Source organism: Solea senegalensis, unplaced genomic scaffold (genome assembly GCF_019176455.1).
Source record: "Solea senegalensis isolate Sse05_10M unplaced genomic scaffold, IFAPA_SoseM_1 scf7180000014328, whole genome shotgun sequence".
In the NCBI taxonomy this organism is placed as follows: domain Eukaryota; kingdom Metazoa; phylum Chordata; class Actinopteri; order Pleuronectiformes; family Soleidae; genus Solea; species Solea senegalensis.
Window position 1 is genome coordinate 1 of NW_025321023.1, and position 66963 is coordinate 66963.

Below are 66963 nucleotides of genomic sequence, written 5' to 3' on the forward strand. Positions count from 1 at the left end.
TTTGAAAAGTGTGGAGGATCTTTGAAGTGCTATGACCATGAGACAATCAGTCCAGACAGAATATTTGTTTCCGTAAGTGGGCGGTGTCAGCCGAGTGGCTCAAAACTGAGACAACGTGTGCATTGGTGGTTCAGTGGTAGAATTCTCGCCTGCCACGCGGGAGACCCGGGTCCGATTCCCGGCCAATGCAGTTTTCCTTTTCCTACGCTTCTCCCCACATGTCATTGTGGTGTTTTAGTCAGGATGTGCTTCCGACCCTCTATCATTATTTTAATTCTGGAGCGAGCTCAGTTGGAAATTCATTTGGAGGTTCTTCATGAATCTTGTTGTCAGCTTGTTTTAAATGTTCAAATATTTTGTTTTGTACCCAGTGCAAAGCTGGGTCCATTATCTCGTATGGATGTGCGTATTTAGCACAAGAATAGGCCTCGTTAGCGCAGTTGGCAGCGCGTCAGTCTCATAATCTGAAGGTCGTGAGTTCAATCCTCACACGGGGCACTCCTATATTGTTATATTTGCATAAAATCATGGGAGGAAAGTGGCAGACTGCGCCACAGTGTCTGTCAAGTTTCTTCGGTTGTTCGCTACAGCTGCACTTGCTTGGGGTTAGTTGAGGATACTTCAACTTCTCATCCAAGAGGCTTCTTCACTTCGACTCGACAGGTGGGATATTACAGGTCTTTAGCCCATGTTGGCAAAATACTTGTTGAGAGAGTCACTATGTCAAACAATGCAGGTCGTTCACACCTTAGCCAGTTTAAGCTTGTTGGTTTTACCTGAGTCAAGGTGTGAAAGGCCATGGTTAGGGTCAACGATGATGATAAGCCGGCTGCTATTGTGTGAGTGTTGGAGTTCATCTTTGTTGGACTGTCCATCCTTCTTGGAAGAGAGCTCAGGATAGCATTGTAGGTGGCTGATAGTTGGTGTGTTCGACCACCTCATCTGTTGAGTGATGGTTTCTCCAGGTCCATGGCGTCTTTCAACAGAACAATCCTGACAGTACAGCTGAAAAGTGGTGACAAACCTGCCTCTCAAGCTAAGATTTGAAAAGTGTGGAGGATCTTTGAAGTGCTATGACCATGAGACAATCAGCCCAGACAGAATATTTGTTTCCGTAAGTGGGCGGTGTCAGCCGAGTGGCTCAAAACTGAGGCAACGTGGGCATTGGTGGTTCAGTGGTAGAATTCTCGCCTGCCACGCGGGAGACCCGGGTCCGATTCCCGGCCAATGCAGCTAAATGTTCAAATATTTTGTTTTGAATCCAGTGCGAAGCTGGCCGGGGCAAGCTGGGCTTTTAGCCCTGTCATGGGTGCGTGCGCATTCTATAGCTCAGGGCAGCATTGTAGGTGGCTGATAGTTGGTGGCTTCGACCACCTCTTCTGTTGAGTGATGGTTTCTCCAGGTCCATGGCGTCTTTCAACAGAACAATCCTGACAGTACAGCTGAAAAGTGGTGACAAACCTGCCTCTCAAGCTAAGGTTTGAAAAGTGTGGAGGATCTTTGAAGTGCTATAACCATGAGACAATCAGCCAAGACAGAATATTTGTTTCCGTAAGTGGGCGGTGTCAGCCGAGTGGCTGAAAACTGAGACAACGTGGGAATTGGTGGTTCAGTGGTAGAATTCTCGCCTGCCACGCGGGAGCCCCGGGTCCGATTCCCGGCCAATGCAGTTTTCCTTTTCCTACGCTTCTCCCCACATGTCATTGTGGTGTTTTAGTCAGGATGTGCTTCCGACCCTCTATCATTATTTTAATTCTGGAGCGAGCTCAGTTGGAAATTCATTTGGAGGTTCTTCGTGAATCTTGTTGTCAGCTTGTTTTAAATGTTCAAATATTTTGTTTTGAACCCAGTGCAAAGCTGGGTCCATTATCTCGTATGGATGTGCGTATTTAGCACAAGAATAGGCCTCGTTAGCGCAGTTGGCAGCGCGTCAGTCTCATAATCTGAAGGTCGTGAGTTCAATCCTCACACGGGGCACTCCTATATTGTTATATTTGCATAAAATCATGGGAGGAAAGTGGCAGACTGAGCCACAGTGTCTGTCAAGTTTCTTCGGTTGTTCGCTACAGCTGCACTTGCTTGGGGTTAGTTGAGGATACTTCAACTTCTCATCCAAGAGGCTTCTTCACTTCGACCCGACAGGTGGGATATTCCAGGTCTTTAGCCCATGTTGGCAAAATACTTGTTGAGAGAGTCACTATGTCAAACAATGCAGGTCGTTCACACCTTAGCCAGTTTAAGCTTGTTGGTTTTACCTGAGTCAAGGTGTGAAAGGCCATGGTTAGGGTCAACGATGATGATAAGCCGGCTGCTATTGTGTGAGTGTTGGAGTTCATCTTTGTTGGACTGTCCATCCTTCTTGGAAGAGAGCTCAGGATAGCATTGTAGGTGGCTGATAGTTGGTGTGTTCGACCACCTCTTCTGTTGAGTGATGGTTTCTCCAGGTCCATGGCGTCTTTCAACAGAACAATCCTGACAGTACAGCTGAAAAGTGGTGACAAACCTGCCTCTCAAGCTAAGGTTTGAAAAGTGTGGAGGATCTTTGAAGTGCTATAACCATGAGACAATCAGCCAAGACAGAATATTTGTTTCCGTAAGTGGGCGGTGTCAGCCGAGTGGCTCAAAACTGAGGCAACGTGGGCATTGGTGGTTCAGTGGTAGAATTCTCGCCTGCCACGCGGGAGACCCGGGTCCGATTCCCGGCCAATGCAGCTAAATGTTCAAATATTTTGTTTTGAATCCAGTGCAAAGCTGGCCGGGGCAAGCTGGGCTTTTAGCCCTGTCATGGGTGCGTGCGCATTCTATAGCTCAGGGCAGCATTGTAGGTGGCTGATAGTTGGTGGCTTCGACCACCTCCTCTGTTGAGTGATGGTTTCTCCAGGTCCATGGCGTCTTTCAACAGAACAATCCTGACAGTACAGCTGAAAAGTGGTGACAAACCTGCCTCTCAAGCTAAGGTTTGAAAAGTGTGGAGGATCTTTGAAGTGCTATAACCATGAGACAATCAGCCAAGACAGAATATTTGTTTCCGTAAGTGGGCGGTGTCAGCCGAGTGGCTGAAAACTGAGACAACGTGGGCATTGGTGGTTCAGTGGTAGAATTCTCACCTGCCACACGGGAGACCCGGGTCCGATTCCCGGCCAATGCAGTTTTCCTTTTCCTACGCTTCTCCCCACATGTCATTGTGGTGTTTTAGTCAGGATGTGCTTCCGACCCTCTATCATTATTTTAATTCTGGAGCGAGCTCAGTTGGAAATTCATTTGGAGGTTCTTCATGAATCTTGTTGTCAGCTTGTTTTAAATGTTCAAATATTTTGTTTTGAACCCAGTGCAAAGCTGGGTCCATTATCTCGTATGGATGTGCGTATTTAGCACAAGAATAGGCCTCGTTAGCGCAGTTGGCAGCGCGTCAGTCTCATAATCTGAAGGTCGTGAGTTCAATCCTCACACGGGGCACTCCTATATTGTTATATTTGCATAAAATCATGGGAGGAAAGTGGCAGACTGAGCCACAGTGTCTGTCAAGTTTCTTCGGTTGTTCGCTACAGCTGCACTTGCTTGGGGTTAGTTGAGGATACTTCAACTTCTCATCCAAGAGGCTTCTTCACTTCGACCCGACAGGTGGGATATTCCAGGTCTTTAGCCCATGTTGGCAAAATACTTGTTGAGAGAGTCACTATGTCAAACAATGCAGGTCGTTCACACCTTAGCCAGTTTAAGCTTGTTGGTTTTACCTGAGTCAAGGTGTGAAAGGCCATGGTTAGGGTCAACGATGATGATAAGCCGGCTGCTATTGTGTGAGTGTTGGAGTTCATCTTTGTTGGACTGTCCATCCTTCTTGGAAGAGAGCTCAGGATAGCATTGTAGGTGGCTGATAGTTGGTGTGTTCGACCACCTCTTCTGTTGAGTGATGGTTTCTCCAGGTCCATGGCGTCTTTCAACAGAACAATCCTGACAGTACAGCTGAAAAGTGGTGACAAACCTGCCTCTCAAGCTAAGATTTGAAAAGTGTGGAGGATCTTTGAAGTGCTATGACCATGAGACAATCAGCCCAGACAGAATATTTGTTTCCGTAAGTGGGCGGTGTCAGCCGAGTGGCTCAAAACTGAGACAACGTGTGCATTGGTGGTTCAGTGGTAGAATTCTCGCCTGCCACGCGGGAGACCCTGGTCCGATTCCCGGCCAATGCAGCTAAATGGTCAAATATTTTGTTTTGAATCCAGTGCAAAGCTGGCCGGGGCAAGCTGGGCTTTTAGCCCTGTCATGGGTGCGTGCGCATTCTATAGCTCAGGGCAGCATTGTAGGTGGCTGATAGTTGGTGGCTTCGACCACCTCCTCTGTTGAGTGATGGTTTCTCCAGGTCCATGGCGTCTTTCAACAGAACAATCCTGACAGTACAGCTGAAAAGTGGTGACAAACCTGCCTCTCAAGCTAAGGTTTGAAAAGTGTGGAGGATCTTTGAAGTGCTATGACCATGAGACAATCAGCCCAGACAGAATATTTGTTTCCGTAAGTGGGCGGTGTCAGCCGAGTGGCTCAAAACTGAGACAACGTGGGCATTGGTGGTTCAGTGGTAGAATTCTCGCCTGCCACGCGGGAGACCCGGGTCCGATTCCCGGCCAATGCAGCTTGCCTTTTCCTACGCTTCTCCCTACATGTCATTGTGGTGTTTTAGTCAGGATGTGCTTCCGACCCTCTATCATTATTTTAATTCTGGAGCGAGCTCAGTTGGAAATTCATTTGGAGGTTCTTCATGAATCTTGTTGTCAGCTTGTTTTAAATGTTCAAATATTTTGTTTTGAACCCAGTGCAAAGCTGGGTCCATTATCTCGTATGGATGTGCGTATTTAGCACAAGAATAGGCCTCGTTAGCGCAGTTGGCAGCGCGTCAGTCTCATAATCTGAAGGTCGTGAGTTCAATCCTCACACGGGGCACTCCTATATTGTTATATTTGCATAAAATCATGGGAGGAAAGTGGCAGACTGAGCCACAGTGTCTGTCAAGTTTCTTCGGTTGTTCGCTACAGCTGCACTTGCTTGGGGTTAGTTGAGGATACTTCAACTTCTCATCCAAGAGGCTTCTTCACTTCGACTCGACAGGTGGGATATTCCAGGTCTTTAGCCCATGTTGGCAAAATACTTGTTGAGAGAGTCACTATGTCAAACAATGCAGGTCGTTCACACCTTAGCCAGTTTAAGCTTGTTGGTTTTACCTGAGTCAAGGTGTGAAAGGCCATGGTTAGGGTCAACGATGATGATAAGCCGGCTGCTATTGTGTGAGTGTTGGAGTTCATCTTTGTTGGACTGTCCATCCTTCTTGGAAGAGAGCTCAGGATAGCATTGTAGGTGGCTGATAGTTGGTGTGTTCGACCACCTCTTCTGTTGAGTGATGGTTTCTCCAGGTCCATGGCGTCTTTCAACAGAACAATCCTGACAGTACAGCTGAAAAGTGGTGACAAACCTGCCTCTCAAGCTAAGATTTGAAAAGTGTGGAGGATCTTTGAAGTGCTATGACCATGAGACAATCAGCCCAGACAGAATATTTGTTTCCGTAAGTGGGCGGTGTCAGCCGAGTGGCTCAAAACTGAGACAATGTGTGCATTGGTGGTTCAGTGGTAGAATTCTCGCCTGCCACGCGGGAGACCCGGGTCCGATTCCCGGCCAATGCAGCTAAATGTTCAAATATTTTGTTTTGAATCCAGTGCGAAGCTGGCCGGGGCAAGCTGGGCTTTTAGCCCTGTCATGGGTGTGTGCGCATTCTATAGCTCAGGGCAGCATTGTAGGTGGCTGATAGTTGGTGGCTTCGACCACCTCCTCTGTTGAGTGATGGTTTCTCCAGGTCCATGGCGTCTTTCAACAGAACAATCCTGACAGTACAGCTGAAAAGTGGTGACAAACCTGCCTCTCAAGCTAAGGTTTGAAAAGTGTGGAGGATCTTTGAAGTGCTATGACCATGAGACAATCAGCCAAGACAGAATATTTGTTTCCGTAAGTGGGCGGTGTCAGCCGAGTGGCTGAAAACTGAGACAACGTGGGCATTGGTGGTTCAGTGGTAGAATTCTCGCCTGCCACGCGGGAGACCCGGGTCCGATTCCCGGCCAATGCAGCTTGCCTTTTCCTACGCTTCTCCCTACATGTCATTGTGGTGTTTTAGTCAGGATGTGCTTCCGACCCTCTATCATTATTTTAATTCTGGAGCGAGCTCAGTTGGAAATTCATTTGGAGGTTCTTCATGAATCTTGTTGTCAGCTTGTTCTAAATGTTCAAATATTTTGTTTTGAATCCAGTGCGAAGCTGGCCGGGGCAAGCTGGGCTTTTAGCCCTGTCATGGGTGCGTGCGCATTCTATAGCTCAGGGCAGCATTGTAGGTGGCTGATAGTTGGTGGCTTCGACCACCTCCTCTGTTGAGTGATGGTTTCTCCAGGTCCATGGCGTCTTTCAACAGAACAATCCTGACAGTACAGCTGAAAAGTGGTGACAAACCTGCCTCTCAAGCTAAGGTTTGAAAAGTGTGGAGGATCTTTGAAGTGCTATGACCATGAGACAATCAGCCCAGACAGAATATTTGTTTCCGTAAGTGGGCGGTGTCAGCCGAGTGGCTCAAAACTGAGACAACGTGGGCATTGGTGGTTCAGTGGTAGAATTCTCGCCTGCCACGCGGGAGACCCGGGTCCGATTCCCGGCCAATGCAGCTTGCCTTTTCCTACGCTTCTCCCTACATGTCACTGTGGTGTTTTAGTCAGGATGTGCTTCCGACCCTCTATCATTATTTTAATTCTGGAGCGAGCTCAGTTGGAAATTCATTTGGAGGTTCTTCATGAATCATGTTGTCAGCTTGTTTTAAATGTTCAAATATTTTGTTTTGAACCCAGTGCAAAGCTGGGTCCATTATCTCGTATGGATGTGCGTATTTAGCACAAGAATAGGCCTCGTTAGCGCAGTTGGCAGCGCGTCAGTCTCATAATCTGAAGGTCGTGAGTTCAATCCTCACACGGGGCACTCCTATATTGTTATATTTGCATAAAATCATGGGAGGAAAGTGGCAGACTGAGCCACAGTGTCTGTCAAGTTTCTTCGGTTGTTCGCTACAGCTGCACTTGCTTGGGGTTAGTTGAGGATACTTCAACTTCTCATCCAAGAGGCTTCTTCACTTCGACTCGACAGGTGGGATATTCCAGGTCTTTAGCCCATGTTGGCAAAATACTTGTTGAGAGAGTCACTATGTCAAACAATGCAGGTCGTTCACACCTTAGCCAGTTTAAGCTTGTTGGTTTTACCTGAGTCAAGGTGTGAAAGGCCATGGTTAGGGTCAACGATGATGATAAGCCGGCTGCTATTGTGTGAGTGTTGGAGTTCGTCTTTGTTGGACTGTCCATCCTTCTTGGAAGAGAGCTCAGGATAGCATTGTAGGTGGCTGATAGTTGGTGTGTTCGACCACCTCTTCTGTTGAGTGATGGTTTCTCCAGGTCCATGGCGTCTTTCAACAGAACAATCCTGACAGTACAGCTGAAAAGTGGTGACAAACCTGCCTCTCAAGCTAAGATTTGAAAAGTGTGGAGGATCTTTGAAGTGCTATGACCATGAGACAATCAGCCCAGACAGAATATTTGTTTCCGTAAGTGGGCGGTGTCAGCCGAGTGGCTCAAAACTGAGACAACGTGGGCATTGGTGGTTCAGTGGTAGAATTCTCGCCTGCCACGCGGGAGACCCGGGTCCGATTCCCGGCCAATGCAGCTTGCCTTTTCCTACGCTTCTCCCTACATGTCACTGTGGTGTTTTAGTCAGGATGTGCTTCCGACCCTCTATCATTATTTTAATTCTGGAGCGAGCTCAGTTGGAAATTCATTTGGAGGTTCTTCATGAATCTTGTTGTCAGCTTGTTCTAAATGTTCAAATATTTTGTTTTGAATCCAGTGCGAAGCTGGGTCCATTATCTCCTATGAATGTGCATATTTCTCAGAAGAATGGGCCTCGTTAGCGCAGTTGGCAGTGGGTCAGTCTCACAATCTGAAGGTCGTGAGTTCTAGCCTCACATGGGGCACACCTATTATATTTACATCTTTGCATAAAATCATGGGAGGACAGTGGCCGACGTGCAATTGATTACTCCATGGGGTGAAGTAAAAAGAGAAGTTTGGCAGAAATGTAGCAGGAGGATGAGAGGGGGACAAAAGATGAGCTTTTCACTCAAGACAATTTATCAAATTTCAGGTGTTGGATCACTCCCACAGCAGCACACGTGGGTGTGTGAGGGCGGGTTTGGCAGAGAATGAGATGGATAATTTCTGTCTAGAATCCCGTGTGTGTTTTTGCGTGCACATGCAAGCATGTGTGTTGTGAGCGGAGGCAGGTGGCAGGTGGACAGCTAAGTGTAGTCTTGAGATCCTGGAAGGCGTGTCTCCCGAGACGAACTGCAGGATTATCATTTCACTTCACTGTCAGCAGCATCGCTGACATGCACACCATTACCATCCTCTGCTCATTCTCCAGTCAGAACAAACTAAAATTTAATACGTGTGTGGACTTAGTTATTAGTGTGCATGTTTCCGTGTTCCAATCATAGACTCAATATATATTACAATATAATATATATTGTGACATATTTTATAATACAAAAAAAAACCTGTTTCTAAGTGTCCAAAATGGTGAAAACTGTGTTTTGAAGAACAATTTATGATACAGATTTGTGAATTGACAGAGAAATTACGGTCTTCATATTTGTTTTGAAACTCCAAAGCTGAGTTTTCACAGGGAGTCATTGGGAGGTTTGACCATAAGTCTGCACTTTGAGGTGATTCTAAGTCTAAGTCTAATGAAAACAACACACAGGGTTAGACAACAACCATAGCAACACTTTAAATGTTGATTCCACAAAAATACTACGTCAAAATACTTCAAGTTTTTAAGGTTCAGTCTACCTTAATTGGCAGCAAGGAGCAGGCAAGATCAAAGATTTGCTGCAGAATTTTGTATTTCTGTAGTTTCACCATTAGACATCCCTCATTCTTAAAAACTGGACCTTTAAATCATTACATTACATTTTAGCAGACACTTTTATCCAAAGCATCTTATAAGGGAATTAGGCACAAGCTGCCAGGGGTGGCATTGAACTTGTGACCATGATGTCCCTGCGCACAGGGTACCACTTGTAAACCACTGAGCTTCACCACAGTTTTAGCTCAGCCTTAAGACTAGAAACTTGAGTCACCTTTGGCCAACAGTCCCCTCCTCCCTGCTTCCATCGTCCTTGCCATGCTATGCTAATCATGGCTTCATTAGCCACAAGAGCACTATCAATCTTCCAATTCAAATTTTGTTGAATAAATAACCGCAATAAGTTGAGCTATATTTAGATTCTTGCCTTTTGATGCGGGTACCATCTACCCACACATACATCCTGATGATCTATTGCTTATTGTACAAGAGACCCATTAAATACATCATTATGGAGACAATTGTATACATTAAATCATCCACGATAAAGGCTGGTAAAGAAATGTGTCAAACAGCAGCTGCCCCCTTGATACAACTGTAAATTCATAAAAGTGAAGTGACTGAAGCTAAGCCAATTACTTTAATCAAAAGCTTATGGAAATGCATTGTGCCTGCTGACAGTTACCACTGAGACTAATGCAACACACTCGGCTGTGCAGAACCTGCCTGAGAGGAGGTGATCTCCTGCCTCTTATTCTGCTCTTTCTTTTGTTCATTTGCATACACTGTGCCTGGGAGCATGAGAGACATGAACAGGCCTGTGTCTATAAAGCCACTTGAAGATATTAGGTGCTTAACAAAATGGCCTCATGAAGATTTATTAGCTAAACACAAAACAAAAGGTTTAGGAGAATGAGCAAAAGGTTTTCTGTCGTAGCGGCTTTTAATCCACACAGAACCAGCATTTAGGGAGCCCTAAATCACTATTTTCAGAAAAATTGGTGCAAGAATGAAAAAGAAATCATCAAATCGTCACCCTTGTGCTTGCATGTATACAACCAATATGCCCCATATCATCTTCTCCATTTTTTATGTATTTTGTGGCAGCATTACAGCGCCACATACAGGCCTGGCATATACTGTATACTACAGTGTACAGGTTCTGTTTCTGTTTCTGTGTGGATAAGCCCTTAAGCAGCATGGTAAGTTGTGTGTGAGACAAGAGTGTGTATCTGCACTATATGGATTAAAGTATTTGGATACGCCTGCTAAGTATTGAGGGGGGTGGAGTGGCTCAGTGGTTAACACCGGTACCCCTGTGTGCAGAGACATCATGGTCACTGGTTCAACTCCACCCCTGGCAGGTTCAGTTCCCTTGTAAGGTGCTTTGGATGAAAGTGTCTGCTAAATGACATGTAACGTATTGAATTCAGGCTTTGGGCTAGGCCCTTATCTCCAATGAAGGACCACACTTCAGTATACCAAGACATTTTGGACAATGCTATGCTTCCAACTTTGTAAGAGGGACAAATGGCTGCAGCAAATCAGAGCGGTAGGGTGAAAATCTATCCTGTACCATACTGGGAGCCAATGGAGGGAGGCCAGAATGGGGGAGATGTGCTCACGTATGTGTGTCCTGTGCATTCTGGACAAGCGTAAGGCATGAAAGGGAGGCCAGGCTAACCCCAACATAAAGGGCATTACAATAGTCCAGACAGGTCATGATAAAAGCATGAAAAAGCCTTTCAAAGTCCACACTAGACAGAACCTCAACTGATAAAAACTGTTTTTTAAAGCTTTTGTCCATATAGTGTATGTTAAAGTAAAGAATCAAGATCAAAAAGGTCAAATCAGATGCATTAAATGGGAGAAATAAATGGCGGAAAAGTGGGGCATGAATTAAAGGTTTTCTACAAAAATAAACCTTCTCAGATCCTACACTGGAGTTAAAGTAACAACTGTGCAGTCGTGTTCCATGTGTCAAAAGTGAATACCTGATAAAAAAAAAGAAAACCTGTCTGCTTTCTTGTAGAAAACTGCATTACCTTACAGCAGCCTTTTCTAACAGAAAACTGAGTTGTACTGAATACGACTTTTTTTCAACAGATCAAGGAATTATTGACTAAATTTAATGTGATCCTGGAGGGAAGGAGAGACTGTTGAGCCACCAAATCAGAAACCAGTCGGGTATTTATGTCCATATGTGCAATATTTGTACATATTCCTTTTGTGATGTCTTTATTTACCCCCTGTTTGTTTTGTGTTTGTATTTGTAGTTTGTTCTGCCCTCCTCCTCATTTTTCTAGTCCAGTGTATCGCACACTTGAGTGAGAGGGCCGGATGGTATGGTGCTTCTTTATCTTGTCACTATCAAATAATAAAAAAAAAGATTCAACACAGAGACCAACAGAAACCCCACTTTTAACACACCACCTACTGAACTTCTGCCATCCAACAGATGTATGATGTTGAATCTGCACACACATCAATCACAGAGTCAGCAGCATCACTTGCATTTGATCTGCTCCACTCACTGTAGACTCAAAGAAACTTCAGGACCTGCAGGGCACCTGAACACACACAGGTGTTGTCTTGATCTGCTACTGTGGCTGTGTTTTTTGTATTATATGTCTTTACACATTAAACATATACCCTGAACAAACAAATAAGCACCCTTCATTTTCTCCATATTCATTTACAGGTTCCAACAAATGAACAAAATAAAACCTAAACAAATGTTAAAGCTGTAGTGCGTAACTTTTGGGGATTTTTTTTGTCATCGCTCCCCATGGCTGTCCTGGCAACACATAAATGGGCATGATAGATGTTTAATAGAAAAAGCATACAGATGCACTTAAGTTTAAGTTCAAGTATGCATGAATTTTGACACTATAGATATTGCCCTGATATTAATAAGTCTACAATCACATCATGCCATTTTGTTAGACAATAGTTAAGACAATAGTTTGGTTTTCTTAATGTCATGTGAACACGTTTTTAGTCCAACTAAAATCAAGCTAGTCTTAGTCAGACAAACATACCTGGATAATACGATTCATAGTCCAATTACTCCTGCATGTATACACTTTGTTAGACTGTAGTCAGGCTTGGTGTTGTGCACATGTACCAAAATGTCCTCCCCGTTCTTTGACCCAGAAGCAAAAGGAGACAACGTATAAACTGCAGTACTGTTGCCGGACATATGGCGGTGACTTTCTCCACACAACACAGCAACCACAAGAGCCATGCTCCATCTAATTTGTATCACAATTAACATGTACAGCAGGTAAGAAACATACAGAACCACAGCACCATCCATCTCCCTGTTCACTGTTTGCTTTTCTAGGAGGTAAAGGTCAACAGGAAACTGAATGAAACAAGAAGTTTGAGACACTGCTTTCAAATAATTACAAATACAAGTCATAAACTGTGGAGTATTTTCTGCTGAAAAGCCTTCAGGCACACAAATATCCAGGCTCTCCACAGCATATCTTTTTGCAGGCAGCACACACTAACAAGAGCCTTTTAGGGTCCAACTGTGCCTCATATGAAGTGCTTGGCGGATCATCTAACATTGTCTGAAACCTCAGTTTCTGGCAGGGCAATAAGGATTTTGCCAAGTTTCATAACTTCCTAAAACAGACAACATGACCGACATGACACATCCACTTCACGTAGCGTCTGGCCTGACATGTAGATGTCTGAGAGGAGGCAGGGTTCTCACTTTTTTCACTCTTCTCGGTCTTCAAGCGTACTGTATATCTCACTTTCCACATGTACAACTGAGAGCAACCAAACCCCATTAATGCTCCAGAAAAGAGACTGTGGAAATGTGTGCCGCTATCATCATGCACAGGATACTGTACGGTTCATTGCAAATGATACAAAATTCCCAGAGCGCGTTAGTGTGGGAAGTGGGAAACAGTCTGGAGCAGAGGGGACTGTAAGACAGCAAGGGAGGCTCTGCTCTCTCTAAAATGAAATAAATGATTGTGATCAACTATGACTAGTTTGTTCAGAACCAGCTGGTTATCACAGATGCATTCCCGCAGCAGCACGGTGCATTAAAACCAGTTGCACGTTGCATAACGTTGCAGCATCTCCTATTAAAAACACAGGATTGTCACAGCAACAAATCTTGTGGGCTGCTGCTTTGCGAATGTCTCTTACCAATAGAGCTCCAGATGCCACGGAATTGACCGGATGGGTGCTGGATTCAGGCCACACACTGGCACACATGGCTAGTACTGTTGCCTCATAGCAAGAAGGTTGCTGGTTTGTGGGCCGGTTTTTCTGTTTATGTTCTCCAGTTTCCTCCCACATGTGCAAAATGAAGAAATTTGCACATATGAACAGAACTACGGTCTTATTTTAGCAGAGAGGTCATGGCTGGTGTTGTGTTTCCAAATGTCAGATCTATCATTTACATTATGCATTAAAAACTGTTCATTTAATCATGCAGTATGTTGATAATGCTACTAGATTAATTACTGCATGTTCATTGACTGTTTTTCATTTGGAGTTGTGTGAACTAACATTTCCTGAGACTGTTATTCACAGGTGTCTGCTGGAAATGGCATTGTGTCATCATTTGTATTGATGATCAGCCTTGACCACTGCAGGAGAGAGCCGGTCACAGTCGCCAGTTCACCCTGACAACCAAACTACCTCAAAGAGATGAGGGATTTCACTAATGAGCGAGGATCCTGACATGCTGAATCAATACAGTTGAAATGTGACAGTCTGCAACCAGGAGGAAGTGGTGCTGTCACCCTTGACATCCAGATTCAGACACATTGCTGAACCCACAAAAAGTAGGATCTCAGGCAGAAGCTTCAGATGAATCCAGTCAAGGACCCAGCTTGTGGACAAGGGAGAATGCAAGAAACTGTAGATCAATACAAGGTTTCCATTATGTCAAATTTCAACCCAGTTTTCAAAGACTCAGTCAAAGGAAAGTAATAGAGTATTATAGAGAAATATAGAGCTCTGGTAGCTGACGTCATGTTGCCAGGCAACATGACGTCACAACAGCATCTTCTGTTTCTGTCATCTTGATTTCAAGTCATCAGGTAAAAAAGCAACATATCTTCATGCCCTGTTCACACCTGCTATTAATATCCGTCCTGAGTGATCCGATCTCATGAAGACCGCTCTAGATACAGGTCTGAATACTCCCGGTGCATCCTGAGACTTTAGCTCCACGTTGGTGATGGTTTGAGGACACATTCCTGAGGTGCATGAAAGCGATCCATCCTCAGGACACAGCTCGTCAGCTGATGTCCTCTGATTCGATGCATGTTTAGAGTTATTTTTGCACTAATCAGAACCTAAGAACTCCACTGTTCTGTTGAACAATTCACAATGAATGTTATTTGATCACACTGTGTGTGTGGCTGCAGGTGTGCGTGTTTGATTGAATGGTTTGTATGTATGACTGTGTGTGTGTGTGTGTGTGTGTTTCAGTGAATCCTGGGGGATGACTGGCAGGTTTCAGTACAAGAGGCCAGCCAGATTCTGCCTGGCAGAGGTAGGTGGACCTCCCTTGAGCCGCTCACAGCCCGGCTGCCAGAGGACATTCTTGATTGTTTTTATTAAACCTTTAAAAAGGTAGGGAAAAGGAAAATGGTTGTTTTTTCATGTTGTCTTTGGTTTTGCTGAAATGTGTGGTCTTTTCACTGCTCAAATTTGCCCTCCAGGGTCTTTTGTTCCGTGCAGCTTCTTCCTTTTCGGGAGGATTGCCATTGCAGATCACCTGTCTTTTAATGCTGTATGTGCTTGCTGATGCACCCCTTCCATTTATAACCAATTCATTTAGACCATTAGTCCATTTTCTGGGGGCTCTTCCCTTGAGAGTACCACAGAACAATGGTACATCCACAGTCTATTCTCATTCAAAGCTTGACGCCTTCTTGAGACAAACAGCCACATATAAATCCGCTACGACATCGCGCTTACACTGCTTTTCTGTGAGATTCTGACTCTGCTACCCAGCTCCTCAGCTACAGTTACAGTTTTTTACTGAAGTGAGTCTGCTAGAATACTGCTGACGTCCAAAATGTAAGGACAGACAGACTAGAATATATCTGATCTCAAAAACATGTTGTAGTCAGCATTTCCGTTCTTTTCTTTGTATGATGCCGAAGTTATTGGGGTATTTTTTACTATTCAGTGCTGTTTACCAAATTTAAAATATTCAAACTGTTCGCTCAGTTCGCTCAACATTGCATTTTATAGTGAATATATAGTGAATCAAGTGACTCCATGAGAGAGTTTGCCGTAAAGCATTTTCTTCCTAACTTATTTGTAATGACTTAATCCGTCTTCATTGCTGCTCACTGGATGTTTTCTCTAGACCAGTGCTAATCAAACTTTTTTCCAGTCATACCCCCTAACCAGCGCAAAGCACTTTTGGCTTTTTTTAAAAACACAGTGCAGTGCCATCAGTGACTGACTGCTGTGACTTTATCTCTCTTGAACAATTTAGAAATAAAGATAACCAAAAACTTCTGTTAAATATACATGAAGATATGTGCATATAAAAATAATTATCAGTTTAAAGTGCCCTTTTCAGATTTAAATAAATATAAAGAGAATAAAGAAATCATGAACTATTTCACCAAAAATCCTCAACTTAATTTTAAATAAAGATTTGCTGACAAAAAAAGACAGAAAAAACAGTGCGAGTTGCAGTTTGTCGATCCGTAAATCTCATTAAAATATGGGATACTAATTACTAATTAAAATATTATAATATAAATGATCCATGCTTCTCAACGAAGGCCCTAAATTGCGACATTGCATGTGCCCGCGAGTCATCCCAAACATCATGTAACACGTATTTCAGTATGGCATATTAAAAAAGAAAACGATAACTCGTTAAAAACTCGTTCAAATGTTTGGATGTTGTTATAATATGAAATAAAAACTTACCTTGAATTCTTTCAACAAATCCGGATGCCGGTCTCGGAGATGCTTCGCTAAATTGGAAGTATTGCCTCCCTCGGTCTGAAGACCACGGCAGCAACGGTCACATATCGGCTTCAGTGGATTGATAATTGATAATCTTTCACATCGGTTTGTTATGACATGGGAGTTCTACTTCTTCGTGACCTCTTCTGAATGCAAGTATTAACTGGAACACTCTGAAGCATATACTGTCCCCGTTAGTTCCAGAAGAGTCACAGCACCAAAACTTCCTCGGTGCCTCAAAATAATAGGCATCGTCTGTGTTTTTTTAATGTTAGAATGGAAAGGTCTCGCAAGTATTGTTTTTTGTGACATCCCTAGACACCACCTACTCCCACATCAAATGGAGAGATAAAGAGTCTATTGAAAGACACACAAACACTCAAATCCACAAAACAAACAACATTCAACTGCAACCTTATAGATTCAGTTCCACCATTGTTGTCAGTTTGACCTTTAACTTGTTTTACATCAAATGACGACAAAAAGACACAACGGCGGCGTAAAGCGTAAAAACAGACATTAAGCAACCACAAAAAGTTTGACTGAAGTACCTTCATTATACTGTGGTGAGTGTAGAAATAAAGGCTATAAGCTGTCTGTGTGAAATGTATTCTTCTTGCAAGAGGAACAGTCAGAGCATCAAGGCTGTCAGTGTTTGGGTTTTTATCGCCTGGAACAGCCCCCAACATTTCTATGGACAGCAGTGTGCGTGTGAACCTGCTGATACCAGGCACAGACACAAAGACAATAGAACCCCGGGAAGGAAAGTTAAGACACACGCTGCTGCAGGTGTGTTTAAACGTTGTCAGTTTATACTAGAAATATTTTCTATTACACTGGTTGCCTCCCTCAGTCCAAAAACATGGCTCCAGTTCCCTCACCCCCCGACCTCGGAGGATAAAGTGGTAGAAAATGAACGCGTGAGTAAGCTTTAAAGGTCCAGTATTAACATTTAGGAGGGTTTATTAGCAGAAGTGGAACATACTTCTGTTTACTTCTGCTGTACATTATGGAAAGCAGTGTGGATCAGTGTGCTCTCTGGAGTGGATCCTTCACTTGTAGACCTCCACAGCTTCACCCTTGACTGGTCAGGCCCCTGTGGCTGCAACTCATGTGTGCGTGCTCTGCCCTTTGCCTGATTGGTTTTGCACCCCTGGTTGCCCTCCAATCACTGATCACTGTCAGCCACACACCTGCTCCTAATACTCATTTGTTCGGGCCACTCTTCACTGTGCTGGTTGTTCTGTTATGTTGTGAAAATTCATTCTTTCTACTGATTGAACTTGGTTTTTTGGTTCGTTTTTTAGAGATCTGGTAGTTTTCTCTTACCTTGTTAACCAGTTTCGGCGTGTGTCTTCCGCCCTCCTCAGAGCTGTCCCCTGATGTTAGGTGTCTTATCAGCTGTCAGATTCTCTCCACTATGAAAAAATAAAATCAACACCCCAGTCAGACCATACAAAAAACAACCCAAGGGTCCTTTAATTAACGTTAGTTAGTACATTTATTAAGCATGAATTAACTTATCATGCATTATTTAGCATTAGTTAACATAGTAGGTAATGCAATAATAAGCAGTTAATTAATATTTACTACTCAATTTAATATCAAAGTTAATAAATTATTGTCTGTATTGTATGTAGTAATTATTTACTAATGGTGTTTGAAGAATTGTGTGAAGAATATTAAGTAACAGCGAACTAATGCATCTACTAATCATTCGCTGTATGGTGTACATGTTACCTGGATGAGCATTAATAAACTATTCATTTATGTCTTAATTCATCATTCACTAATGCTGTGCTGTGTATGTTATCAGGTCTTAGCCCTTACCTAACGTTACGTACGGTATTGACATGAGTAACCTGACCTCACCCTTAATAAGTGCCTCATAAGCATTAATTAACCGTTTTTTTCACATATAGAAAACTATTTGTTGATATACAACAATGTGTTGTGCTTTAAATCAGACATGTTCACATATGTTCAGTCTGTGCTGATAAAACCAAAAAGATATGATGAAATCAAGTATGAACATTTTGTGGGGGTTTTGCAGTATCCATTGTGCTGTTGATTACAAATATAAATGCAAAAGAGCTCAATGATAACCTGGGATCAGTTTTTAGGTTGAATAGTTTTTTGGAGCTGAAACAATTCACTTATTACAGACAGTTGTGTCTGTAATGCAATGTTCTCTCTCTAGAAGTGTTCCGATTAAATGAAACTGAATTCAATTTGGATATCAGCCTCCTCCACCTGCACCGCCTTCCCACAAAGCTCAACTCTATTATACACAAGTCAAGTCAAGGAAGAAGTACTCAGCGACTGAGGGAGAGAGTGGAGCCAAGGCTCCATTATTCATTTCACAACGTGTCGCCCATGAAAACATTTCTTTCATTGTTTGAGAGGCTTTGCCAGTCAGCCAGGTAATAATATCAAACAAACAGACGAATGATAACCTCCTCATGTAAATATTTTTACGTTGGCCTTTATTCAAACATTTGGCCACACTCCTGAAAGTGTGTGCCGAGAATAATGCCGCAGTAAAATATCCAGTTTATGCCTCATAACTGTTATTTCCATCCAAGGTGGAGAGTAAAGCTTTTGTGTCCACATCAGGCTCATTACATGTGTCAATATAGTGAATTTATATAAATGTACTCCATGTTATTTGCTCAAAAATTCCAATATCTAATCAGCCATTTAATGCATTTAATGCATTCAGCATAACCTGCTGAAGTTCAGACAGACCAAGAAAGCGGATTTATGTGACTTTGAACCAGAAAGGCTGGTTTGAGTATTTCACAAATTGCTGATGTAATGGGGTTTTCAGGCACAAACATCTCAGGGATTTCCAGAATGAATCGAAAAAAAAAGAAGAAGAAAATAATCAGTGAGCAGCAGTTCTCTGGGAGAAAATGTGTTGCTGATGCCAGAGGGCAGAGGAGATTTAAATGTGCCAGAAGGAATGCATGGTCTGAGCATTTCAGAAAGTGTTGATGTGCTGGGATTTTTTTTAATACACAACCATCTCCAGGATTTACAGAGAATGGTCTGACAAAAAAAGTGAAATATCCAATGAACAGCAGTCCATGTTGATGCCAGAGGTCAGAGGAGAATGACCATGCTGGTTCAAATTGATAGAAAGGCAACAACAGCTAAAAAAAATGCTACTTACAACCAAGACACAAAGAAAACCATCTGTGGATGATTTAAAACGTTGAAGCAGACACACTGTGTGCTATTCCTGAACATTTATTATGTGGCCTGTGTTTTAAAAGTTACCAAAGTTTTAGGTTATAAGTCAAGCAATCTAATATTTGGGGGCTTTTGGTGGAAATAACGCTGGCAAAAACCTGAGTTTTCCATTTGCTGTGCAATGATTACACAAGACATGAGAGTAGAATAGTAGATGAGCGACCACATCTACAGCAGTTTGTTTCTTTTGGATAAACTCTATTATAGAGATCTGATACCCTGGGCCAGCCCAAGCCTTCATGGGGTGCTAAGCAAAATTTGATTTTGGGGCCCTTTATCGACGCCACTAATAAAGCAGTAAATTACAAGATGAATTCTATGATTCACCTTTATCTCTTTATCCAAGACATTTTGCATGCTCCTCCCTCTTATCAGACACAAGCACTGATGTGCAGCTCAGTGTGCACGTGCACATGAAAGTCGACAAATAACATTATCTGGCCTATTGAGTTTTTCTATTTTTCAACAATGCCATTGCTTTTCATGTAAAAATATATATATATATATAATGAAATGCTCTAGGGGGCCTCCTGGTGGTCACAGAGCCCTTTGCTTATGCCTTGAGCCGGCTCTGCCGATATTTAATGTACTTCAATCTGGGTTTTCCAGATCTTTGATCTCTGAGGTCTTCAGTGGTGCAGAACATCAGTGTTGTCTCTATTCCTTTGTGGACCAGCAAGTACCACACGTAACATGTGCTACTTTGCACACACACAGCATCAGCTGCAGCCAATGAGGAACCAGCACGTTCATTCTGCACCTGCCTGAAAAGAAAGCTGTTCGCAACTAGTGAGTGTTTGGCTAATCTCAGTTATCTGCACGTGAAGGCAGATCCAAAGCAAGCCAATAACAAATGCATTTCAGTCTGTTGTGTGTTCCACATCTGGAGCTTTCTGTGCGGACTGTCTTATCATCGTGCAGCCAAAGCCTGCACAATGCAAAGTTCTGCATATTCATTCATTCATTCATCTTCTCCTGCCTTATTCTCCTCCTCATTCTATCACAAGGCCACATAGCGACAGACAATCCACTCTCAAACTCACACCTACAGTTACTTATTGAGTGTCTAATTTGCCTAATCCCCATATCTGCATGTTTTTGGACAGTGGGAGGAAACCAGAGAAATCCCACACACACACACACACACACACACACAGGAGAACGTGCAAACTCCCACACATGAACGCAGTGTCTTCTTGCTGCAAAGTGTTAACCACTACACCAACCGTGTGGCTCCAATTTCTGCATATTAATTTGCACAAATCTATTTATAAAGACGACCTTTTGAGGAGGATGCCTGACTTGACACAGGACTTTTTGTTCAAAGGAAGATTATCTGAATTATTTGAGTTGACATCTTGTAGTTCAGTACCATCAGGTTTTACTGGGGACAGATGGTAAATCATGACTTTCCCTTCATGTTTTATCTATTTTCTTTCTGTTCTGTCTGTGTTTGAGTGGGTTTTCTCTGGGTACTCTGGTTTCCTCAGACCATCAACATATGTGTTAGAGTAATAATGCTGCCAGAGCCCCCGACCAAGGCACTGACATTCTATCCTGAGCCGGTCCCTGGGTGCTGCCCACTGCCCCTAGTTCTAGGAAGGTCCCCGATACAAGATGGGTAAAATGCAGAGGACAAATTTCCTCTTAGGGCAAATTAACCTTAACCTATGAACAGTTTTCAAATACTTAGTTTTTGCATCAGCTGTGTCCTCCTATTACTTACAGCTAATCCAGTTCACAGGGTGACTGCATTTGTTTTGGACGCTTGATATTATTAGACTGGATTTTGAGAATTCCAAGTACATTATGTGCTAAGCACAAACAAAGCGTGACAGACAGTAACACAACACTGATAAAGGTGGGCCTTGCTAAGAGTCAATTGGGACTTTAGGTTTAAGTTATCAAAAGGCTCAAGTCTAGGAATATGTTTGACAATTTAAGCTATAAATGAAACTCTCCTGCACCAAAGTCCACAGAGAAAAGCACAGTATTTGCCGGAATTCTGCTGCCTCGTTTGGTATGTTTGTGTCTCTTAGGTAAATCCAAACAAAGAATTTAACACCAAAGTCAAAAAACAACACATTGAACTGACAGAAGCAGAAGTGGATTAACTCCTGTGTGCACTGATGTAAAATCTCTGAGTGGTTTACAAATGTCAGTTTCCAGACAGACAAAGGCCGTCTGACAATGACGAAGCAGCAGCAAACACATTCTCAAGATATCATATATTTAAGGAGGCTTTAGTGGATTTTAGTGGTTAAGCCTTTTGTTAAACTTGCTCAAATACATACATACATATATGTTTTCATTTGTCGCTTCAAGCAGCCATGTTGTTAATCAACTAAGTCATTTGTTGACCATAACGTCAATACCTTATACAACTATCACTGTCGTGAAAATGGAGGTCTTATATTTGATAACGTTTGCTGGCTGTTGACTAAACTCACTCACAAAGTGCTCTGTTAAAAGTTTTGCTCAACTAAAGAAATCAAAGACGTATTAACGCTGCCAAGCTTTGAGAGACAATCTTTTTCTTAGAAAACAAAAATGACAGTTTAGCACAGACTCTCTGCTGTGACATGAGGGAGGCAGCAGGCAGACACAAAGCCAAATAGAATCCCTTTAAAAAAATAAAGGGAATAAAATGGAGCGAGACAGAGTGAGTGAATTCTGACTGAACACATCACACATCCTCCTGTCATCCATTTGTTTTCCTCACATCCTCCCAACACCTTACATGCACAGATTAGAACACAGTTGGCCTCTGTCTGCAGACTGTAGTCCAAAAGGACAGATGCAATTTTTTTTCCTTTCTTCTTCAGCCTATTGTCAGGGGAGGCTGTTTCAGACTCCTTCTTTTTAGCATTCAAAGAGCGTCTGCTGAAAACACTGGTCTCCTTTGCTGCACAGTAAGTCAAAGCTTATATGGAGGCTTTGTCCAAGAAAAGGAAGCTTTTTATTATTTCTCGTAAACATAATTTCCTTGGTACCAGTTGGCTCTGATTTACTCACCAACAGATGAGCAGTTGACTGTAAACGTCTACAACTTCCAACAAGAAACAGGTCAGACAGATTTAGCCTTCAGTTAATCAGAAAGAGCACATGAGCAGAGGGTGAAGTTGTAGTGTTCATGCAAAATACAATGAAAAGGCCACTTTTGTAATATATTAATAGATTAAAATATTACATATATATTATTCTTATTATTAGTAGTATTATTTATTATTGTTATTAATATATTTGATGCTACATACACTATTGCCGCAGAGCAAGAAGGACTTTCGGGTTCTTCCTCCCGCAGACACAAAACACGCAGATTAGGTAAACTGGACACTCACAGACTGATCGTCCGTTGGCCCTGCTATGGACTCGTGACCTCTCTAGGATGAACCCGGATCGGTTCCAGCTCCCCCTGTGACCCATGAGGTACTGGCACACAGGAGCATTACAGTAAGTCTCATATTTTGACTATTATCACCACTATACAGCAACCTTAATGCAGAAAAATCTGCATTGGTGCAGAACATCAGTGTCATCCGAGTTCCTTTGTGGAGTTCCATTCAGCCCAGCAATTTCTACACCACACAAACAAGGCAGACGCTGCAAATACAAAGCAATGTGTGAGGAGATTATTTCTATTTTCCATCACATTTAATTACAAATGCACAGCAGCAGCTGGCTCTCAGCGCGGTTAGCGTCTGCCCAACCTCCCAATTCAGTAAATTGCTTCATTTTCATGTCAAAAAAACGAAGAAAAACATGTTTCTCTTAGATTTTATGGAAATAGTAAGACTTTATCAGGTCGTCCTGTTTACTTTTACCCCACATACGGACCTCAAGTGCAGGACGGTTGGTCGACGGCAAAGAAATGTGACCAGCGATGACACACCACAATAATTATAGCAACTACCGTATAGCAGCTGATGAGTAATGAGACGAGAAAAGTGCTATAAATACGGAGCATTTACAACCATTTCTGTGAACGAAGACCAAACAGAGGCAGAATAATAACGTCAACAAAAACCAAAAGTTACGCACTGCAGCTTTGAATGAGAATGAGGGTAATTATCGATGATTCCACCTGAAACGATGACGGAACCAGCCGTGAAGCTGTCGACCGGTCTCTTGTTGATGCAGACTAGAGCCAACGTTGCTGCACAAACTGCTCTGATTTGCTTTAAGTTGGAAAAACGGAGATGTGCAAAAAAAAAAAGCTATTAAGGTTCAAAGTTTCAGTTTTCACAGGAATCCATTCAGACTCCAGTGCCAGCGCTCCACATATTAAATAAAAATAAATAATTAAATATATAAAGTTAGAAACATTGTCTCAAATGAAGAGTTAAATGATTTAAACTACAGAATAATATTTCTTAATGAGAGAATAAAAAATAACCACAGGGCAGCACTGAGTTTATTGCTTTTGTAAAATGAAATTATCTTTTATTAGCGATAAAGGACTACAAGGAGAAACTTCTTTAAAAAAAGATTTGACTATTTCACAACTGTGGCGCAAGAAGAAAAATATTAATCGCATAAAAACATAATGAAAGGAACATCCATTCCTCCTACTTGTTTTCCCTCCACATAACATGTTGTTTGCTGAATATCATGATCTATGATCTGAGGCGTTATTTTGACTGCTTTGTGAAACAAATTTGTTTCGAGAGCTGTCTTCTACCGAGATGAACGACGCCGTCGCTAATGGAGTGATCAGCCTTCTTGTCATTGCAAAGCAGGAGTAAAAATGTTGGCTTTGAAAATGAGACGGATGAATGGATGATCTATCCCTCATTATGGAGTTTTCCCCAATGATTGACTTTTTATTATCAAACCATTTTAGCAAATGAACATCACTCATGTAAAATTTAGTGTTATGACTTCATTTATCGAGTTAAAGCTGACACACACACACACCTCCCTCACTGCTTTTTTTTTGTGTAAATGAGAACGTGTTCTGTTCAACCTGCCAAATCAAATAAGAGTTTATTAATTCAGAGTCATTCAAATGCCTTTTGTGTGTTTGCCTATTATTACCATTATCACCCACACATCAAGTGCTGATTTGCTCCAGCAAACACACGTATCCTCTCATCAGAAATACACAAATGAGCCCCGGGCTTCTTGTGCCTTTCATACACTGAACACGACCGCACCAGTGGTGGCTGACGAGGTTTTATTTGGGGTGGACGCAGCGTGTAAAAGTCAGTTTTCAGATGTGCCGTAACCAATGTTATACTCTCATACTCTGGAACAATGTTTGCAGCCCAACTTTTCACACTTTTAATACCGGGACCCAAACATGACAATCTAGCTGACCCAATGAAACATTTGTGCATAATATAAGATTTCTTTCTTTGTTGTTTTAGCCACTCAATCACACTTTGCTCTGATCTCCATGACTACACCTCTCTCCTAATCTCTCGCTACCCTTTTTACTCCAAAGGATACATTTTACTCATTAACTGTCTAATATTCAGCTTGGTCATTTAAAGAAATATTTATCTTAAAATTTCAGGTCTGTGATTCTTCTTCATATGCATGTGGAACAGGCGTGGTGGCTCCCTAGCGCCCCCTACTGAACTGGACTAGTCGCGAGAAGCAGACTGTGTGAAATGCAGGTAGAGAAGGTGTGATGATTTCAATCAAGTGTAATTAATTAGCATCTCAAAAAGTTAAAGGTCATTTCCCAAGAGTCAATATTAATTTTGCACATAATGAGATACAAACAAACATGATAAATCCTGCTTTGCATTTATCGATCACTGAAGCCATAAAAACATAGACACCTATGCTGTTATGAGCCACTGAGAGGAAAATGGGCTGCTTCTTTTGTCCTCACTCCCAATAAATCTATTTAATTGAGTCAGGAAAAGCAATCAATAGTATATCAGTGGGTGTTTAGAGGTCATTTATTTCCACAATTAAACCTTTCAGAGTTTTGAAACAGAAGTGCTGAATCAGCCTGTCAGCTCCATGTGACTATCTCTGCAGTTTCACTTCTTTTGGCATTTTTAATCTCATGCCGCTCGGCTACATTTTTTGGTGCTGTGCACTGGTGGTGGTTAATGTTACGTCAAGACTGAGAAAGCACAAGAGCAACATGTCTGAGCAGCAATTCTAATTCCTTCAGGTGCTCATCTCAATCGTCCAGGAGGCTTCTTTAATTTACTGAAGAAGCCTCAAACCGAGCCACACAGTGGCACACGTGGCTAGCACTGTTGTCTTTACTGACCTTTGGAGCGCTGCTCATCACCAGAGCAGCAGGGCAAATGAACATTAGCCTGCCGATGCTCTATGACGTAGAACTTGAAAGGGATTTGTGAATGTGAACTGAACCAATGCATCCAATTTCAATCAGCTGTAAACCAACGAAGCAGACTATTAGGTGTGAATGCACCTTATAACTACTCAAGCATCTATCAAAATAAATGATCTACCAAGAAAATTAATAATTAAATAAATAATGAAAAATGTATTGTGTCTGCCTGTGGCTTGGCTCTTTCCACTTCCTACATGCAGTCATATAAGGGCGTCTCCTAAGACCTCAGGTCTTTTGATAAAAAACCCTGCAAACTGACATTAAGTTAGCCTAATGTGTGCACCCAAATGATCGAAAAGAGGGAATAAGTTGTGCTAAATAGACTGAAAGTGTGTGATTAAATGAATGAAAGTTAAAGAAAATGATCAAGTCAGCGGTCATGCATTAAACTAATCGAGAAGAAGAATTTTAAATGTGTGGAGAGTGATGCATCATTTATGCTTTAAAGTTAGCGTGTGTGTGTGTGTGTGTGTGTGTGTGTGTGTGTGCGTGTTATAATGACGTGGCTTTAAACGCATTTTGTGTTCTTTCAGTTTGAGCTTCTACTACTCATATTCTCATACAGAGCACGCACACTGCTAACAAAGCTAAAGGCCTCGCTCCCCTCCTCTTTATGCCAACGCTATCCAACAGATTAGCCAGCATCACTTCAGTCGCGGGAGCAACTAATCTGCTCTACACACTGTGAGGCAACCTGTGGCTCATGATTATGTGTCAACAACAACAAAAGCAACAGGAGGAAAGTGTTCATTGTGCTCATAAAGCTTTAAATCATTACCTAGATCTACAACAATGTTTTACCTCTTCAGATATTAGCACAACATACAACATGCCTGCTTTTATAATAATCTCTTCATTATTTCTTGAGAGGTTCATGTAAATGTTGAAGGATGCACTGTAAAAAAGTACTGTATATATTCTGGAAAATGTCTATAATGTACATTCTTTTTTAACTCTTTGTTATAGTCGTATTGTTAATATCTTTCTATAATGTATTTTCTTTATCTATGTAAATGTCCCCACTGTGGGACTAATAAAGGACTATTTTATCGTATCTTATGCCTCCTACAGACTGAAAGTTTAGTAATCTGAAAAGATTATTATAAATCACACTGTGCAACATGGATCTAATGAACCATGCAGACTGTACGATAACACTTATTGAATCCTAGGTCATTGTGAGGGAAATCCATAAGCCTTGATCAGTTTTTGGCATAATTAAAAATCCTTTATTATAAACATACTGAACATACAATAAGTTATTGTTATAATTGAAAGTCCAACACGTAGGAGAACATGATGTTGCTAGTTTCAAGGTTGGCTCCAAGAGAAAGCTATTGTGTTGAATAATGAGAAATGAGCATCAGACTTTGGAAGAAACTTGATATAAACAACTTTGGATGTGGCACAGTTGCAGTATTTCAGAAACTGTTCATCTACTGGGATGTTCACACACAACCGTCTCCAGGATGGACAAAAAATAAAATATCTACCGAGCAGCAGTTCTCTGGGAGAAAACACCATGCTGATGCCACAGGTTAGAGCAGAATGAGCAGCCAGCTTCAAAATGAGAGAAAGGCAACAGTAACTCAAATAACCACTGGTTACGACCTCAGTGTGATGAAAAACCATTTCTGAACACATTGAACTTCGAGGCAGATGGACCTTTCTTACAGGTTGACCTTCATTTTCACAGCTTTAAAGCAACCGCAATTAGAAATGCAGCGAGCTGGTACATCCAGTACAAAAGAGTCAAAGTCAAAATGCTTCTTAATGTGGAAAAACATTTCCCAAGGCTGTGTCGATAGAAAAGCCGCTCGGTGAACGTCGAGCTGAAACACAGACCACACGGAGATAACAGTCAAAACAACTTTTGAAACATTGTCTGTTTTTAGATTCGCAGAACGGTGATTTCTCGAGGAGGTTTTCGCACATTTGCTCGAGTGATTTCAAGCAGCTTCCTTTCACACCTCGTAATCACACGCCCACTCTTTTCTCTCTCTTTTCTCAATTATTCTTTTTGTCTCGCCCACAAGAATCTTCTTTGATACCTGGACAGATTAGCTCCTTATATTTAGAGGCAGAGAGTCATTTTCATACAAGAAGGAACCTTGGCATTGTGTAAACACAAGTGGACACAAGTGGACCATTCAATCATAACAACAACGGTGTTTCCCATCCCAGCGTAACGCACACCAAAGTGAAATAAAGCCACTATGGCTCTTGACGTATTCCAACAAAGACTTGAGTATTCTATTATGCTCTTCAATCAGGTTGTAATGTTGTTTCATGCTGTGATTGAAAATCCCGTCGGTATAATTATAATTAATACTAATGATGCTCATTAATTCATTAAAGCCATTTAATCTGGTCTTCTAATTTGCAGATCTCGTGTTACAAACGACCAGCAATTGAGAGGAGGAAGAGACTCACAGTGCCACACCCATATTAATTCTTTATGTTAAAGGTTTAGGTTTATTGCCAGAAATTTAATATACTATCCATAAATATGTTTCTATTTATGAGGCCGCAAGATGGTGGACTTCGTTAAAGCACAAGCCTGGCCTAAAGTACATATAAGAGCCTTATTCTAAGGCTATGAAAACCAAACTTTCTTTATCATATACTTATACAAGTATAGGTAGCAGCAATATTTTACTACTGCTACTACTACTCAGACCATTTCTGCCAATAAAGCCTCCTAAATGTTGCACACTAGATCTTTAATGCAGGCAAAAGTCAATACACAAAATCAAGGTGAAGTCAAAAATCAAAAGTCCCTAAAGCACCATGAGCTACAACCAAGAGGTAACGGAGAACATAAAACAAGGAGCAGCAAAATTATATATATGAGAAGAAGAAGTAGCTAAGGTGATACAAGTGAATCTAATCAGAATGAGGCAGATAATCAAACGCACATGGGGACAGGAAATGTTCAAGATCTCATCAATATTTCATGATATAGAAAAGCACTTAAGGTTTGAAGAGAAGTTCTGCACTAAATACAAATATCTTCAAGTCTGTCATTTTACAATATGAGAAGATGAGCTTTGCCTTGACTTTTCTCAAGTTCACGTAACAGTGGAAGAATTTAATCACATTAACTGTTGGCCTCAAGCCAGCAGCAGCTGGCGTGCCGGGGTTTGAGCATCATGCTCAAGGGCGCTTTAGCAGAGCTTGTTTTGAAAGAAAAATCTATATTACTCACAATCGTATTAAAGATGAGTTCAGGGATTCAAAGTGGCCAATGATGCTTATGTAATACAAGACACCTCAGTCCAAACCAATACATAGAAAAACAAGACATTTGTTCTTTTGGTGTCACTTTAGTTTGATAGTCCATTTCTGACTCTCTACAAGTAATCAACCGGTAATCTGGTAATCTGTCAACTATAGGATAGTCTATGATTTGATGTTTACTTGAAAATAAACATAACTTTCAAGTGACAGATCATCTACTAATTAGAAGTAGTTAGTCAACTAATGCGATGAGCACGAAGACACAATCTACAGAGAACACTGCACATATTTTGTAACTGCTTGAAATATGAAATATCTGCTTATGACAGATGGAGAGTCAACAATGGACTATTAAAATAAAGTGATACCCTTCTTTTTGGCAGCATGGCTGTGAAAATCTGTTCAATAATTTTTGAGAATTTTTGAGATGTTCCAAAAAAAACGCACTTTTTCAAATTGTGGCTACCATAGCTAAAAAGATAACACCACTGGAATACACTCACTGGCCAATTTAGCAGGTACACACTGCACCTAATAAAGTGGTGGGAGTGGCACTCCCTGTGGTTCTTCTGCTGCTGTCAACCCATCTGTTTCAAGGTTTGCAATACGATGGACTTCTTGGTTTGAACGTGTGGTTATTTGAGTTTCTGTTGCCTTTCTATCATTATTGAAGCAGTCTGGTCATTCTCATCTGACCTCTGGTGTCAACAATTTTCTCCTGCAGCTCACTGGCTGCGTTTCTCTTTTTCAGACCATTCTCTGTAAACATTCTCTGTTGAGATGGTTGTACGTGGAAAAACCCCAGTAGATAGCAGAACAGTTTCTGAAATACTCAGACCAGCCTGTCCGGCACCAGCAACCATACCGTGCTATCCCTCATGTCCAACTTCTCTACTGTTTTCATGATAATGCTGTGAGGTTTTAATAGTGAATGTAGTTGTCATATATTAGGAGCATCATTGAGTCGTTACACATGTCAAACGTATAGAAAACAAGTACCTGTTGACACACTGAGGCAAAGTCTGCAATTAGTAATGAGTCAGATAGATAGGTGGTCAGAGAGTGAGTGTAAATCATCTCTGTTACCAGACTGGCAGTCAGCCAGTGAGTATTCAGGGGTGGAGAACCTGGTCCTTGTCAAGAGACATAAAATCCTTCGAGGGACATAATATATTATTGGACTCCTATATCACAATAAGCTTCTTGGCTGGTACAATTTCTCTTTGGCAAGCTATCTATGTCAGATGGTAGTGACGATGACGATGATGACGATGATGATGATGATGATGAATCATCATCATCACAGGCCAGAGAAGACATTTAAAAATGTTCTTTCTGTAGTTTTTTTAACACTAACTGGCACTTTGACTTTGCCTGCGTACTTCCAGGCGACTTTTACAAATCCTCCTTTCAACTTTTTCACCAATTAGCTCACTAATAGCTAACAACCTGTCTCTGTCAGAGTGTGGTCTCATGAAAGTTGCTCTTTTTTCGACATAAAATGCTCACTTTTCATCTAAGCACATTTATTCTCCAACCAAATCATTAATTTTAGCGTCATGTTTACGTCTGCCCCTGCAAACTGAACACTGAGAGTTATACATGAAAAAATAGCATCTTTCTTGGAATGTGTAGCATTCAGCATCTTGTTTCTATCTATATAATGTCATCATTAATAATGTATATAATAATAAGTCCAGAAAGTTAAGCAAATGTAACCCATTTGAGGTTCACCGAAAGAGAAATGCATTGGACCAGTGTCTATTAGGGAAAAGGACACACAAATGCAACTGGAGCCACAAGGTGTGAATAACAAGTTATATACTAAAATACAATTAACATATGTAATTAATGCATTAGTGAAACAATTTTAACAGTGTAACCCTTGTACAAAACCGGTTAGACGTTCCTTGGTAACAGTCTCAGGATCCTTATGTGTCTGCAAGTCAGTTTCTGCTCAATTAGTTGTAGTTTGTCAAAATCAAGTCAAGTCAGATGTGGGACACAAAACATCCCATTTCCTTTATAGCAGGAAGGTGTTGTGTCGGCCATTAGGTGGCATAGTATTGCTGAGTGTGGCCTGACAATGAGGAGAGAAGAAGAAGAGCATCAAGATGTTCAAGGTGTGTGAACAGCAAATAAAGTAGCCTGTAAAGAGTCTTGCTTCAGTGATCATTCTACTTCAGTCACTTTTACACATAACAGAAGGGAACTGATCTCATGAGAATATCTTACATTTCTCACTTGTATTTTTAGAAGGTATTCATTTCATGTTTGTCATAAATGAATGGCTCTTCAACAAGCTACCCTCACAGATTCTCTGAAGACCTTTTCATATTTGAATTCTATCATCAACAGGGTAGGGCAGTGTGTGGGTGTGTGCGTGCATGCGAGTGTGGGTGTATGTGTGTGTGTGAGACCATGGGTCTAATCCATTTCACGCTGGGACTTTTATCTCAGCCCAGCATGTTTCCAGTTATCCTAAAACCACATTCCCACTCCCTGCATCATCAAAATAATTCAATTTAGACTAAAATGTAAACACGCAGAAACTAGAGAAAGCGCTCAGAAAACACAAACCTCCACCAAAGCCACTCAGTTTACTACAGTAAGGGTATGGCATAACATTTGTGCCATCAGGAGTGAATGGCACAAACTGTGAATATCAGTAAAACAGGCTCACAAATACCTGTGGCTGATTAAAAGCAATTGATTGAGATGTTTCCAAAAAGACCTTTTAAGAAAGGGTGGATCTTTTTTGACAAGATACACAGTGATATAATATAGTATTGGTTTTGGATTGTGTTTTTTCACGAGCATGATTTTTGTCATTTGACTACTATTAGCTGGAAAGTGTTGACAATGTTCACAGTGGAAAGTTGAAGACAAAGTTCACCTGCCAAGTTAAAGGGAACACGAGCTAGCCAGGAGTCGAACCTAGAATCTTCTGATCCGTAGTCAGACGCGTTATCCATTGCGCCACTAGCCCTCTTTTTCTCCTGTCTAGGGCACCTCAATTCTTCCAAAAATTATATTTTATCAAGTTTTTTGTGGAAAAAGGCATTTGCTGTACCATCCAAAGTTTATCCTCCATTACTCACTGCCGTGACCCGGATTCGAACCGGGGTTGCTGCGGCCACAACGCAGAGTACTAACCACTATACGATCACGGCTGACTGTTTGTCTTCTTCCCACTGTGAATATCAGCAAAACAACAGGCTCACAAATACCTGTGGCTGATCAATTGACTGAGATGTTTCCAAAAAAGCCCTTTTAAGAAAGGGTGGATCTTTTTTGACAAGATACACAGTGATGTGATAGACTGTCGGTTTTGGGTTGTGTTTTTTCACGAGCATGATTTGGTCATTTGACTACTATTAGCTGGAAAGTGTTGACAATGTTCACAGTAGAAGACAAAGTTCACCTGCCATGTTAAAGGGAACACGAGCTAGCCAGGAGTCGAACCTAGAATCTTCTGATCCGTAGTCAGACGCGTTATCCATTGCGCCACTAGCCCCCGTTTTCTCCTTCCTTTTCCTAAATTCAATACACTCATCAGCCCTTCACGACATCTGACAACCGCAACGCAGTTATTTGTGAAATCTAAGCAAACTGAATCCAAGTGTGTGAATGGGGCTTATGTGTGCGACCCTCTGGTACGACATACAGTATGCTCAACTTTCAGTAGATAATAATGACCCTCAAAGCCCTGGAGCCTCTGTCTTTGCAGTGACAATAGCAAACACCAAGAAACTTTGCCTCTTCACCGCAGGACAGTTCACACTCATTAAAGTCTCTTCCTAAAACGGCTGCTCAGGGATTTCCTCCTTTCTTGCTCCTCAGTGCTAAATGGAAAGCATCATGCTGCGATACAGAGCATAACTATTACCTCTAGTATTGTGGGGATCGCGCTCCATGGCATTGACTGCACCTCTGATTATCACTGCTGCTGGTTAGTGTGTTACAAGGATCGTTTTATAGAAAAGGAAGAATTTAAATCTGAGGCCTAAACTTAACCAGTTTCTCAGAAATTACATTCTGCCTCATTAGGACCAGATTTTCGTCTCCACGAGGACAACTGGTCCTGGCAAAGTCAGTGTTTATGCCAGAAAAGGTCCTAAAAAGGACAACAAATTTGAGTTCACATGCACACACACAAACACAAACTTTTTTTTATATCCGAGTGAGGACACCTTACATTCCATAATCCTTTACCCTAACCATCACAACTAAGTGCCAAACCCTAAATCTTACCCTAAAAAAAAACCAGGTCTTAACCCTGGAAAAAAAGCACTTTAAAAAGGTCCAGACAAAATGTCCCCACAAAGACAGGTCTGTATGTTTTGTTGGACCTCAAACAGATATAAATACAACACATATTTGCCACAGCTCTGCAGGCGTCTGCTTAATGAGAGGAGGCTCCACAGGCTCTTGTGGAGCATCAGGTCAGCTGACCAGGTGGAGGTGAAGCCTATGAAACATGAATGGAGGTTAATGCATTTTTTACACTTGTAGACACTGTATTCCGTGTCTACAGCTACAAAATGAACCTTACCTCATTTGTTTTTACATTTAACATCATCTGTTACAATAACATGTCAATAACATGTTATTCACGTAAAGTGATGAGAGAACATTTTAAATGAAGGTTTACTTGATATCTTATTTGAAGGTGAAAGTAGAGATGAGGCGTGCACATCTCCAGAGGGATCGGAGGGTGGAGATCAATTATGTAGGAAGAAATGTGATGGCTGTTTTCTGGACACTCAAATGAAAATCTTTCCCTGCCTGTGTCGATTTTCTGTCTCTATTGACTTTTCTTCAAATACTTCCCAGAGGGACAGACTGATTTTTTCATTCATTTTATATTTGAACGTGTCAGAGACAACATTTAAAGAAGACACTTCCACTGATAGATAGTGTATGAGACAGCACAATGAGGGGGAAACAGCAGATGCTGATCTGTAAGGCATCATATTCTCATGTCTCATCAGCATCATTGCCATCTATCATAGGAATTATTCTATAATGGCGCCACAGACATTCATGTTACCCAGAGGATAAATCCTATCGACTTTGACTCAACCCTTGACTTTATCTCGCCCACCACCAGGAGCTTAGAGATTTTTTACTGATTTGAATGCCTTCCTTACAAGGTCTGAGTTAAAAACACATCTTTGAATGGAAAAATAATGACAATGCTCACACTTAATAACTGGACTTTGAGCAACTGAATAAAGAGAGTTCTCTTTAAGTTCTGAACAAGATGGATAAAGTTGCATTCAGCACATTGATATCTACTAAAATAGATATTTTACACTACAGTTTTAGAGAAATTCATTGGCACACACTTTTTAAACCGAACATAATGCACATTTTGAGATGTAATAAAAAGTAAGTTTTCCATAAGTTCTGGACAAGACTAAGTTGTGTTCAGGACATCTATGACAGCTAGCATACTGGAAATCAGAACTTATACAGAACTCTCTTTATGCAGTTGCTCAAGATCGGATACTCTTAATTTTTCCCCATTCATGTCCCATTCACACTGACAAAGAGAAACAGTGCTCTTTTATTTTGAAAAAAACGGATGTAGATATCCTTCAGCTTCATTCATAAAGCCCTTGTAAGGAGGGCGATCAGATAGTTTGACCACGGAGAAACAAGTTCTCTAACAGCCAACTTTCACACTCCGACACACGGTGAGAGGGTTATGAAAAGCTTCCAATTAACATATACAACATATGTATGTAAAATGTAAAAAAAAAAAGACCTTTTCCACAACAGCAGGTGCAAATGCAGGTGTTACCAACAACAGAATGAGTCAGATGTTCTGTGACTGTGAAGTGTAAGTCTGAAGAAGCTGTTATTTTCTGACAATGTTCTGTTATTGTAATAAGACACACATATTTCTTGTATTTCCTGGTTGTATTCTAAGGAAGAGATCGGGGAATAATCACATATGATTATTAAAGCAAAAGCATTACAGTGGAACAGTGCCCTATCCCTTTTAGCACAGTGCTGTATACAATATTAAAACCATGTCACTTTCCTGACAGGTGTCTACAAAAATGGAGCACTTGTCAAGCTGTGCAAATCCTCGCCGTGCTCCAGAGCAGGTCACGTAGGTCATGAAATGAGACGCCTGTTAATTACATCTGCCGTCACCCCAGCAGCACAAAGAGCACAGGACATGTCGATGCCATTGACTCGAGGTCTAGGAGGCTAACGGAAAAACAGCTTTTTCAAATCCAGACCTCACTGAAATGCACAAAGCTTAACACCACTTGGCCCCGTTTGACTGCGGCGGGATTTAGTTAGTTTAGTCGTGTAGGAGGACGCGCCACACCGTCAATCCCTGCAAGTAATTTAGCGCGGTTCAAAGGATTATGGGAGCGAGTGTCACAGCTGGGTTTCTCTATGTGGTGTGTTATTTGTCCTGTTTGCTCTTCATCTTCAGGACAGGTTAGGAGCTACTGTCATTGGGAAATGAGCACATAAACAGCAAAAAATTGGCTCCAGCAACCCACGACCCTCGTGTGGAGGATAACTTTTTTTCCAGACCTTTGCCTCCCTCACACGCACACAAGGTGAAATCAATACCACCTAGTTTTTCTGCAGTGTTAAGACTTCTACAGTGTTTTCAATTAAGGAATTCATTTTTGTCCAAGGAATCGTTTTTTTACTAACATAGCAGCTCTTCAGGTTTTATTGCAGGCTTTTGCAGTTGCCTTTTTTTTTTTTCCCCAATGAAAAGGTCAAGACCAGCCCGATAACACCTTGAATCCATAGAAATATATCTGTAGAGACACATAAAGATTGATGAACAAGAGTCGGAACACGTTTCTGTGATACTCCATCATTACAGATACAAGTGGGCTACTTCATTTTATGGTGAGAGAGTACGTGAGGGGACTGTATGTGTGTGTGTGTGTGTCAAGTGCTGAGGTTTGACTGACGAAGGATCAAGGGCAGATGAGGGAAATTCATGGATAATGATTTTTTTCTTTAACAAAGGCTGCTTAAATGTCAGAAGGGAGGGGCTGAATATCCTCCAATTAATAACAGGGGCATGGTGTGTGTCTGCAAAACACTTTGATAAATGAAGGACAGGACAGGCAACAAGAGGCAGTTAAAGGGCGGGGAGGATGGTGGGAGAGAGGAAGCAATAATAAACAAATCAACAATTTCAGTAATAAGTGGGGCTTATTAAAGGTGGGGATGGAGATCCTGGAGATCCAACCAACACAGATTCACGAGCACTGCGCAGCATCGCTGACTTTCGGTTCTTTCCGGGGACGCTAGCTTTTTTGGACACTTGTTCAAATGACAAACGTGATGCAGAAAAACAACAAATACTCTCAAAAGGTCACAAAGACATAAAGTGAACCTACCGGTCCAGTAGAAGCAGAGCCACCGTGGCATCATTTTGCCGCCACCGTTCAAACGCAGCAGCACCGATGTTCACTCTGGTCTTTTTCATGGCAGTAGCTGAGTTATCGCTGCACCCATTCAAAGAGCATGAAAAAAAAGGACAGAAAAATATGAGAATAATAAATTAAAAAACAAACTAAGCCAAACAAGAGTAAACATATGCATTTTAAAAATAAAAATAAAATGTCAATATGCACAACGTATGCAGGAGAGATGACACTATATACAGTATTGAATGAATAACCTGGAGACGGTTGTAATTTGTGTTATTGCACATAAATAGGTTATTATACAGATGATTTAAGGAATTGCATTTATGATTGGATGGTGTTTTTACAGGCCTGTCCACTCCACAGGTGATTGATTTGTTTATTTCTGTGACAAATGCATTCATTAATTGGTTACAATTGGGGTGTGAAGAGGATTTTAAGCAATACAGTTAAAAAATGCTCCAAAAAATAATCTCCCATCCCAATTTTAACCCTTTCGTCTTCTTATGTGTTGTTGAGTTAAAGTTATGATTCATTTTTTATATCACAGGATATAAAGTTGCAATAACTGTGCAGAAAAAGTCACAAAAAAATAAAATTTTTCTTTTCTTTTCGTTCATAAAAACGAGGCCAAGCGAACTTTGAACTGCGACATATTTCCAATTTTCACTAATTCAATCTGACGTTAAATATTTCGAGTACTTTTTGCCCAGGTGTTTTTAAGTAGTTGATGAGAAATGTTGGTTTTTTTTTCATCAGATTGCCTGGTTTAAGTTTAAATATAATATGTTTACACACAGAGCATTTAGTTAAAAGCTTTTCCATTTATATACATACATGCATAACGTTATTCTAGGCACATGGGAGTTTTGCCACAGTAGCTCCACAGACAGACAGTCAGACAGACAGTCAGTCAGTGCTCCGAGTACAGACTTGAGTAGCAAGAGATGAGACTGTGTCTCAGTCTCTCACAGATAAAAGTGGTGACGGATGCACATTAGAGTGATTTCTTCTTTTCTACAGTAACAGCGTTTGCACCCATGGGTAAAAATACATAAAAATGAAAATAAAAAAAACACATGTCCAACTACTAAATGTATCAAAATAAGCGACAAAACACAGTAGCCACACTGTGTATCAAAAATAAAATACAGTAGTGTTGTATTTTCAAAACACTAAATATACTTTCACACCCCGAGGCAGTTTTTCTCTAGTCTCTACTTCATGGGCATTCGTGGGTCATGCCCCAACCGCCCATTTTGTATTTCATGCATTCATTTATCACATTAAAAGGTCAATGAAAACTGTTATGCTAAATGAAATTAAATAATTATCAAAAAAAAAAAACACATTGGTGTGGATTGGTCTGACCTACGACCTTCTGATTTGATCAAAATAAGCGGTAAACAAACTCCTTGCAGAAATGGCCGTTCTAAAGAGAAGCTGTGTGTTTAGTTCATGTTGAGATGCCTGCCCTTTCAAGCATTCAAGATAATTATTATGCAGTGCTGAAATCTTAATTGACTCGGTGTGTGGAGCATGTAGGCTGTTTTAAATGTGCTAGGAACAGGCTGTGCAGAGTGTTTGTTTATGTGTGTGTGTGTGTGTGTGTGTGTGTGAGATGGAGCGAGAGTAGCTGTGTCTCAGTCGTCAAAGGCTGCGTCCTCCAAGTGTGCATTTGTCACATGCGTTTAAATATATCTGACTTTTAGGATGTTTCGGCTGATTAGGGGTGAAACCAACAGTTAGGTTTCAAGGGGGCGGGAAGAACTGTGATTCAGGACTTCTTTCTACCGTTTTACCCTCCACACGAGGGTCACAGGGGGCGCTGGTGCCAACCCCAGCTGACATAGGGCGAAAGGTGGGGTACACCCTGCACGGGTTGCCAATATGTTCTAAGTTACACACCATAGCACTTGCTGAGGGATCAGTTGTTATAACACAACATTGAAGTATTTTAATGCAAAATATGAGGGCATTACTTTACTGATTACTTATTTTGAAAAGTAATTAGTTACTTTACTAATTACGTTACTTAGGTATCATGAAAACATGATGAACAACCTGAATACGCTGTAGAGCAAAACAGCCTTCAGCCTAATTTTATTCTTTCTGCATATTCCATCATATAAAATTGAATCAAATAAAACCAAACTTGTTTTATTAGTTTCAATCTTTTAACTTTATGCACATTGCATCAAGCAAAGATTTTATTCAATGCAACAGTCTCTGACTTGAAGAAAATTGATGAACATTTAAACCTATTTTCTGCACATTCCACCATTTTTTGATAAAATAAAGCAACTCTTTCTTCTGTTAACTTATAGTTCTGCATATTCCAGCATATAAAATTCAACAATTTGAAATGAAGTGAAATATCATCCTATAAATATTATCATTTCATTTCACAAAAAGCTGGACTGGGTTTTCACTTGTCGGTTCCTGAAATGATACCGTGTTTCTTTTTCGAATTGACAATATTTTTTCCTTTTTATTTCTGTGTGGAGGGGGTCTTAAACTGCTCACAAACGTCCACTTCAATGGAAACCACGGCAACGAGTGGCCAAGGAGTAGGGCTAAAAGTGAGAATTGGGACTGGGCCCTCGTCGGCGGTCACCCGGAGAGTTGATAAAGCCCTTTCATTTCTGCCTGTTCATTGTTAAACGTGACATAAAGAGTTCGCCTCCTCATAGTGAAACATAAAGAGGATAATCCATCTCAAAGGTATATACAGTGCCACGCATGATTTCTTTTTTTCCACGGTGCTCCCTCAGTCTTCTGAGAGCCTTTTTATAGACAGCTGATTGGCCAAGCGGGGCGAAAGGCCAGCCTGACGGGGACGTGATGATTTTCCTCAATTGATTTTTAAGACAGAAAATCGCTGCCTCCTACGTACCATTATCCTGACTACATGCATTTGATTGTGGGGAAATGACAGCTCTGCTCGTCACACTCTGGACTCAGCACTGAACAGCACTGGGAGATGTATTTTCAGATGATAAGTGAGCACACTGGCACGGTGGAGGTGTCAGCTGGGCAGGTGAATATAGCAGGGAGTGTGGTTTATTAGCACTGAGCCTCCCCGTCAGTCGGGAATGAGTGATTGACACAAATTGACGCGTAATATAATATTTTCCCACTGCGCAAAAAAACTCCAACCGCTTCAATTAATCCTGCATCTAGAATTTTATTTTATTGATCTCCTTAGGGAAAGTATTCCTCTGCATTTGACCCATCCTTGAATTAGGAGCAGTGGGCTGCCACACTGGGTAGTGTGGGGTTGGGCACCTTGCTCAGGGGTATTTGAACCGGCGACCCTCCGGTTACAAGTCAAGTTCCCTTTTCACTTGGCCACGGGCTGCTATGTAGTCCGGTGTAATTATCAACATCACACAATTCAATTTAAACACAGGGCATCCTCACACTGTGACACGCAAACTTTTTTTTTTCTTAACGAAGGGAGACGAGAGAGTCATTCACCTCAGTGTTGATGTGCAAGCATCGGCAACATTCAAAGCAAGCAGAAGAATATTTTACACTTACAGGTTTTCAACCTTTGAGTCTGAAACTGTGGGGCGGAGAAAAAGGTAAGATGATGGAGGATTATTCTGGTTAAAGTATATAAAGTATATAAAATAGATGGAAAATGCTGGTCAGAACATCAGCAGACATCACATCCTCCTTTCCTTTTAAACTACTCTTGAAAACAATTTTATAAATGTGCTTTCCATTGGCTTCAATTAGTCATAAAGGAACTTTTTTTTATATATTATTCTGGTTTTTTTCTGTTGTTATTCCTCTGTAAACTGTAAACACTGTAGTGCATATATCAGGCCCGTATGCCGCCAAAAACCTGGAGAAGACGTTGAGCCGTTCAACACTGACGAATGAATGTAACCAAGGAAAGAAGAGAAAAATCATCATGAAGAAAACAGACAATCTCCAAGTATAAGACGAGGAAGACAACGAAGTGGCGGCAAAGAGGTGGGATTATGATATCACCTTCTTTCAAGGGTCGTAGGGTTGGGGTTATATTCGTGTGGACTAGAGGAGATTTCTCTAAGGAAGCAAGCTTCAATTGATCTCTATGAGATGGCACAGAATATGTCATTTAAATGTGGCAGTGGGACGAAGGATTGACGAACGACGACTGGACGCATCATTTTTGATTGACAGCGTTGTAGAAATATACACGAGAGTGCGAGTTGATGCTGTGGCTGCTCATAGTCTTCCTGTCACTGGGCCTTTGTTGTTTCCTGTACCATGGACCTTTCAGATTCTGCCAATGTTCTTCCACCCATCCATGAAAGAACCTGTCTATCTTTTCTGTACCTACCCGCCAATGCTTCGCCTCCGCTGCTCCAACATGCCAGTGCCTGCTCCCAGCAGCGGCCAGACTCGCTGATGCGGTCACACCTGGGTAATCTAATGTGTGCTTGACTTAATCAAAGGATGTAACCTTTTTTTTGTTGTTGATGATGATGTTGTTGTTTTGACGCGTCTCGTTGTACTTTAATTAAAAGGACTCCACCACGGGGCTGATGTTATTCCTTGGGGACGGCAGGTTGTGAACCGCTTCCTGTGGTGAGAAGCTGCACACCATTCTGTCTCTCTCTTTCTCTGCATCATTACATCCCAGTCAGTGCCTATAGGGCTTTTCTTTATCTTTCACACCTTCCTCCTCTGATGTGAAATTGTGGATGCTCCATCACTGGTCTGTCCCGCACACACTCAAGACAATTGGATGTCTCTGTTGCCTGGGAACTAAAACTCTCTGTTACGCACTGGATTTGGCAAAGTCCTCTATAAGAGAGGTAATTTACCTTTATTTAATTTTAGGCTTGAGGCCAATACCTCTCATATCTTTTCCAATACCATCCCTTTGTGTAACAGCAACAAAAGAAAAAGCCTGTTTTTGCACATTCCCAATAGGCACCTGTGACGACGGACACATGTTCTCTGTCAGATATGTCGATCACGTCATCGATAAATTCCAGGCAGCACCGCTCAGATTTTTTGTTAATGAGTTCCACGAGGCACACAAATGTGTCATCGATCCTCACGTTTATGTGCGGCATACAAATCGACCGCGTGATCAGCTGTGGGGAAGTCTATAAAAGAGAATCCGAGGATGAAGTGTAAATAAGATCCGGTCACTTTTTACGGCTAATCAATAAAGTGAGAAGTGAAATCCATAATCCAGGATTATAGCCACCTGCTCTCCCTGATAGTCAGTATTCACTGAATCCCTTCTACCCTTTTCCCTTTTACAGCGTAATTACAGCAGGGGTCTCCATCTTAAACTTTCACGACCTGGGTATCTAATGAGCTTCTAGCCAGGCAATACCATCCAAATGTAGTTTAAAATAAAACACCAAATACCCGACTAATAAATGTATCAAAATAAACTACAAAATACAGCAGCTACACCGTGTATCAAAATAAAATACTGTATAATTTCATCTGTATCTACTTTCTGTGCAGTAACAGATGAGACCCACGATGGATCAGCAAACAATCCAAACGGATGATCGGACTACACTGATCATCATTTAATCTACAGTTGAAACTGTCATTGGTGTGTGCACAACCTCTATTAAAGTCTATTAAAAACAAAAACAAAATAATCAGCATCCAATACAACAATCACTTAGAAGCCAATAATCACGACATGAGCACTTGCTGAAGGATTGCAAGTATACACGAGTTCAAAATCTAGGAGAGATCAATTATTACAACTCCAATCACTAAATGGAGAACAAAAAAAATAAATGAATAACTCAAGTGTGGCTCTGAAAGCTAATAAGTCCAGGCACCAAACACCATGACGTCTGCAGCAGAACCTCAGGTATTGTATTCTTATCATGTCAAAGTTTTAACGTATTAAAAAAATAATAATAACAATAATACACAGGCATTGGGTGGAGGGGTTTTAGTTCCCCTTTAAGTGAGTGTACCTAATAAAGTGGCTGGTGAGTATATTGCACAGGCTGTGGTGATTGTTAGCTTACACTTGAGTGTGGGTCACATGTGGCTCCATGTGCAAGAGAGAGACAGAGAGGAATATTCTTCCAAGCGGTCCAAAGGTAAAGATGAAAAAAAAAAGTGTTTCTGTCACATATGATTTCATTTCACCGGGTCAACAACTTTCCTCTGGTTCTGTGACAGTCACAGGTCTGAGCTGGAGGAGGTGAAAAGGTGATGAAATGTGAGACACAGACCACAGTGGAGGTGAGGAGGAATTAGAATCTCACTCCACCACAGAGCAAGCAACAATTCCCTGTAAGCGTCTTACATCACAAAATGGGCCATTGCTGTTGCAGCTTTGGCAGAATAATCATAACGAATTACTTATTGTGATTCACTCTCGTCCCGACCCTGGTCCATCCGTCCTCCCCCGCATGTCAAATCTAACGACCCGTTCTCCGATCTTTGACCTTGTTCCATATTGCTTCAGTGGAGTCAGATTTTAACAGCCCTGTCTACACATTCACAGCACAACTCAGCTTTGTAATTCCAGTAAAAGTGTTGGATCAGTACCGTATTTATATTTATACAATCGTATTTCCTGTACTGGCTTGGACGGAAGCCCATCTTCGTCATCCTCTGCCAAAGTTCCTCCCTGTGCCTGGACATTAAAAGCATCATTAATCCAGAACTAACCAGAGCATAGAGTCAAAGTAACCTCAACAAAATGTGTTCAAGGCAGCATTTTTTTAGAAAGTAACTTCGGCGTTAACAAGTACAGACGGAGAGAATTAGGATGAGTGAGGAGCAGAGAGCACAGAGACAGAAGAATATAGTCATTTGTTAAAACTCATCATCTCCAATCAGTGACCAGACGGGAAAGAAATTAATCAAAAGGTCCTGGAGAGTTTCAACAAACGGGAGCTTCTGCCGGAGAGATAAATGATTTTCATTTGTTAGGCATGGCTGCATGCTTACATTAACATACATGCACGTGTGTGTGTGTGTGTGTCTGTGTGTGTGTGTTTATGCACACGCAACAGTTTTAATATATTTAAATAAAATTCATGCACATTTATAATACATACGTATATTGTCATTTCAGTTTTAATGCCATAATCATACATCATACTTAAGTGCCTCTCTTTGGGGGCAGCACGTTTCACACCCCACACACACACTCAAATAAAAGAGCCAATATTATGCTGATTTTATCCTCCTTTACACAAGCAAACAGTTCATTATTCATCTTGTTTTTAACTTTTCAACTCCTTGTCCTCTACACATTAAATCTGCCCTTCACATCACCCAGTCTATATTACAAGGGCCTGTTGTGAAGCTAGAGGTACAGAGAGCTTCAGACTGTTGCCCCCAAATTATCTAACACTCACTCTTTATTCTCACTGACCATTGATTGCTGCCATTCTTTGAAGAAACAATTAAACAGAAACAATTGTTTTGTTTTTTTTATTCTGACAGGCTTTGTTGGTTTACCTCTTCATCTTATGTGCGTTTTATTTGACTACTTTACTCTATGATTTATTCAATTGTATGTTTTACTTCTCTATTGACCCTTGCTCTTAATCCATGTGCTTGATTGTGATTTTATATCTTTGAATTGTGCTGTATTATGAAGAAAATGAGTGCTGTCAAACGATTAAAATATTCAATCGCGATTAATTGCATTAATGTCATAGTTAACACGCAATTAATCGCATTAATGTCATAGTTAACACGCAATTAATCGCACATTTATAACTATTCTAAACATCCCTTCATTTCTTTTTGTCCCATTATTTTTTCCTCATTTTAATGCTCTTATCAACATAGAAAAGTGGATCGGCTTGCTTTGTGCAAATATGATGACAGCGGAAAGGTTACGTCCTAACAGTATCATGGCTAGCCGGCAACGGAGCTTGAAAGTTTGGGAGCATTTTACCAAAATGCTGCTACTAGCTGCAAAGTTCATTAAAAGTTGAATGAGCTATCATCTTAAATGTCTTTATTTTAGTTAGCACACACTGCAACAGTGTTTAAGGTGCAATAAAAAAATAATGACGTCGCTAAAAATGGGTTTGTGATAACACCATTAATAACGCCGTTAACTGACAGCACTAGAGAAAATATAAAAGAAATATATTAGTAAGTCATAATTATGAGAACACAGATCATAAATATGATTTAGTATCACATAAATATGATTTAGTATCACATAAATATGATTTAGTATCTCATAAGTATGACTTAGTATCTCATAAATATGAGATTCACCAGCATGCTTTGGAAGGGCGAGGTGAGTGCTATAAATGCTGCTAAATTTTGCTCAGCACAGGGAAAACTGCAACAAATACAAAAGTACCTGTCGCATGACAAGGTTGCAGGACTTCTCAGTATTGGAGCCTTGTTTTTACTGCCATCTAGTGGGCAGCTGTTAATGACTGTCGTCAGCTCATCCGCTCCACTCTAATTTCACACAATTCCTTTCCACAAAGTAGGACTAATGGACCCACGCTCAGCTACCAACCTCTATTTCATCAGATTTTATCACTGCTTGGCAGGAAAATAATGTACCATCATTCCAGGCTGTAATTGTTATAGCATTCTTTCCCACTTTGCAAAAGATTAAATGTGTGTACTTTCATATACAACAGATAGAGAAACAGCAACGCATCAGTTCCCTCAAAGATGAGCATCAGATCTCTCCACTTGTGTATGAATTTATAGAGAGGCAGGAAGCTCCAAGACACTAATTCCACTTTCATTAATCCATTTTACTGAGTCACAGCTGAGTGTTCTTCTCCAACCTCAGGCAACTACTGCTGTGTCTGATCCTGCAGGATTACAACAAGCACTGCTCGAGTGACGCAGCCGTGTGCGCGCAAGAAAAACACTCAAATATGTTCCAGCACTTGCTCGGGTGGAAGAACAGATCCAACAATCAGAGAGGCAATCATACTTCTCATTACAATAAACACCAAACACTGCTTTTACTGCTGCAGCACATTTGTTTATACTCGAGCCGTAAAGATGTGGAGAATAACTGAAGCCTTCAAAAAACATCGTTTGACACCACACAATCAGTGATAGGGGCACTTATCTTCATCTTCTGCTTCATCATCATCATCTTTCAAAACAGGACGCAGATAATCACAGATTAGCCACAGCATTAAAGACAACTGGTTTAAATGTAGGGGCTGATGACTGTAATTTAATTTATTTTTACAAATCATATGATTATGCACTCACTAATAATAATAATAATAATAATGACACACACAGATTTGCACAGCTATTAGTTAATACACTTTCATTCCACGACGACCTCTCCAAAGCTTTATCGCTAACCTGGGTGATAACCTCTGAATTGCTAACCCTAACTTTAACTGAACCATAATTCCCACCTTAATTCTAACTATTCACACATTATTAATGAATGGCTCAATGAATCATGAATCGGGTTCACTGATGTGCATATGTTCTGCTTTCTTTGCAACATATAACATCTTTTCTGATGACCTGTTAAATCACGACTCCTTGCTGCCAGGTAATATTCCTCCTGAAAGCCCGAGGATAATCTCATGTTTGTATGCAGCGCCACAGGGACTCCTGCTGCTGCCGTGCCCAAGTTGTCGAATGCACAGATCTCGGAGCATAAAACTCTCCACTGAGAATGTAAGTGTTGTGTATTGTCATGAGGATGTGCTCTTGCACTCTTCTTTTTGACTCCTTCTCGCCCTGTGTTTTTTCCAGATATACAGTCATTTACTTTTGAAATAAATTGATGAAACATGACAATTTAATTGATAAATTGATCCATTCATAAAGTTAAGAGCCTTAAATGAGTGCAGTGCGTAACTTCTGGCGATCGTTGTTGTTATTGTTCCGCCTCTAATTTGTCTTTTTGAACACTAACAATGTGTAATAAGCAGGGATTTTGTACCCTCACTCTGTCCTCCAGCTGCTTGACCTCTTCTTTCAATTTTTACCATTTCTTTTACTCCTTCTTGTCTCTCTTTTTGCTTTTTGTCATCTCCTGCCTCACCTCCTCACACCCCCTCCCCCAGCCTCTCAATCTCCTTTTGCTTTCCATGTCGTTATAAATAGGTTGAACGTCCTGTCACTCTGCCCATGCCTCCATTTCCTTCCTCGTCTTCTTTCATCTTCTCCTTGTGCATGTGTTATATGTCCTTGACTAAGAGCAGAGCACAGACAAACATGTACATACTGTATTGTCTAAATGCCAATCAACTTTTGCTGTTATGGCTTTGCTAATATGGATTAAAACATCAGTAGTAGTAGTATTGTGCAATTCCACCACTCAACAATCAATAATCTATTCTAATCTAAGTAATAAGTACCATCATATTCATACACATATTAATGTGTATGAATATGATATTATTATTATTATTATTATTATTATTATTATTATTATTAATTGCCTCCACTTATATTATTATTTTTCTCCCCAAACGGCCATATTTTTGGCAAATTGCACGAAATATGCAAGAAAGTTCATCGTTTACAGAAACAAACTGTGATGCACTCTATTAAGTTCAAGTCTTTAAAGTACATGCACATGCTGACATATCTAGGTCTGATGAAAGCCTTCATCACACAGATCTTATAGTATAAGAGGGCATCTTATCGTGGTGTTCCTACCAGTTAAAATCTACCACATGTGGCCACAGTAACAGAGTAATGGTTTTATACAATCATCCTCATTTCCATGCTCATGTCTGCCACCTCTCTCATTCAGAATTCAGTTTAACTGTGTGAGGAACTTGCACTTGCAGAGCAGAAGCTGCAGTGCAGAAGCTGTTGTCATTTTTGTTTGTTTTGATTATTCTGACACTGTTTTGTATCAACAAATGTACCGCTATGTGTATGCTGCATCCTTTGTCTTATCATATTTATTGTTTGTATTTACATATGTTATTAAACACAGTTCATTTCTATTTGATTCTATTCTGTGCATCTTTTCCCAGACTATGAATTAGCTCCCGGTGACTGTGAGGGGCGGTGCATGTGAAGAGGGAATTTCATTTTTCTTCAGAAGGACACAATAATTTAGCCTTTTAATGCAGACCTTGTGATTAAGGAGACAAATGGGCAAAAGCTTCTAGTGATTCTCTGTGTGTATGTTCCACACTTTTCCCTTCCTTGTATTCTTAAAAGCTAAGACCCTTATTTACGATGAGAGGAAGGCCGTCATTAAGCTCTACTCAGGAACGAGTCTCTTCTCGTTAATACCTATTGAAGTGTTACACTAACATTTGCTTCACATATTCACACTGGGTGAATGTAATTGTTTGTTCACCAGGAGAGTAAATATTTATTTAATTAATTAATTAATTAGCACATAATGAATATCCTGGTGAGAATGTGTTCAAACCAAAACTGGTCAGTCGTGATTCATTGAAGGCATTTGTTCAAAATTATGAGATTAAAAGTATATTGGGGGCCTTGAGTGTAGTCATATTTCCATTGTTTGCAAAAAATACAGTTTCATCGTTGCATAATCCAATTTCCATAATCCAAAATACATTTAAATGGCTCTGTGTTGGTGTGGGTGATTCAGATGATGTCATTAGCATCACAGTCATAACAAAGCTGTGTCACTCACACATTGTTTTGTTTGTGGTTTCCCGTTACAGTTTATAATAACAAACACACGTTTCAATGTGTGCGTCACATTTGCATTAAAACAACAATACAGAAATAATGTAGCCACATAACGTTCTGAAACGCACCGTGAATTATTAAAAGACAGCGTCCAGCATGAAAACAACATTATTTTAATCCCTGTATGAGACTTCGAATGAATACAAACATTAAAGTTAATGGACACTCACCCCATAAGAAGATAGAAGGTTCATAAGCGGTTCGGGGTGCTGTGTTTTCATCTCTGGCCTCATGTCGTCATCTCAGGAGTAACTTCTGCGTCTGTTTGCCTCAAGGTTGTCCAGTTATTCTCGGGTGCCGCTAAATACTTCATCCTTTTGTGTATAAACTCTGGAGAAGTTGACTAGTGGCGCTCGTTTAAACGCTAATGCGTAAGAATAAAGTCCGCTAACGTGTTAGCATAAAGTCCGCTAGCAGAAGTGAGAGTGGCGTCGGCGTGACCTTCGTTAAGAAGTACAGACAAATACATATTTGCGCTGTAACAGCGACAATTTAGTTCTTCTGCAGTTTGTTTCTCCTTGTCCAGTTTCATTCAACGGTGAAAAGCGTCGAACATGCAACTTCTGAAGCGGCAGTCACGGCGAGGAGGAGCGCAGCTGCAGCTGCTGCATATTAATTAGCCATGTGTTTCGTCTGATTGGCCGAAAAAACAACAACAAAAGCACTGGAATGTGGTTCACGTACAAATGTACGTCAATTAGTATACGTACTATTAGTATAGTGTACGGCCGTTTCTCAATACTCAAGTTAGCAAGTATGTACTTGCTTACTTGGGAAGTATATACTTGAGAAGTACGCTGGGAGTATATACTTGCCAAGTACGGGAGTACACAAGTATGTGGTTGTTCCTCAATACTCAAGTATGGCGCCAAGTGCTGCAGCCTCATTAGCGCCACCTACGGTGTTGATAAATGAACATATGAAATACTTTTAATAAATGCATATATATGTTGTTATTATTTTTACATTTTAAATATTTAACTTCATTTATTAATTTATTTCTATTAATATATATAATACAATGTGGAAAATAGATATAGTACAGCATTGAGTAGTGTAGTGTAGTGTATATATATATACGTGTACAAATATATACTATTCTACATATCTAATATTTAAATATTATATTTAAATACAGATACAATGACCGTGCGACTTTAATATAAATCTAACATTCAAAGTTGAAATTAAAAAAAAATTAATAATATACAAACTTTCAAACTTTCAGGTCAAAACGTTTCCATTAAAATCAAAATAACACGTCAACAACAAATCTATGGATCACACCGAGCATCTAATGACAGCGACGTCTGAGCCAGCGGATCATTTCCTCAGGACAGGCCGAGGTAACACTGCTCTGTGCCGGGCACAGTGAGCGCCGAGCGCCCACAGAGGTGGAGCTGATCACCTCCGACAAACGTCGCTGCCAAACTATAAATACGTCATATCTTCATACACAAACCACATGTTTGAATTCTAAATGACTAATTTCTCAAATGATCTTAAAAATTCCTCAAATGATCTTAAAACTTTTGTTCAGGGACACAGACAAATATTTATTTCAGATTTATATTTCTATTATCTGCTGCTATGCTCCGCCGAAATGTATTCTGGGATACATGGCCATCCCAAGTACGCTTAAGTCACCTCCGATGCATACTTGGTAAACATGGGCGGAGCGAGAACACTTCCGGGTTTGAGAACCGTCCTCGCTGTTCGCTTACTTGAGAATTGGAACAGCACTTGGACTGAGGCTGATGACGTTTTCACAAGTACGGGAGTACGCAAGTACGCACAAGTACGTACAAGTATGGATATTGAGAAACGGCCTACGTATATATATATGTGTGTGTACATATATACATATATAAATACATATACATTTACATATATATGTATGTAAAACTAAATATTAAAAATATGAAACAGGTCATCAAAACAAAACTTTGTCACATAAACCTTTGGATGTAAAATGAAAGTTTGAGTACACTTAAATGCACAAGTCGCACAAGTCTCTGAGAACAAAAATGTGTAAACTTACTAAAATTAGTAATAATCGGAAAAATCGTTGATTCGTCTTTTAAATCACTTTAAAGGCCACTGAAGGAAATGGGCCCATTATAGCAGTAATGTTGAGCTCAGACCAGCTGATCAGTATCAGTGAAAAGTAACACTGTGATAATGGAACATCTCACTCTGATGATTTCTGGTGCTGACCTACATGTTCATGCTTGTGGTGTCTCTAGGCCGTGTCCACCTATGGCGAGGAGGATTTGGTGCCTGAAGCCCACACTTCTCTGTAGGTTGAACTGCTTGAGTGCTGAAAAGGGTTAAGTCACAATCTTTTTTGAAAACCAAAAAAGCTTGGAAATAAAGTTGTTTCATGATCTTATAATGAGCCCCGAGATCCTTCAAACTTAGCAAGCCAAGTAAATGACATGATTTGCAGTCAGTAGCTCTCAGAGAACACGACGTGCAGGAAGCCTCAAGGCGACGTGCTCGTTTTATAAAAACAGATTGTACTCGTGGTGAATTAGCGGATGATATTCAGTTGTGCTTCTTCCTCCCGTAGGTCAACAACATTAAGATCGACACTGCAAAGAAAATGAATATGAAGAGGCTGGAGAACAGCATGTGGAGTCTTCTCACAGAAAGCCCAGAAAAACCCTCAGATGTAAAGTTACACTGACAGATTGGCCTTGATCAGCTTTTATGTCTACAGACGTTATCCGCACTAAATAACTTACTTTTGTCCTTCGGCTCTAATAAAAGTGATGGATTCCACTTTTTTTAAAAGATTTAATCTGATATTGTTGAACTTGATGGGAGATCTTTAAATATCTGGTTGCCAGAGGTTTGACTTTGAAAATGAAAGGAACAGATACACATGCATTTTTAACACGCTGTGAGAAATCCTTCAGTGTAAGTGACTGAACTTTTCAACTTTTACAATATCACAAGATAACTTGAATATTCCCTGGTGATGTTTGCCCATGTTTTAGTTTTCCTGCAGGTATTTGTTTACGGAACTGAGACTACTCTCGGACAACACCAGCGGTCAGTCACGGGCTGCACTCTCAATGGGAACATCAGGCTTATTTTCCCATAGACCCCGATTCTAACCCTGCAAACCAAAAGACTATATCAGCCTCTATAAAGACTCTGTATTTAGCCGCCCTTGGACCTTTTGGTATCCACTTTTCAACAAATGGTCAAATTTCTCTTTGTTCACATACCCACCAATAACCTAAGTTAAAAGGTTGCAATAGCAGGCTACTGTCACACCGGGACAAGGACTTGGACCCAATTGCACGACTCGGGAGACAAAAGTGAAAAATAAAACAAACTTTTATTTTCAAAGTGGAACAAAAAAAAACTAGAAAAACTTCTAGAAATAAAACATGATAATTCACAGGCACGGGAGTTACGCTGGTTCATGAGACAAGACAAAGTGGCAACAGACAAAAGAGAGACGCAGACCATAATATGCACACTGTAATGGGGAACAGGTGGAAACTATCAGGGTGAGTCAGACAAGGTAAACACAAGGGGAAGGAGCAAGTTACCTGAAACGAGAAATATAGATATTATTCACCAATTTGGTTTTGAAAAGGCTTTTCGACCGTGGTCTGCTTGTGTTCTCTTTGATTTTGTGTCCGTGTCATTATCTGTGCCTTCATGTTCCCCGCAGGAGGTGGAGACCGGGGAGAAACCAGAGGTGTTCAGTCAAACTACAAAGACGCTGCTTCAAAGGTGCCATCAGACCCCCGACCACAACTGCCATCACACGGCATTAATGAACTTCAAATGTGTTTTAGCACCTTTGGCTGGATCCCACAACCTGCTGATGCTGTTGAACTCTAAATCACAGGATTATTATTGTGCAGTGCCCTCCAGAGGTACGTATTAGAACTGTGAGGCAAATTCCTTTATTTTTGCCATTGACTCAAAACGTTTGGCTTTTACTTCCAGGTATTTACATCTGGATTGTTTTTGTTCCCTGAATTTGAGAGAATTAGTCCTGGAAAGTCATGGAAAAATCCTTGAAATTGCTGTCAACCAAGGTGTGGGGACCCTGCTATTGTAGTTCCATGTGAGTGTTTTCTTCTTTTTGTTGATGTCGGATATCATCATCAAACAAGGCCAGTGAGGAGGAGTGAATGATGGGATGTTGTGTAAAGAATCACTGCTATTCTGTCCTCTTCCATGTCTTTTTAATTCTGTGACACTTTGCTATTTGTACACATGTTAATTCCTCGTCGAGCAAATATATAATAATATAAACTGAGTGTGACCTACTTCCTTGAATAGCCATTCAAGCGTTTGCCATTTCCTTTTATTCTGTGCTCTTCATCCTTTGTGTAGATAATTTAACCACTGAACAAAAACATTCTGTCAAAAGAAATAAAACCCTCTTTTTTAATGAAAAATACAGCATATGTTCTCTATAATTCATATTTAATTTATTAAAGCAGTTGCACAGAGTTGTGTAACCTTTGTGCTCACAGTTTGTTCTTGAGAATGTTTCCAGGAATCTGTCATAAAAAACAAACCAAAATAAACATGAACATAAACTACTGTGTAGTTGTAGATTAACCACAGGCTGAAACTGCCCACTGGTGGTGTTCTGAAGTACTGCTACTGAGGCACAGAGACTGTCCACACACTTGGACTTATTTAAGGTCTGTTTTCTGTGTCTTTGGCCTAAACATTGCAGACGGATACGTATTTAGATTTAACAGGAACATAGAGTGTATACTGTTAGGATTAACTTACAAGTTCATCATATAACTGTGTTAGGCAAGCAGTTCAGAATCAAGAACAGAAATAAACCCTTGTTCGAGTCCCTGTGGTCTCATCACCGCATTTTCCAGGAAGATCATTTTAATAAAAAGGACAAAAATATTTGGAATCAAACTGAGCAAAAAACGTGATAATCAGAAACGGCAAAACAGCTGCAAGGAAATAAAACGTCCATTAAGATTTTATTATTATAATAATGAAATTATTAATATTGTTATATTGAAACACGAGTCTTGCTTCCATTGTGTTCTTGCGACTTCAAACATTTTGTCATTTAATTATTCAGATCCAAAGGAAAAGAAACCAAGTTAAAAAGCATTTTTGGGTCAAATCTCATTCTGAGTGGACGCTGGTTCCAGGATCTGAGCGAACGACAACGCTCATGGAAGAAAGAAGAAAACGCAACGTGTCTCTCCAAACATGAACAGAGCGACCTGAGGGTCAGTGTTTCTTTCCTGTGAGTGTGTTGGTGGTACGTACAGGAGCAAGTCCTCCGCTGAGTCTGTGCTATAAATTGACGCCGTCGTTACGTCGCTCTGTTCTTGGATTGAGGCTCCGTCTCCTGCTCGTACTCGATCTCCACGTAAGCCCGCTTCTTCCTCGCCACTGCGCCGTTGGCCGGAGATTTGCCTTTTATCTTGGAGGCCTTGGTCTCCGCTTCCATCTCCTCCTCCTCATCTTCGTCACTCGACTCATCCTCTTCCTCCTCGTCGCTGCTCGTCCTCAGCTTGTTCATGTCCTGAAACCAAAACACCACCCAGTCCAGATTTGTTTATGATCTAAAAATTCACAAAGCACTGAACCCTGAGTGTATTTCAACGTCGCTGATTTACCTCAAAGTCGCTCAGGTCACTCTCCTCCACTTCTTCTTCTGCCACAAACTCTCTCTTCCCAACATCCTGCGGAGAAAAGACGTGAAGCATCTGAGGGACGACTTTAAACATTTTTAACCAACAAACAAACTGAGAACCGTCCGTCACCTCGTCCTCTTCCTCCTCCTCAGACTCGGACTCTGACTCGCTCTCTTCATTCTGCTGATCCAGAGCTTTGTCGAAGGCGTGGACGGGGAAGTTGTAGATGTCACCGTACTGAAAACACAAACACACACACACACACACACACACGTCAGTGATTTAAGTTAAATAAAACTTGAACTCACTGATTCACCGTTAAGCTACGGTAGCATAGAACAGCCACAGGAAAGAAGACACGTCGGAGCCGTTTCCCAGTATAGCGAGATACTTTCTGAAAATGTTAGTTCTTTGCTTCAGTGATGACACGCTGCCATGCACAGCTGAAGGATACGGTTCCTTAAACCTGGTCCTGGAACCCTGCCCTGCTCCAACACACCTGATTCAGATGAACAGCTTGATGACGAGCAGACCATTTGATTCAAGTGCTGACCCTAAACACACCAGACTCCTCTGTTAAATGTTGAGATATTTACCTGGTAGTTGTTGGAGATTAACCCACATTTTTAGGACTGTTAAGTAGTTTGAACTAATGTGATCTTTCCAAACTTAAGTTTATAAAAATGATGATAAAATCAGAATGAGGGAAATGTAGATTGATTGATTTTTTTGTTTCTTTTTTACAGCATAATTAACACAAACTCACCGTTCCCTGTTTGAGTCTCTCCAGCAACTCCTTCTCGATGGCGTTGTCCAGCTGAGCAGCTATCAGAGCTTTCTCCTACAAATGCGGGACAAAGAGGACGAGAACTTTGTGAAACTTGGAAGTCGACCACAGGTTCAGACTCGGGAGACATTTGGTGGCATCGACTCACCTCTTTCCTCTTCTCCCGCTGCTCCACCTTCCTGCTCAGAGGGACCAACTTCCTCCTAAAAACCAGTCAAGACAACGTTTAGTCAAAGTGAAGTCTCCGGGCTCAGGGAGTGCGTTTATTATTTGTAATTCAAACTCTTTTCATCTCATTTTGATCGACTTACTGTCTCTTGAGGACCAGTTTGCGCATACGGATCAGATACTGGGTGATTTTGGTGAATCTCTGTTTACATTTGTGTCGCAGGAATCGAGGCCAGTAAATCAGATTCTCGTCTATCTGTTCCAGAGCTTTCTCATAGTTCTTACTGAGCTTCACCTGCACACACACACACACACACAATTAAAAAAACATGCTATTAGTACAGAGTTTATTCAAAAAGGCTTCACTGTCGAGTGACAGCTGGTTTGTGGACGAACATGGAACAATAAATTAAAAATACACAAAAAAGGTGCCGCGTATCCCTGTGTCCCAGTTAGTTCAAACTCACCTTCTCCCACATTCTGGCAGGGAAAGCCGCTCTCTCAATCACCTTCATGTAGAGGAAACACTGACCTGCACATAAAACACCTTTTACATTCATCTTTTCTTCTTTTTTTTGATCACTATCACTTTTATATTAAAATGTAATGTCCATGTCCTAATTGAATTTCTTCTATTCATGAAAATTTCATCCTCTGTGTCATTTCAGGTCATAGGTTTTGGTGTATCGCGTGGTCATACCTTTCTCCTCTCTGATGGTGGCATACTGACTGTTGGCGAGCGGACAGGCCGAGCGGTTACACAACCCCGTGACGTTGTATTCATTACGACAGAAGTTCTGACTCTTCGTCCTAAGGCAGAGAGTAAATGTGTTATTAATACATAATCAATAATTGTACATTAAAACAATGATGTCGTGTTGGCCATCTGTAATGAGCCTGCTCCTGACAAAATACATGTTTCTTGTCGATTTATGTCTTAAACTGGACCTGAATGAAATGATTCCATCTGCAACTTACTTGACTTTGTGGGAGCAGAACTGTTTGTTTCCAATAATGTCCCAGATAACCTGCAGGAGGCGGAATAAAGAAACTGTTGTTTTGCATTTTCAGTTTAGCCACACACAAAAACAAGGTGTTCCACAAGGCGATACGGTTTACGACACTGAAGAACATTCCCTTTATTTTCTGCTGTTGAACGAGCTGTTTAATGTTTACAGATCTTACAATAGTACTGAAAACAATGAGACGACTAATAAGCCACAACTAAACCAAGTGTCCACATGATGGAGAGGGAATAGAGATTAGGGGTGGGTCAAAATATCATAGAATATATAATTATTACTAGTGTTTTCAAGCTGCCATCTGAGTTGTGTTGTACTGTCCCCCAATGCAACGACAATAAAGAATCTATTCTATTCCATAATGACAATTGCAAGACATAACGTTTCTATATCAAGCCTGAATACGTTAACAATTAACAAATGAACGTTAGACAAATGTTGCAGAAATTATCTCGTATATGAAAAAATGACATGAATTATTATTAATATCTTTGATGAAGCCATGAACACAGTAAGTGAGCACATGTGTTGAAAAGTGAACACTTCTGACGCAGTGAGACGATTAACAAGACAACACGTGTTCATTTCATTTACCATTAAGCTTTAAACTATAAAACAAGTTGTTATATCATACAATCCACGGTTACTACATGCAGAGAACTGCGGTTATGGTCGGTTACTCGTTCCCCTGTACATCGAACTATCGGAGGAAAATCAGAAGTAAGTGTATTAATGGTTTGTACGGGGAAGCTAACGTTACCTAACATCAGACTTAGCACGTTCGTACTCATATATCACACTTACGTCGTCGTGTTGCATTTTCGCTTCTTCGTAGAGATAATCTTAGTCACAGCGGAAAGTGTTGTTGGTTTGAAAAAGGTTAAACTATTTCAACATAAAGATATAAAGTGTTTTTTGTGTCTGTGACGCCACATGTGCACTTCCTCACAGAGCTGCCATCTTTCTTCTTTCCAACACTGGCCCCTCCCCCTATCGAGGTCGAGAGTCAACGTGTGGAAATATCGCGATAGCGGTAAATCACACACAATCACAATATTGCCTTTTGAGGGAACGTTTCACTTAATAATGCTGATTTAATTAAGGATTAACTTGTACTTATGGTGTTGTTTTTATGTCAATTCTAATTTATTGTAAAATAAAACTGCCTAATTTGACTGCAGCCTTGAACTTTGCCAGGAGAGGTCGCTCTATCTGAAGCCATGTTTGTAACAATTGAGAGTTTCACAAGAACAAATGCAATATTCACTTCATAATTTCAGCGTTTGTTGTTCCACTGTTGATGTTCTGCACACACATGTCACTAATAATAATAGTTAAACTGTCAAACGTCTGTCTAACTCTGTTCTCCATTTTAAATTATTTAATTAATGTTGTTTTTTAATTGAGTCAATATTAATCGGTTATCGATTCAGGATCAGAACGGCTGAGGCGCATAGCGTAACAAGAGAGGCAGCACCTTTCACGGATCAGTCCGTGATTAATCCGATCATCACATTCATGAACCGAAGGATCAGGCGTGAAAACGAGCGCTCAAACATGTTGTACGAGCTCCTCAGCTCAATGAGTGACGGTGACAAAACGTCATCGAACACGTGCTGTTATTATTTAAGTGACGACAAACATAAGTAAAACGTAGCAACTAAACCCAAATAACCACACTTTAGAAAATGTCTGTTTGACTAAAAAAGAGTTTGAAATTCCTCTCACAAGGAGAGAGGTGCATTTTGGGAGTATCTGCTGTGAATACGAGGGAACCGAGAACATCTGGTGGTCCGGAGGGGAACTGCAACACTACCGCCAAGTGTGTGTGAGTAATGTGTGTGTCCAGGTATTACTGATGTTGTGGGGACCTACACCTGTTTACACAGTCACATTATAGGGACTTGTCTTCCTTGTGGGGACAAAAATGTAAATGACTACATTTTAAGGTGAAAATATGTTTTAAGGTTAGGTTGAGGTTAGGGTTAGGGTAAGGTTAGGGTCAGTAGTAATTGTGGTTGATTTGTGATTTGTAACGTGTGAAAATATTTAAGACTTTCATTCTAAAACTGATTCTTGTTTTTGTGCAGGTGAAGCAAAAAAAAACAAAACAAGCGAGACTCACTGGTGAAAAACAACATACATTTTTATTTTAGTAAATAGTATGAGCATTTCACTGCTGTACAACACTGGCATCTCTAGTTGGCACTCAAGGGACGATCCACCCAAAAACAGAACTCACAGCCACCATGATGTCATGTTTTGTCCTATAATATAACCCTAAAATACCAGAAGCACCAGCAGCCTCTGAGCGGAGATAGAAACGTTAAATAGAACCGGAGAAATAAAAGACAAGGGAACCAAATGAAAGGCACCAGAAGCCACAGAGGACAGAACCAGCTGAAGAACCGAAAACTACACAGACATGCAACGCACATCGATTTACACTGAGCTATATAGGCATGCAAAAACAACACAGCTGTGAACAGGGGCTGGTTCACACACACGTACACACACACACACACACACACGCACACACACACACACACACACACACACACAGATCCATGGTCACTAACGCCATTTCACCTCCTGAACATACGACGACTCATGTCCACATCATAGAGGCAAAGGTCAGTTTGATTTCACCCTGATTTCCCACCAGACAACACCGGGAGGCTCGACACAACCCTGACATCCTGCCATTCTCACCCTGAAGAGATGCATTGTGGGAAACACCCGGGTCATATTGAACCTGCCTTGTCACACACATACTCAACTCATCGATTAGTCATTGAGTTTTAACGAAGTAGGTGTTGATTTCTACTCTGGATAGATATATACATGTGTATATTCTATATATACATAAATATATATAGAATCCAAAGCTGTGAGTTCAAAGAAAATGTCTTTTTATGGAGGAAAAAAAAAATGTATTGTTGAAAACCAAACAGATTCTGTTGGGAAGAGATGATTCTAGAATCACAACATGAGGGTTCCGCGACGTTCTCGTCTCCACACGTTCAGAACCCTGTGGAACAACAAACGACGTCGGAATGGGATGAATTCTACGACGACACCACACTCTTTAATTCAATCACAAACAACGCTCGTATTTCTTTTTTTCCATACAAAACTCTTATCGTTCCAGAACCCAAAGCTGTGAATTTTGTGTTTTGAACAGAGTAGAAAAAAAAAAAGGATCTCGAAAGCTCTGGAGAACACACAAAAGATGTGGGAACACAGATTCATCACAATGGAAGTCAAATGTTCTCATGTGTTTGTCTTCAAAATAAGGCTCTAGAATCTTAAGTCGACATTTTAAGGGAATCAAGACGCTACAATCAGCGAGTTTTACTTAAGAAAATGAACAAAAATATGGGAGAAGCTGCTCCAACTGTACAAGGTCAGCGCTACACGGACTCACACGGGGAATGTGATGTGGACAGAGACAGCCACGCCTCTTTAGACTCGGATGTTTGGTGGTCAGAGCAACGAAGAGGAGAGGACGTTAAATCACGGAGAGAGTTTCCTCCTGAAGAAGGAAATGTTTTGACTTTAAAACTTCCTCACGACGGAGAGCGTGCAGTCTCCACTGGACAGAAGAGGAGAAACAAACAAAGGAGAGACGACGATGGGAGAAAATAAGGTGCGACACCCTCCATGTGATGGCAACTTGACTTTTCAGGCAGCTCTTTGAATAATAAATGATATTAATGACGTCTAAGTGTTTATTAAAGCGAAACAAACAACTGAGGCGGAAACTGAACAACACAGTGAAACAAGGCAACGATGCAAAAACAAATAATGAACATTAATAAACACTTATGAACAACATCATGTGTCTCGTTCTGATATTAAAGGGATAGTTAAGGTTTTTTTTAATTACACAGAAACAGCCAAAAACATGGCTGCCAATGAGAACACAAGGAAAACAGAAGGTTAAGGTCCAATTAAGTCTATGATATCTTTATATCAAGGAAAACATATATAAAAGCACCAAAGTCCACTGCTGTCTCTCTTCAGTAAGTTTGTGTCTTTAAAAGTTAAATGTGAACAAAGAACTTCATACATTTTAACTTAGTGACAGGGACGACTTTGGTGTGGGGGAGTGAGAGGTTTATAAACTTCAGTACCTTCAAAAAAAACCTGAACTATCCCTTTAAAATCGGATCCAAAACACATGAGAAAATAAAATGCAGACTGAAATTCAATAAAACTGAATTTCAACACTTTGATTTTTCCTATTTCTTTTCTTTCTATTTGTTATTTTTCCTGTTAACCTTGTTTTCACCTAAGTGCTATCAAACGATATTAAACTGCCTTGTATTATATTAAACAGAACATGTTTATAAAACGGGGAAAGGTTCAATATTTTTTCCACATAACGTGGGCATCGTCATCTCAGCGATTCTGCTTCCTGTCAATACTTTTCTGGAATCTTTTTGGCACCAATATAAAAATGTTTAAAACCTTATAAAACAAGTTATCGGTCGAACCTTCAGGCTGAAATTTAGGGAGGCAACGCAGCACTGGAAACAAGGTCAAGCAACAAACAACAACTCCAATAAAAGAAAGAAAGGAAAGAACAGAGAACGCTGCTTTAAAATGAACGTATAAATCAGCTAATGACGGGAAATGATGTCGGAACCGACACATGAGAAAGAGAAATGATAAGAGTCGACGTCCTCTTTCGGGTTTTCAACGTCTGTTCACGCCTTGAATGAAAAAGCAGATGCACGATGGAGACCAGGTCCAAATCTACGCCTGTGTTCCTTCATTGACCTCAGCAGAGCCCCTCCCCCCCGCGCACACACACGATGGAGGTTTCAAACAGTCCGACAGGGTTTCAGGAAAAGGGGAGTGACGTCCTTCTGTCGACCTTCCTGCTTTCAGATGAGTTTTTTTTTTTATTCATTTGGTCTCAGGATCGAACTGTAACAGCTTTTACTTGTTGTTTCGGGAACAGTTGTCATCTTCTCCTGTGATATCATCTGTCTCCACAGGTCGAGGGGGAGGAGGGGGCGGGGCTGTGTTTATGGAGGATCTGGGCAGGATGTGAAAGTTTTTTCTGGAGTTCTCGGTCTTAGGAGGTCTTGACCAGGTCGTAGACGTAAATGTGGAAGTCGTCGTCAAACTTGATGAAGTAGACGGAGGGCTTGGCCTCCACCTGGTGGATGACCATCCCCGAGCGCTTGCCGCCATCTTCTTTGGCGTACTCCACCTGTTTGCCCACCAGACTGTCGACCACCTCGCCGGGCTCCCGCTCCGTCGTCACGTTGTCGTCTACAGACAGAGAAGAGCGGGTTAGTGGCCTTTGCTGCAGAGGACGGAGTATTCGAGAATAAAGTGGTAAATTAACGAGAATAAAGTCGGAATATTCTAACCGGTCATCTGCAGGGTCATCGGTGGATGCATCAGTGGGCCATTCAGAGGGGTTTTGTGGTTTCTCTAGTTTATCACATGAATCCTTATTCTATAAGGTGTTTGGGCCTCTGCAGGTGCTCGCCATACCTCGACTCCTCCTGGAGCCAAAATCTTAAATATCAGTCGGATTGTTTCTTTAAGAAACCACAAAAACCCCTCTGAATGGCCCACTGATGCATCCACCGATAATCCTGCTGTTTCCCCCTCCACAAAAGCAGCCATTTCCTCCAGGTCTGCCTGGTTCTTTCTGCAGAGAAAATGCATTTTCTTGCATATACTTATACCAGAAGATGAAGTATCTCCTCATTTGTGAAACTTATTCTAAAGTACAAATCCACGAAATGCTCCACGGCAACAGGTTAGAATATTACGGCTTTATTCTCGTTAATTAAGAGTTTATTCTCATTAATTAAGACTTTATTCTCGTTAATTAAGACTTTATTCTCAAAATGTGACCCTAACACTCCGTCGTATGTTTACACGCTGAAAAAGAACAATTTAACCAAGAGAAACCCTAATGTGTGTAAGCATTGTTCTATTGAGTGACCTTCTCCTCTGCAATATAAGCAAAGGCATCATGTCATAATGACTCACTTGAGTCGGGCATGATGCGCAGGTCTCCTTCCTTGTAGTCGTCCAGCAGCTGGTACATGTAGAGAACTGGGTCTTTCTCGTAGGTGATGTAGAACCAGCACGTCATGATAGGAGCCCGGGCCAGAACCATGCCCCTCCACTCCTCCTTCGGCCCGTCCTCCGTCTCAAACATGTGCTCCACCGCTTTACCGATCATCGTGTCGGCCAGCAGTGAGTCGCTGACGAGGGCTGGAGCTGGACCAGACACATGTGGAGGTGACGTTTATTTATATTCCACAACAGTTTACACGTACAGGTTTTCATCATGTGTGGTTGTTTGAGGAACTGACACATGGACAAAGCTAAGTCCTTTGTGCAACGTTTCCTATCTTAATTCAAGAGCATATTATATTATTTATTGATTTCACATTCAGATTTTGTGATATTGTCTCTCAGAACTCTGCTCTCGCACTCAGTTATATTACTGAAAGAGTGCCCGCCCGTATCCCGTAGTCAGACTATGACATAGCTCAGATTACTCCTGCATGTACACACTTAGTCGGACTATGACCATAGCTCAGATTACTCCTGCATGTACACACTTAGTCGGACTATGACCATAGCTCAGATTACTCCCGCATGTACACACTTAGGATTATGGCTCAGATTACTGCTTGTATTAGACTATGATAGCTCAGATTGCTCCCGCATACACAGAGTCCGACTATGACCATGGCGCCAGACTCCACATGTATGCACCCAGTCCGACTACCAGACCATGGCGCGAATTACTCCTGCATGTAGTCGGACTATGAGTACTCGCGGACTGGGACTATGACCGCCTAGCTCAGATTACTCCGCATGTACACCCAGTGGGACTATGACCATAGCTCAGATTACTCCGCGTAATGCACACACTTGGTCGGACTATGACCGCTAGCTCAGATTACTCCGCGTATACACGCCAGTGGGACTATGACAATAGCTCAATTACTCACTGCATGTACACACTTAGTCGGACTATGACATAGCTCAGATTACTCCCGCATGTACACACTTAGTCGGACTATGACCATAGCGCAGATTACTCCCGCATGTACACACTTAGTCCGACTATGACCATATCTCAGATTACTCCCACATGTACACACTTAGTCGACTATGACCATAGCTCAGATTACTCCCGTATGTACACACTTAGTCGGACTATGACCATAGCTCGATTAAACTGCGCATGCAAATGTACATACTGTAGATTAAATTGGGAAAATAAATCCAAACTTGAATGAAACTCACCCACTCTGTCGGGCAGCACCTCCAGCCCCACCACCCGCTCATCTCTGTACAGCTCCAGGCCGTAGACACAATCAAAGCCATCGTATTTGATGAGAAAGAGAGAGGGGTTAACGGGGACCTGGTCCAGGACTGTCCCCTTCCACTGAGATGACTTACCTAAGAGGAAGCAAAAGGGGAAAATCTGAGACTCCTTCTTCCTGAAAAGGAACATTGTTTGAGCCTCCAGATGAGACACGGGAACAAAAACAAAGAAAACCTAAAAGGTTTGATCAGATGTTTGTGTGCAAGCGAGCAACTGGATGGTTCATATAATTTCTAATGTGTCGACAAGACGGATGAACAGACGGATCAATGCAACTTACTGCCCTCCTTCCAAATGTGCTGGATCCTGTAGCCGACTATGCTCCTCTTGGGTGGAGCCAGAGTCTTACTAGGACCAACACTGGTCCTCTGTTTCCTGAAAGGAACAGGGCAGGTGCACAGGTGAACAAAATAGTTGTACAGATATGAGGAGCAGAAGAGATGAAAAGAAAAAGGAGGAATGAAAATGAAGTTCAAAGATGACTTACTTGTGCGAGTTCTTCTTCTTCATCATGTTTGCAGACACGCCTGAATGTCCTGAAACACAACAGCGCTGGTTTGATGCATTAATGCACACATTTGAGGGCTAAGTTGGTTGAACGCAGTTCAAGATAAAGGGTCAGATAAGGGTTTACACAAGGTTTGAGCCACCAGACCAGTCTGCTATACTTGATGTCACTGATGAGAGTGTGTGTGCAGGAAACTCAGCGACACAAACTTTGGTTTCCAGCCAGATAAAGCACCTAACACGTGGACTTCATCTGGCGTAGATGTGATTATGTGTTAAATGACACAAATCAGTTGGTTCTTCTGTGACTCGGGCTGGTTTCATGGCAGCCACAGGCAGCACTAACTACATATCTCACTTATTTAACCACATCTCCACACCTCTGAACTCCTGCTGTGACATCACATTCACGTGAAGCTCTGTGATTGGCCGTGTGTCAGTAAAAGTCAGAGTCAACTCACCGCCATCCGCTCGTGGCCGGGGGGCCGCTGGGCTCTTGAATGGAGTCTTCATTCATCCACCTGTAGAGGGCAGCCTACGCTGCCTGTTCAGGCTGATCGCTGAGTCTTTTTGAAAGGATGGACGGAGGACGGAGGGAGGGGGCAGGGAGGGGAGGGGAAAGGGTGGGGAGAGGAGGAGGGAGGAGGTGGTGGGAATGAAGGAGCACCAGGAATCAGGCCGGGCCCTGGACAGGCTGCATACAGGCTGGACACAGACGAAAGCCCTGGAGACTGAAGCTGCACCTGATGAACTCGATGATGGAATGATGTGTTGAGCCTGAGGAGGGAAAACATGAGTCACACCTGCTGCTCGAGTTGTACTAACGATCCATGATCGACAATCAGCCTCATGATTTCACCTTCATGTGAATTCATGGTACATTTGGAACAAGGTCACAATAACGTGAGAATTTTAACAATTTTAACAACCACAGGTTTATTCCATCTGTGTCCTATGCTTAGGTTTTAAAAAAGCATTGAAAACTGATGTTTGTGGCACATCCACAAACAATCACTCCCACTAAATCACAATCCTGGGATCATTCAAACTAAAACCACCATTGGTATTGTTTCCACGTCTCTGAACTTGTGACATCAGCTGATCCTGAACTTTTTCCTCAGTTCAGTGTCGCTCTATCTGCCGCACGATCGACAACAACACTGGAGTTCAGCCCGAACACATTAGACACCATGATCACAAAGACTAGATGCTGTTTGATGTTTTAATCCACAATCAAATCTGTTTCCAATAGAACCGCAGCAATCTGAGAGTCTAATATGTAATATGTAACTAATATTTGATATCTCAAACGTTTGACGACATTACAGAATCTCCGTGTAAATGGTGACGTAGTCCGTCTCCTCGGTATACCAAGTTTTATATTTGCACAAACTAAGAGATGGATGAATTTAACCATCTCCACTTGTAAAATTGGATTTTAGAAACGTACTTTCCTTTTGCACATTAGAGAATAAAGTGTGAATTTACTAATGCTGTAACGATGCATTCATTGATATATTGACATTTTTATTAAAATCCAGCTCTGTGATTTCTGCTTTTTAACTGTGAGTATGTTCTCACTGCATTTAGAGCTGAAAAACTCAATCACTTCACTTTACTAACAGATTGTGTTATCAACATGTTAGAAAATGATGAAAACTCTAACTTACGGTCACAGAGCAACAAACCACAACATGGTCACTTTCACGATTGAAATCAAAGACTCAAATTGATTGATCCATTATCAAAATAGTTGACTTAACAATCGATGAAGCAGTGATCGATGAAACAATGGTTGAATCGTTGCAACACGATTGTTCGTTGACTGAATGTACAAAGTGGATCAGTTATGAATATGATCAATAGTCAACAACGTGACAAAACAACCGCAGTTATTGTTCACTGCAGCACTGCACTACACAACAACAAAAATACACGTTGTGTCCATGTCCAGGGTGTGTCAGCAGGTCAACACATGTCCAAGCACAACTGTCAAACACACACAGAGACAAGAGACAGAAAGAGAGAGAGACAGTGGGGTAGCAGCAGAGTCACACATACAGACAGACACACAATGTGTCCATGTCATGTCAACATATGTCCAGGCAACTGTCAAATACACCCAGACAGACAAAGGGAGATAGAGATGGACACAGAGACAGGGACAGACAAACACACACGCAGACAGACAAATAATGTGTCCCTGTCAGGTCACACATGTCTAAGAGTTACTGTCTCTCACACACACACACACACACACACACACACACAGAGAGACAGACAGACAGACAGACTCAGACTGAGAGACACATTACCAGGTGAACACATGTCCAAGAGCAACTCTGTCTCTCTCTCACACACACACACACACACACACACAAACACACCCACTCCAGTGTCCTCAGGTGAGTTGCTGGTTGTTGTTCAGGTGAGTGATGAGGATGAGGATGATGATGATGATGATGATGAGCAGCCAGAGGTCAAAGCTTACCCTCGTCACTACACGATCACCTGTCCCTCTGCCTACTCTGGTCTATGTGTCCAGGTAAGACGTCTCAGTCCGCAGACAGCGGCCATATTGCGCCGGTATTTACAATCCCGCATCACTGCGAAAAGGCGCAAACGAACAAAGAGAGCAGGGAGCTGTGTGAGCAGAGAAACACTGGCGCACAGCCAGCGGCTCTGCGCTAACGCGTATAAGCGGACAAACGCTCCGATAAACGGGTCGTTCGACGGCGGCAGAGGCCGCAGTTACTTACCGATAAATCAATCAGCGTCGCTACACAATCCTGATCAACAGCCGAGGCTCCAAATTGATCCGTTCTGCCTTCTTTTGGTCTACCGCTGCGTCAAGTTAACCGTGCCAAGACGGAGGGCGACCGGAAACCAAGCGACGCGGCCTTCAAAGTGTGACATGAAATGGAAAAAACTAGAGTGAAACGCAGAAATAATCAGTAGCGAAGCATACATCTCAAATGATTGATTCCAACATAAAAAGATGAACGCATTTCTTTTGAAAATAATCAAAATTGAGATTAAATTAAATCATTGTCCAACAGGTTTTTATACAAGACAAGGCCGTAATATCCATTCTGCTTTTAAAGTGCCATGACAAAATTAAGACGAATCTAAAAATACATTCGACGTGTAATAAAAATAAATAATGTTAATAGTGTAAATCATGTTTTGGCAGAAGTCAGTTTGGGTTTTATTTTGAAAAACCTTGGCCGGATGTGTGACATGTTACAATGATTTTTTGACGCTGCTTGTTGCAGAAAATTCTTGCACCGCCGAGTCCCGCCTTTCTTGCTCTTGCTATATAGTCATCCAGCGAATGTCGACCGCAAGGTTTGCCTATGTGACTTCCTGCCAAATACTGAGACTTTCGGTTGATTATCTTCTTGTTCAGCGGCTCAGCGGTGACGACGCGATCTTTTACTTGTTCAAATGTGAAGGCTATTTTGAGCGCAGATGTTAAACGTAAATGACACCTTGCGTCTCAGACGATGTTAAAGACAAGACTCGTTGTGTTGTAGTTCACACGACGGTTCAGAAGGTGGCGCACTTCATACACAAAGAGAAGGAGTGAGTGGTAATGTATGTGCTGATCCAGAGTCAGATGTTTTCGCCCTTAACGGTGTGGTGGAC

The 66963-nt window shown here is 41.2% G+C and overlaps 2 protein-coding genes and 21 non-coding genes across 23 annotated transcripts; 17 read left to right on the forward strand and 6 right to left on the reverse strand.

Annotated features, from left to right (window-relative positions):
* The first annotated feature begins 119 nt into the window (after positions 1–119).
* trnag-gcc lies at positions 120–190 on the forward strand. Its single transcript has one exon. It is a non-coding gene; the product is annotated as a tRNA-Gly (tRNA).
* Positions 191–425: 235 nt separating this feature from the next.
* Positions 426–498, forward strand: trnam-cau. The gene has a single exon. It is a non-coding gene; the product is annotated as a tRNA-Met (tRNA).
* A 663-nt stretch (positions 499–1161) lies between these two features.
* Positions 1162–1232, forward strand: trnag-gcc. Its single transcript has one exon. It is a non-coding gene; the product is annotated as a tRNA-Gly (tRNA).
* Positions 1233–1598: 366 nt separating this feature from the next.
* Positions 1599–1669, forward strand: trnag-gcc. Its single transcript has one exon. It is a non-coding gene; the product is annotated as a tRNA-Gly (tRNA).
* A 235-nt stretch (positions 1670–1904) lies between these two features.
* On the forward strand, positions 1905–1977 carry trnam-cau. The gene has a single exon. It is a non-coding gene; the product is annotated as a tRNA-Met (tRNA).
* A 663-nt stretch (positions 1978–2640) lies between these two features.
* On the forward strand, positions 2641–2711 carry trnag-gcc. Its single transcript has one exon. It is a non-coding gene; the product is annotated as a tRNA-Gly (tRNA).
* A 366-nt stretch (positions 2712–3077) lies between these two features.
* Positions 3078–3148, forward strand: trnag-gcc. Its single transcript has one exon. It is a non-coding gene; the product is annotated as a tRNA-Gly (tRNA).
* A 235-nt stretch (positions 3149–3383) lies between these two features.
* On the forward strand, positions 3384–3456 carry trnam-cau. Its single transcript has one exon. It is a non-coding gene; the product is annotated as a tRNA-Met (tRNA).
* A 663-nt stretch (positions 3457–4119) lies between these two features.
* On the forward strand, positions 4120–4190 carry trnag-gcc. The gene has a single exon. It is a non-coding gene; the product is annotated as a tRNA-Gly (tRNA).
* A 366-nt stretch (positions 4191–4556) lies between these two features.
* Positions 4557–4627, forward strand: trnag-gcc. The gene has a single exon. It is a non-coding gene; the product is annotated as a tRNA-Gly (tRNA).
* Positions 4628–4862: 235 nt separating this feature from the next.
* Positions 4863–4935, forward strand: trnam-cau. Its single transcript has one exon. It is a non-coding gene; the product is annotated as a tRNA-Met (tRNA).
* Positions 4936–5598: 663 nt separating this feature from the next.
* On the forward strand, positions 5599–5669 carry trnag-gcc. The gene has a single exon. It is a non-coding gene; the product is annotated as a tRNA-Gly (tRNA).
* A 366-nt stretch (positions 5670–6035) lies between these two features.
* Positions 6036–6106, forward strand: trnag-gcc. Its single transcript has one exon. It is a non-coding gene; the product is annotated as a tRNA-Gly (tRNA).
* Positions 6107–6620: 514 nt separating this feature from the next.
* Positions 6621–6691, forward strand: trnag-gcc. The gene has a single exon. It is a non-coding gene; the product is annotated as a tRNA-Gly (tRNA).
* Positions 6692–6926: 235 nt separating this feature from the next.
* Positions 6927–6999, forward strand: trnam-cau. The gene has a single exon. It is a non-coding gene; the product is annotated as a tRNA-Met (tRNA).
* A 663-nt stretch (positions 7000–7662) lies between these two features.
* On the forward strand, positions 7663–7733 carry trnag-gcc. The gene has a single exon. It is a non-coding gene; the product is annotated as a tRNA-Gly (tRNA).
* Positions 7734–7968: 235 nt separating this feature from the next.
* trnav-cac lies at positions 7969–8041 on the forward strand. Its single transcript has one exon. It is a non-coding gene; the product is annotated as a tRNA-Val (tRNA).
* A 23598-nt stretch (positions 8042–31639) lies between these two features.
* trnar-acg lies at positions 31640–31712 on the reverse strand. Its single transcript has one exon. It is a non-coding gene; the product is annotated as a tRNA-Arg (tRNA).
* A 112-nt stretch (positions 31713–31824) lies between these two features.
* trnah-gug lies at positions 31825–31896 on the reverse strand. Its single transcript has one exon. It is a non-coding gene; the product is annotated as a tRNA-His (tRNA).
* A 271-nt stretch (positions 31897–32167) lies between these two features.
* trnar-acg lies at positions 32168–32240 on the reverse strand. Its single transcript has one exon. It is a non-coding gene; the product is annotated as a tRNA-Arg (tRNA).
* Positions 32241–52240: 20000 nt separating this feature from the next.
* On the reverse strand, positions 52241–56417 carry LOC122761082 (protein MAK16 homolog). Its single transcript, XM_044016305.1, has 10 exons — positions 56235–56417; positions 55387–55436; positions 55109–55218; positions 54876–54940; positions 54552–54703; positions 54389–54443; positions 54220–54294; positions 53583–53690; positions 53436–53501; positions 52241–53341 (listed from the first exon to the last, which is right to left on the reverse strand). Exons 1-10 carry the CDS (start codon positions 56247–56249, stop codon positions 53129–53131), a joined length of 909 nt encoding a protein of 302 aa, XP_043872240.1. The 5' UTR covers positions 56250–56417; the 3' UTR covers positions 52241–53128.
* A 446-nt stretch (positions 56418–56863) lies between these two features.
* LOC122761084 lies at positions 56864–56962 on the reverse strand. Its single transcript, XR_006358528.1, has one exon. It is a non-coding gene; the product is annotated as a small nucleolar RNA U13 (small nucleolar RNA).
* A 1534-nt stretch (positions 56963–58496) lies between these two features.
* On the reverse strand, positions 58497–63928 carry LOC122761083 (spindlin-1-like). Its single transcript, XM_044016306.1, has 6 exons — positions 63777–63928; positions 63296–63344; positions 63089–63183; positions 62727–62882; positions 61452–61685; positions 58497–60716 (listed from the first exon to the last, which is right to left on the reverse strand). The coding sequence occupies exons 1-6, from the start codon at positions 63826–63828 to the stop codon at positions 60517–60519; spliced, it is 786 nt and encodes a 261-aa protein (XP_043872241.1). The 5' UTR covers positions 63829–63928; the 3' UTR covers positions 58497–60516.
* Between the last annotated feature and the right edge of the window lie 3035 nt (positions 63929–66963).

What these genes read in the sequence shown, in the direction of transcription:
- LOC122761083 (XM_044016306.1), bottom strand. Translation starts at nt 63,828, where the DNA reads ATGAAGACTCCATTCAAGAGCCCAGCGGCCCCCCGGCCACGAGCGGAT. An exon ending in AAGAAGAAGAACTCGCACAA is followed by an intron (nt 63,184 to 63,295) that starts GTAAGTCATCTT and finishes TGTTCCTTTCAG; the next exon opens with GAAACAGAGGACCAGTGTTG. An exon ending in GGTGCTGCCCGACAGAGTGG is followed by an intron (nt 61,686 to 62,726) that starts GTGAGTTTCATT and finishes TGTCTGGTCCAG; the next exon opens with CTCCAGCCCTCGTCAGCGAC.
- LOC122761082 (XM_044016305.1), bottom strand. An exon ending in TTCTGCTCCCACAAAGTCAA is followed by an intron (nt 55,219 to 55,386) that starts GTAAGTTGCAGA and finishes TCTCTGCCTTAG; the next exon opens with GACGAAGAGTCAGAACTTCT. An exon ending in CTGCCAGAATGTGGGAGAAG is followed by an intron (nt 54,704 to 54,875) that starts GTGAGTTTGAAC and finishes GTGTGTGTGCAG; the next exon opens with GTGAAGCTCAGTAAGAACTA.